Below are 72089 nucleotides of genomic sequence, written 5' to 3'. Positions count from 1 at the left end.
ATTGTATCTGTTCTCATAATCCCATTGAGAAATACCATGAAAACTACAGTAATAGTGCAGTTGATAAATAACTCCCCTGTGGAATGCTCATAGGGAACGTCTTGTGTGCAATGGTCCAAACAACAAGAAAATAATTTACAGAATAATAAGTCATTGTCTATGAACAGCTCCTGTCAATGTCCAGTGGGGGAGGCTGTTGGAGGTAGAAATCGGAGGACAGGCTCATTGTAATGCATGAAATGGAATGAGGAATGGTATCAAATGTTTGATACTGTTCCATTCTGTCCTCCGATTTCTAACTCCACCATCCTCCCCTAGTAGGTGCACTATATACGTTGCAGTTGTACTAGTTGTCTAATTAACCAAAAAGGTCAATACCGAGTCAGACATCTCTGCACGCTTGGCATTCTCCTTCCGCTGATCACCCCTAGACCTTAGTGGAAGATATGTCCACATGCTAGGAGAGAGATATGAGATAAATTACTCACAGGAGACCTACGTGACTAATTAGATGAGTAGTTACAGTAAGGAGCTGTCTGTGGTCCTCAATCCCCCTGCTTGATGCTACCTTCTAACATTTTCCGCTGACTTTCATTTGCCATCAAATTTATTGGAGATAATGAATGCCTCAGAACTGCAATGGACAGAAGTCTGATATCCCCGAAATCCATCTAACATTCACTCTGTCCTTTTCTTACTCTCTTTATCTCATTCACTTCATCCTCTAACTCTATCCTCTGTCCTCTCCTCTCTCACTCTCTCACTCTCTCCTCCTTTCATCCCTCTCCTCGTATCACTCATCTCCTTCTCTCACTCCTCTCCTCCTCTCCTCCTCTCACTCCTCTCCTCCTCTCCTCCTCTCCTCCTCTCACTTCTCTCCTCTTACTTGTCTTCCTACAGCGGAGCCGTTGGAGGAGGGGGAGTTCATGATCATCCGAGGGATCATGAGGAACCAGGCGGGACGCTACGAATGCAAAGCCAGCAACGATGTGGCCGTGCCCGATGTCAAATACATCAACGTTGTCGTCAACTGTAAGTCTGGGGCATCAGGCCCATCTGATCTCATGTTGTTTTGTTTTACGCCAGCCATAATGTGTCTGTCATTGATTTAAGAGATGATCCGTTTCTTTCAAAGCTCCTAATTATCAGTTCCGCCCCCACTTGAGTTCCTTGAGTGTTTGTATGTGTAACAGTGGAGGCTGGTGGAGGGAAAAACCAGAGAACGGGCTTATTGTAATGTACGTTGTGTTTTCCATTCCTCATTCCATTCTGTGCATTACAATGACCCCCGTCCTCCGATTTCTACCTCCACCAGCCTCCCCTGGTGTGTAAACTGAGTCTCAGAACAGTCTCGACATCCCAGACATGTTTAAGAATGCTAAATGTTGATTGAATGTGGAGACAACACCAGGTTTTATTGAGGTTTTAATTCCGTCTGATTCCTCAGATCCTCCCGCCATCAAGAACGCCAAGAGTGCCGAGACCCAGGTTGGCCGCATGGGAGTTCTGCAGTGTGACGCAACCGCCGTGCCCAAACCAGAGTTTGAGTGGTACCGAGATGAGAAGAGGTGAGAATGCCCTCTGTGTGTCCACTCCTCCTCTCACTCCTCCTCTCACTCCTCCACTCCTCCTCTCCTACTCTCCTACTCTCCCTCGTCTCACTCCTCCTCTCCTACTCTCACTCCTCCTCTCACTCCTCCTCTCCTACTCTCACTCCTCCTCTCCTACTCTCACTCCTCCTCTCACTCCTCCTCTCCTACTCTCCTACTCTCACTCCTCCACTCCTCCTCTCCTACTCTCACTCCTCCTCTCACTCCTCCACTCCTCCACTCCTCCTCTCCTACTCTCCTACTCTCCTACTCTCACTCCTCCACTCCTCCTCTCCTACTCTCCCTCCACTCACTCCTCCACTCCTACTCTCCTACTCTCCTCCACTCCTCCACTCACTCCTCCACTCCTACTCTCCTACTCTCACTCCTCCACTCCTACTCTCCTACTCTCCTCCACTCCTCCACTCACTCCTCCACTCCTACTCTCCTACTCTCACTCCTCCACTCCTACTCTCCTACTCTCCTCCTCTCCTACTCTCACTCCTCCACTCCTCCTCTCCTACTCTCCCTCCTCTCACTCCTCCTCTCCTACTCTCACTCCTCCTCTCCTACTCTCACTCCTCCACTCCTTCTCTCCTACTCTCACTCCTCCTCTCACTCCTCCACTCCTACTCTCCTACTCTCCTACTCTCCTTCTCTCCTACTCTCACTCCTCCTCTCCTACTCTCACTCCTCCACTCCTCCACTCCTACTCTCCTACTCTCACTCCTCCACTCCTCCTCTCACTCCTCCTCTCCTACTCTCACTCCTCCACTCCTACTCTCCTACTCTCACTCCTCCACTCCTCCTCTCCTACTCTCAGTCCTCCACTCCTCTCCTACTCTCACTCCTCCTCTCCTACTCTCACTCCTCCTCTCCTCCTCTCACTCTTCCTCTCCTCCTCTCACTCCTCCTCTCCTATTCTCACTCCTCCTCTCACTCCTTCTCACCTCCTCCTCTCCTCCTCTCACTCCTCCTCTCCTACTCTCACTCCTCCCCCCACTCCTCCTCTCCTCTCACTCCTCTCCTCCTCACCCCTCTCTACCCAACCCCAGCCAGCCCTGTGTATATTTACCCCACCCCATCCTTCTCTAACTGCCCCAGCCAGCGCTGTGTGTGCCCACCCAACCCCCCACCGCTCTCTACCTACCCTAGCCAGCCCTGTCCATAAACAACCCCTTACCCCCTTTGTCCCATATTGCCCCACCTTGCACTGCCCTCGTGTGAGCGGTTGGGTTCGAGCCAAGGTTAGGACTGACTGTGTTAAGCTGCTGAGATAAAGCCAAGGTTTTCACTTAGGGAACTACGGCAAGTCTTCAAGTCTCAAGCAAAGTGACAAAGTGGTTCTGTGGTCGGTAGAGAGAGAGGCGGACACTATTGATGAAACCAAAAAAAAAACATTTATAGTCCTTTTGGGCTTTAATTCTATAGCATCCCCAAACTATTGTGATAAAAGATGCAGTTTAAAAAAAAAGAAAAAAAAAAGGGGAACAACTTATCTGCAATTTGATCACAAAAGTAATCTCGCTGCTAAGTAAATGATGGATGGTTGTTTAGATACTTCTATTATCCTGTGCTTCGTATTGTCCCAAAAACATTTATCTCTGTTATTTTGTCCAACTGATCTCGCAGCTGTGTTCCCTAGGCATCCTTACCCCTGCCTGTAAATGTGTATTACTTAATCTACTTCAAAAGGTTTACTTGAAGCAATAGCTACCATAATATCAGGGGAGGCTGGTGGACATAGAAATCAGGGGACATGTGTGTTTGATACCATTCCTCATTCCATTCCATGCATTACAATGAGCCCATCCTCCGATTTCCACCTCCATCAGCCTCTGCTGCATAATATCACAAACTGTGCTTGCCTGAGGTATTCACTATCAGTTGATTATAATGTCTTGTTTTTAACAAGTAACTTAATGTACTGTATCATGCTTGTTTACCTGCTAATTGCAATAGGCCTCATTCTTCATCTTGTCTTCAGTAATGTCTTCTTGTCTTCACCTTTCTGCTGATGACATCACTGCCATCCACTGCTGTGTTAACACTCTACTGCAGAGCAGTACCTGCTTCAAATACCACCTTGAATGAATGTGAATGAGCTGTCCAGAGATGACTCACAGGGAGGACTCTATTTCACTGACATGACGGTGCAAGAGGACACTTAAAGATTGTGTGTGAACTGCAATCGTGTTCATAGCAATGGTGTCCGTGTTTCTTTTCTGTAATAAATAACCTCTGAGATACAGCAAATACTTGAAAAAATATTTGAGGTATGCTTGATTCAGCTCAGAGTCTGCACTTTTTGGGACTATCTCATTGGTTCCATTGTACCAAGCATACTAAATCAAGCAGCTGAAGTATTTGGGAGTATTTGACCCAGGTCTGCAGCAGAGAACTTGGTTACATTTCTATTTTTATTTTTATTTATTTAGAACTTAGGACTGAGTACTGAACATGGTAATCAACTCATAATGATACACAACATATCAACAACCCTTTGGGTTCTAGGAGATTCATTGACACAACGTCTCCATTGTTACCATAACGACCGGGCTTTCCGCTCAAAATCATTTGCAGATCTGGATGCTCAGTAGCTATCAGGGGGTAGAAACCCATTTGAAAAAAAACATCTTGCAGCTTCTACCTCCACCAGCACAGTGTGAAGGCTTCATTAAGCCTTCAAAGTGTCTTCCGTTTAATGGCAGGACCAATCCCTCAGTGTAGGAGTCCTATGGTGCCTCCTGGTGCAATTAGCATCTGACCCAGTCTCATCCTCCTCTGCCAGTCTGCAGCACATCAACACTAGTTCTAGTCCTTCTTTGATCAGGAACCTCCCACGCTTCCTCCAGTCCCTCTGGTCTGTCCTTACCCGTTGCATCATGTGACAAACATTGACCTGTGATGTCAGGGGGAAGACAGTTCTACTGTAGATCAAGTTAAGATGACCGCTCATATAACTGTTTAACTGTTCACTCAGCCTGGTCGTCCAGAAGTGTTGGATAAGGGTTGTGACAGAATAACACCGGAGGGCTCATTGTAATACATGGCATGGAATCAGGAATGGGATCAAACACATGTGTTTGATAGTACCGTTCTTCCTTCTATTCCACACATTACAATGCAGCGGTCTACCTCCACCGGCCTCCCTCCACTGCTGTGCACTAAGACTCCAACTTGTTAAACATTGTGTTCACTTGTAATGGACATGCTTTTACACTGAACTAGTAATGTTGTTTTAATCGTGTACTGGGATGGAGCTCTAACAAAAACAGCTTGACTCTATTACCATGCTATTATTATGCAATTATGCTGCTTTTTTACTTTATTTTATCAGGTTAGTCTCATTGAGGGCGGGGGTGCCCGAGAGATCTGGCCAAAATAACAGCACAGACACATTTAACAAGTTTCAGACACATTTAGAGCATAAAACCCAAGAACGACAGTTTAGAACAGCAATTTACACCTTGAGCAGCAAGAAGGTTTGGGAAAATGAGGTGCAACTCCAGGTCAAAACACACCCCCACACTTCATTTTCCATAATACTCTTTACCCTAGATTAAAACTAATTTAAAGAGACAAGCTCCTGTAATTTCATTTTTGAAGCTCGATTATAATGAAATATAATGAATTATGATGAATTATGATGAATTTCTCAAGTAATACGTGACAACACATCAATACAATGTTGTTACAAGATTCACTTCACAACTTGTATGGTGAACATTTTTCAGTGCAGAGGAACAGAGTTTCTGAAGATAAACAACCGGAGTCAACCGTTTTGTTACCATTCTTTGCTGCCAGGGCCACTCAAATTTAAAATTTTCCTTGCTAAAAAATCTTGTTTTACTTCTGTCAATCATTGGCTCAGTAATAGCCTACTGTAGATTTAGAGAATAAGATGTTTCTGTCAGATCCTATGACCTAGTCCCACTCACAGTCACCCCCCACACCCCCGTCAGATCCTATGACCTAGTCCCACTCACAGTCACCCCCCACACCCCCGTCAGATCCTATGACCTAGTCCCACTCATAGTCAGCTCCCCCCCCTCATAGTCACCCCCCCCCCCCACCCCCGTCAGATCCTATGACCTAGTCCCACTCATAGTCAGCCCCCCCCCTCATAGTCACCCCCCCCCCCACCCCCGTCAGATCCTATGACCTAGTCCCCCTCATAGTCAGCCCCCCCCCTCATAGTCACCCCCCCCCCCCCACCCCCGTCAGATCCTATGACCTAGTCCCCCTCATAGTCAGCCCCCCCCCTCATAGTCACCCCCCCCCCCCACCCCCGTCAGATCCTATGACCTAGTCCCACTCATAGTCAGCCCCCCCCTCATAGTCACCCCCCCCACCCCGTCAGATCCTATGACCTAGTCCCACTCACAGTCACCCCCCCCACCCCCGTCAGATCATATGACCTAGTCCCACTCATAGTCAGCCCCCCCCCTCATAGTCACCCCCCCCACCCCCGTCAGATCATATGACCTAGTCCCACTCATAGTCAGCCCCCCCCGATAGTCACCCCCCCCACCCCCGTCAGATCATATGACCTAGTCGCACTGATACCAGTCACCCCCCCCCCCCTGTGAGATCATATGACCTAGTCCCACTGATACCAGTCAGCCCCCCCCCCCCCCCCCCCCCTGTGAGATCATATGACCTAGTCCCACTGATACCAGTCAGCCCCCCCCCCCCCCCCCAGACGATATGACCTAGTCCCACTCATACCACTTGCCCCCCTTTCAACAGTCACATTAAATCATTTAGCCATCTGTTGGTTAAAGAATCTCAGCTTTTTGAGGAAAACATGTCATTCATTAGACAAATGCTGCCACCTGTCTGTGGAAGTTGGTGTTGCATTCCTTGGTTCAGGCAGTATTAAGGCCGATTCATGCTTCATTGACAACAACGCAACCAGGGGAATGCGTAGGTTCGCGAAGGTCGTGCAGCTGTTGCAGCGGAGGTTGCACAGGGCATCGCGCACTTCTCTCAATTACTCGATGAGCGACCGACCACGTAGATGTCGTACACCATTGATTGGTTGGTTAGTGAATGGAGGCGGAGCTGAAGTTGTTCAGTAGTGGAAGAAGATTCGGGACAAGTTTGTGCAAATGAAAAGAAAGTTGGAGAAAACAAAGAAAAGTGGAGCTGCGGCTGGGAATCAAACAAAGCCCACCTTCTTCGTTATGCTCTCCTGGCTGGAAGTATTCATAAAGCACCAGGAGACCGAGACAAACTATCCTGAGGTAAATACAGGCAGCCTTTGTTTACTAGCTAGCTAGTTAGCTTTGTTTGTTAACTAACATAACATAACGTAATATAACTTCATGTAACATAACGTCATATGAAAGCCACCAGAAGCGTGTACATAAGTGTAATGACACCACTTTGTAATTTTGGTATTTATAAGTAATTGGAACCCTTCAGTCACAGATACAGATATGAAATAGAACACAAAGAAAAACTGAAGGATTAAACCATTATCCCCCCCCCCCCCCCCCCCCGTGTCACATTCCTTCGAATAACAAATACAAATAAACATTTTATTCAAAGGTAGACTCTGGGATATGACGTCATAGCAAAATTAGCAGGGCGACATTGCCAGAGACTATAAGAACAGACATGCACTAGAGAATAGAGTGTATTGCACGAGTTGAATGCAATTGGGTGCATGCACTCTGCCGTCTTATGTCAGAGGGCAGTGAAACAAGTGGACGCTCTCGTTAGCTCTTGTTCACCTCAATATCTTTGACCAAAGTTGCTCTGTTTTCACAGGGGTGATGTCATATCCCAGAGTCTACCTTTAACTTGGTTATGTAAGTGGTTATGTATAACAACGATAGTCAGAGGAGTTGCACATAGGAACATGTATATATATATATATATATATATATATATATATATATATATATATATATATATATATAGTTTTTAATGGGTATTCAAATGTGTATTACATAGACTCAAAAACACATAGAGTCCTAGTAACAGAGCTAAACAAAATGGCTAACTGCAAAATCACACACGCATTTCCACAAGCGTCTTCCGCAGGCGCTGTGGCCAGGCTATTTTAGACACGCTTTTAGAGTTCAACTCCAAACTCTACCGCGAGGACACCGAAAACTTTCTGTCTTCCAGTCACCTGACCAAGGGAGCTAACTTTGTATTCCCTACAGTTGCAATCATACACAACCATCTAAAAGTATGCCTGTGCCGTAAAGTCCCATAGTACCTTTAGTATCTGTCTACCCACTCACCTCAACTATGGCTCATACTGTACTTCAGTGAAACAGGAAAGTCATTTCCCAGATGAACCACTTTATCTGCCTCAGGACTTATCGCTTGTGGTACACTGTGGGCTGACTGCAGGGGAGGCTGGTGGAGGTAGAAGTCGGAGGACGGGCTCATTGAAATGCATGGAATGGAATGTAGAATGGGAGGACGGGCTCATTGTAATGCATGGAACGGAATTAAACACATTCCTTATTCCGTTCCGTGCATTACAATGAGCTCATCCTCCAATTTCTGCCTCCTCCACCAGCCTCCACTGGCTATCTGTCCCACTAAAGTTCCTCTCCAGACCCCCAGGAGGACTTCAGCACTTTATTATCTACACACACACACACACACACACACACACACACACACACACACACACACACACACACACACACACAACCCCCAGTCGACAGATAGATTCTGCTGTCTCATGATGTGAACTTTCCTTACTTTAATACTTTTTCCAGCGACTGTACATCAGCACAAAACCCCTGTTCGTCCCTTCGATCAGAACATTCACTAACTACTCCTGATGGTGTGTGTGTGTGTGTGTGTGTGTGTGTGTGTGTGTGTGTGTGTGTGTGTGTGTGTGTGTGTGTGTGTGTGATCTCTCCCAGGCTGTCCAACGCCCATGGAATCAGCATCCAGATCGTCGGCACCACAACCGTCCTGATGATCTCTAACGTGACCGAGGAGGACTACGGGAACTACACGTGTGTGGCAACCAACAGGCTCGGAATCCAGAACGCGAGCCTCTTCCTCTTTAGTAAGTGACACGCCGCCATCTTTGAGAGGATACCTGGGCTCCTTTCCATTATAAACATGCAGACGGCCCCTTCTCTTGCTCCTTCATACCGAGTGAGCCCCTCAGCGATGTTTTGATGACATCTCTGCAAGCGAGGCCCCCTACCTGAGTGTAGGGGGTTGAGCGGGGGGTTGAGCGAACAACCGTTAGTGGTCGCTGTTTCATACCTGTCTGGGTACGTCAAGGGCTCCTTTCCAGTCCAAAAGAGATGTGAGGAGCCTCAGACCTGATGGGTTAAACCGCTGTACACAAGAGCATCCTGTCGTTCTGAGGCACAGTCGTCGTGTTTAGAAGTGGCCACTAGATGTCGCCACTGCTCCATCACTTTCTGCAAAGAATGCACTGAATTTCCGTCTTACACTCAAAAATCATAACTCATCATATTAATATTGTTCTAACAGTAGTACATGGGATTGACTTTAAACTCTCTCTCTTTAACTCTCTCCATCTCTCTCTTTCTATTTCTCTCTCTCTCTCTCTCTCTCTCTCTCCCTCCCCCTCTCTCTCCCTCTCTGCAGGACCTGGGACTGGTGGAGACATCAGTGGCGCGCCCTGCCTGTCCCAGTCACTGGGGCTTCTGCTGGGCTCCCTTATCAGCCTTTTCTTCAAGTGTTAATAACACCAACCAATCCACCATTGTTATTACTATGTTATAATCATGGAGACTGTTTGCATAATGTAACAACAACCCTGACAAGCTCTGACGCGCAAAATAGATATAAATATTAGAATGGGCTATTATTAATAAGTTGTAGTAACAAAAAAAAAATTATGTGAAATTGAACAATGGAACAAACAGTGCTCTTTCAAAAAAAAAAAAAAAAATTATGTTATTATTGTCATTTTAACATGCTGAGATCTTTGCTTTCCGCTGTCATCTCTCTAGTTTTGGTTAGGGCTTGGTTGTGGTTTCACTGTGTTTTGTCCTCCATAAATACGCAAGTCAAGACTCCCTCATGACAGGAATTATCAGGTCAAGAACAACAGTCATGGAAGCACTGTTCCGCTCATCATAATGACATCATAATGAGATCATAATGACATCATAATGACATTATTCCAACTTTATTGTATAATTACACTTGAGGTTACCAGTGCATTATCAAAACAGTAACACATTAATCTGCCAAATATCAAAAACAACAAAAACAACAAAAACAAAAAACTGTAGATTTGAAACAAAAGCATATTATGTATACAAATTATGTCAAAGTGAACTTTGTTGCTGCGAACAATGTTAAGCAAAATTTCAGACAGACAAGTAGTTGATGACATACAAACGTGCGCTTGATATTAAATAGTTCAATAATTGATTTATATAATATAGTAGACCAACATTAGTACAACTGTCAACAGAAAACATGCAGTATTAGATACATGGCCAGTTGTCTCATGATGAAATGCCTCATTTCTGGACACATCAATTGTCTGAATTGTTGCTTTTTCATTGAGGATGAGGAAGCACGGGCACCATACTCTAGCATGAGGATACTGTGGAGTTACTCAAAACCTCAAACGGCTTCAGCTTGAAAAATTGCATTTATTAGGGAAAAAAGGATCCTTTTCCTTTCAAGACTTTCAATAAGCAAAACATAGGTAATATGGATGTGTTCTGTACATATTCAATTTTGTATTTCTCTATGATAAAATGGACTTGTTCCACACTGTTACAAGCTAAATAGTCATCATATGGTTGTGGTATATTATGTTGCTTGTATGATTACAAAACGACAATGTGCTGTGCAGTTTCTCTATGGCAAACTGTATTTAGCTTCAGAAAAAGGCCTGCCATATGATATATTTCCGTTTATGTTGTCAACTTTCTCATTTGATTTTGGGATTTGGAAATACCACAGTTTTGAAACTGACACAAATGAATGATATGCTTTTATTTTCTGTTTTCGTGAGGATGTTTTTTCAGTTTTCAGTCATTTCAGTTTAACGGTGTGTATATACATATATATATACTTGAATCCAATGTTCCTTATATAAAAGACAAATTTAATATGTGTCCATGTTTCTAAATAGGATTAGTAATTTGTTGATGATTAACATGTAGTTACCCATGGGAGCAAATGGCTGCACCATGCAAGTAATGACCATTGGAGAAACATGTTTTTAAAAAGGGTTTAATATGAAGGTCATTTTGTGCATTTATTGTACCTTTCAAAAGAGTAGTTGGTTGTGGGGGCAGTGTAGAGTATGTGCTTTCTAATAGAATAAAAAGCATTTCACTAACTGGACATATTACAGTATGATAGTGGCCATTGGCTGAATGCCAAAATGAATAAATCATAAACGTTTCGTATTCCCTGAGATAAAACTTGGGTCAGTTTGACCCTCCATTTTGACTTTGTGTGACACTGTGTTCAGAAAACCGAACTTAAATGGTACTGTACTGTTGACATGTAAGTAATACTTAAACCCTTTACCCATACAAGATTCGCTGTATTCATTCTGCTTTGAAACCCACGACTGTGAGAGTTATCTGACAGGGGAGGCAGCCGGAGGTAGGAATCGGAGGACGGGCTCATTGTAATGCATGGTACGGTGTGAGGAATGGTACCAAACACGTATTCCATTCCATCCATTACAATGAGCGTGTCCCATTTTTAAACAGACAAAAACTGACTGCATTGGTGCTGTTCAGAGAATCTAAGGCAGCATGCCGATAGTCCAAAATGGCGTCCTCTCCTTTCTCTTGTTCATCTTCACAGATCTGAACACATGGGATGTGTGAAAGTAGCATAGTTGATGGCTACCAAATATTAGCTTTCACCCGTCCTGTTGTTTAGACATCAATGCGTATGATGGGTAGGGGATGAGGCGAGGAAGACTCTCTGGCTAAATCTCAAAAGTCTTTCCTTGATTAACCTCAAGTCCTCTCTCCTTGCCTCCTTCTCAAAAGGCATTGGAGGAGAATGTTCAAGGGGTGGAACCTCAGACCTTCTCCTCCAATGAACATTGAGAAGGAGGTGAGGATAGAGAAAGTGAGGAATCAAGGAAAGACTTTTGAGATGCATCCTCTCTTTCTACCCTATCTCTGGTTGGTCAGCTACCTGTTAGCACTGGCTGATAAATTCGGCCTGTGGAGAATAGTCTCCTTAAAAGGATAGATCACTTTTTTACACCTTATAGTCAGATGGTTCCTTTCCCCGAAAGTAGTCCATGGGCCAAGAGAAACTGTGTGTACTTTTGAGGTGATTTGGCCACAAATGTTGAATTTTGTCTCTTGTCTCTTGATTCACACCCATTGATTTCTTTGTTAGCGGTGGCTAAAGTTGAAGCTGAAATCAGTAGTGGCTATTTGAACATCTCTGAACCATGGACTACAGTTTCTCCATGGACTACTTTCAGGGTAAGGAACCATCTGAACCATAAAGTGTAAACAAGTGTACTACTGTATCCCTTTAAGAAATTAATATCTGCTAGCTCAGATAAAGGAGTATTTTGGATCTACAGTGTGTTTACATGTGAAGGAAGGCGTGTGTACTATTCTACCCGTCCTTTCCTGTCATAACCAACTGGGTAAAATGGGTGGGTCTTGCAGTGATTGACAGTATCATCAGCCAATGATGAGAGAGATGGCAGATGCTTAGCTAAATGCGTTTTGAAGCATACATGAGTGTCTAGACGGGTCAGAAGGACTGTAACTCTGCCTTTGGATACAGCATCTGTTCCCTGATGAATAACAGCTAGAGACCTACAGAGGACAAATATGACTACCTAGAATACTAATAACAACCAGTTGCTTCCCATTGCTGTACAAAATTGGCTTGTGTGTGCACATTGTTGAGTTTCTTTAACTTGTTTTAAACCATTGAAATAGTTACACGCGGTATGGAATTACAAGTCATGGGAAGGGATAGTTCACTCTAAAATCGAATTTCTTGGATTAATTACATACTGTACAGTACCTTCACTGCACTCCATTTTAAAGTCCATATCTCAGTTATTTAGTAATTTTCAGTAGACACATTTCCAATATAATCTGATAATTTTCATCAATTAGGTTATATTGGACAATGCGTCTGATGCCAGTTGTGGGATATCGACGTAAAAGTGTTTTGGTGTATTGGCTGTAGTAAAGGTAATTGGTTAATCACAGAAATTAGAATTTCGAGTGAACTATGCCTTTAAAATTGCTCACAAGCATAGATAAGTTATGATTTGCAACCCTTCATTTTAATGTTTTTTTCCCCTCACATGTATATACAATGTTTTTAGACTACTGAGTCTGTCCCTCCGTTCTCTTGTTGATAATACTCGCTAGTAGACAACAACTTGACGGAATGTCCCGTTTGTACTTCCCTATGTCAGGAAAGAATTCCTAGACTAGAGGATCTCGTTATACAATCATTACACAGAAATGTCCCGTTTTCTTACTTTCATTCATGGTCGAGGTGTTGCGGTTCATTTCTCAAAATACTATGTAAAAGGTAAACAAGAAAATGTTCAAGACACAAGATAAAATTGTTTGAATTTCAGTGTTCTGTATTTGAATGTGGATCGAGATGTTGATGAGTAACCTTTTTTGGAGAAAGCTTAAAACACTGTATCCTAACGGTACAATTGTGTTTATCACCCTGTAACATGCAAATAAAATAATATATGTATTGTTAATTCTCATTTTGGAGATTTGTGTCCTGCTATACATTTCTGGAAAGCTTAAAAAAAAACAATATAAATCTTGATTCTGTTCCAAAAAGATGATTGTTTCTATGTCACTTTTTGGTCTGTACACTTGTAACATTGGTAAGAGTTTTGTCTCCAAGGAAACTACACAATGACATGCTACTTTTCATAGAATGTACTACTCAGAGGCCAGAAGAACCACACTATTGGTCCACAGACACAGATTAAGCCACAGACACAGATTAAGACAAATCCTGGAATTTATTGTACTTTCAATAGAGACTCTCCATTGAAGATGCATTTAAGAGTAGGTCTTGCTATCGCTCTCGCTTCTTCTATCTTTACAGGAATATTTGTAGTAGGCCTACAGTACTTAATTTTAATTTGTTCCACCAACATCACATTCAGAAATAAATATTCACTGTAGCCGGCTGCATAATCTCAACGTTATTGTTGTGAGTACATCCAACTACTCATACATATCATGTCACATTCACTTGCTGTACTGTGTTGACCTAAAATGAGAGATTTTACTCAAAGGGTCCATTATCCAAGGTTATAAAACCATCACTTTCAGGCTTTTTATTTTGGAGATTGCATGTTGAACATTTGTATTAGGCATAGCATATGCATCGGGAATCGTTTGTAATGACAGATGTATTCGTGGCTTGAAATCAGCTCTGACCTGACTCTGGGTTGAGCGGTTCGACAACGAACGCTCTGCCTTTTGTGCTCAATAGTTGTTCGGTTTGTTCATATCATTTTTGACAGACTCTGAACTGTACGCATCGTACGGACCGGGGTTTACGCACAGTTCACATGTGAGTGAGCATGCTGGGGATTGGCCAGTCTTAGTTTGAGCGAACTCATTTCGAATTTCCTACTCTTCACCCCGCTGACAAACGGCGCTTTGGTGTACCAGTGTTGATAGTGTGGGCAAGCCTTGGTAAATCCCTCTTGACTGGTGCACAACGTAAGCGTCTTTCAACAGGTAAGGACTGAACTGTAAACCAACGAAATAATTCCAATATTGCTAGCTAGCTAACATAAACTAGCATAGGATCGTGACGTTAGCTGAGATAGCTAGGTTTGTGAATCAAGCTGATTGACCGCTGCCAACGGCTCACGTGGGATTTTAATGTTTAATGTTACCGCTGGTAACATTATTTCTCAACACGAGATTGTCCAAATGTAAGCGTGAGACAAATAGTGCTCTTAAAAGTTACATATTTCAATATGAAATGTCAGGAGATCTAGACGTGTTAGCAGTAGCATAGCACAAGTATGATCGCTGTGGAGGTGACTAGTTTGCATTCGAATAGGCCTATTGAATGGATCTTGCCATGAACAGTGTATCTTGGTCATGTACAGGGCTAGCCAGCAGGTAAGTGAAATGGTTAATTTTTGCTAACTGCCTACCAAACTATAGGGTTAGTGTGTCAGCTATATCACACGGAATAGCATTTAAGTTACCTTCAATTGCTTCTTGGCTTTCTGTTGCTTTGTCAATTTATTTAGGCTTATCAAATCATATCCCCAACAGGTGAATCACATTCAATGGTGTTGCTGTGAACGTCCAACTTTCCGCCTGCTCAGTTCATTTGAAGGTACGTTGAAATAATTTAATTGTGTTTTCTTGAAAAAGGCCTACACCAATGCACTCTTTGTTTTTAAATCCATAATCAATCTGTAATTGATAGAGCTGTTTTGGTTGAATAGACGCATGATACCCATGAATTATTTAAATGTAAAGCTGTAGGCTAGTTTACCTTTTGACATGTGGATGCTTTATAACTCTTGTTTCGATCTGTGATTCTTTTTTCATATTTATTTTTCAGTTTTTTAGGAAATTGGTTTTGCTGAGTAATCATTGTCACTGACCTTCATTGACTTTGAAAATCTATAAAACACCTTATGCATGGACTTTCACATCAACAATGATTACGCAACAAAATGCAGTTTCCAATTCTCACTATATTATTACTAAATATCAAAATGTCTTAATCATGTTAAATGGCAGCATATTCTTCTTGACTTCCATAGGTATCTGCACATGAGATTGTGTAAGATCTGCAGCTTAAAACAAAAAAAAGCACTATACGCTAAAGGCATGGCCACAACCAATCACTGCCCTGTTTGTTCACAAATTGCCCTTTTTGCTTCAAAACATGGAGTGCCCTTAAGTCACATTTGTCCAGGCAACATGCAACTGACCGACCAGTCAGTAAAGCCAGGAGACCAGTCAGTAAAGCCAGGAGACCAGTCAGTAAAGCCAGGAGAAGTCCTCACTTTTAAATGTGAACTTTGCAACTCTTGCAGTTTCTCAACTGAAAATAATTATTTTGAAAATCTTGGAGTCCAACTTAAAAAACCACGAAACTCCGGTCTGTGTATTTGAAAAGTGCAATATTACCACGCATGTTTATGGAACATTTGCATCTCATAGGACCCGAAAACACAACCCTCATTCACTGGAGGACCTTAGAACTGGAATCTGGCAAAAGTAACAGGCAAACTCCCAACATAATGTAGTATTTGAAGATGAATCGGAAGAATTGGAAAATCTAATTGTGCAGAAAATAGGCCACCTTTTATTGAAATTGGACAGTATTTACAATGTGTCAAATAAGTGTATCAACAAGATGGTTGGGGATAGTAGGCTCAGTGTTGTAAGTCCAGTCATAAGAGACATTGTTTATCCTTGGTAAATGGGGATGGGGGGGTATGAATAAGTAAATAAATAATAATAAGTAAGTAAAGTAAAGGGGCTGTGACGGAGACAGGGAGGGTCTGTGGTCCTCTGTGGCTCAGTTGGTAGAGCATGGTGCTAACAGACAGACAGTATGACAGACAGACAGTATTACAGCGTTGTGGTCCTCTGTGGCTCAGTTGGTAGAGCATGACGCTAACGATGCTTAGGTTGTGGGTTCGATTCCCACTGGGACCATATATACTGAAAAATGTATGTACTCACTGCAATGTAAGTCGCTTTGGATAAAAGCATCAACTGAATGGCATATATTATTATTGTTGAAGATCCAGTAATCTCAGATTTGGTTAAAGAAGTCTATGAGTCAAACCCCATTAGCTCAGGTTTAAGAGTGGATGGGCACCTTGCCACACCCTAGAAGAGAAGGGAGTTTTTTTAAGAAACATTTTTCTGTGGTTGAGCCTGTGGAATAAATGCTTGATGCAAAGGACAGAAGAACCTTCCAGTATGTTCCTGTTCTGCAGTCACTGTTACAAATATTAGGCAAGAGGGATATTCAGGAGAACGCTTTCCAGTCTTCCCAAACTACTTGCAAGTCTCAGTCTTCCCAAACTATTTGCAAGTCTCAGTCTTCCCAAACTATTTGCAAGTCTCAGTCTTCCCAAACTACTTGCAAGTCTCAGTCTTCCCAAACTATTTGCAAGTCTCAGTCTTCCCAAACTACTTGCAAGTCTCAGTCTTCCCAAACTACTTGCAAGTCTCAGTCTTCCCAAACTATTTGCAAGTCTCAGTCTTCCCAAACTACTTGCAAGTCTCAGTCTTCCCAAACTACTTGCAAGTCTCAGTCTTCCCAAACTATTTGCAAGTCTCAGTCTTCCCAAACTATTTGCAAGTCTCAGTCTTCCCAAACTATTTGCAAGTCTCAGTCTTCCCAAACTACTTGCAAGTCTCAGTCTTCCCAAACTTGCAAGTCTCAGTCTTCCCAAACTATTTGCAAGTCTCAGTCTTCCCAAACTACTTGCAAGTCTCAGTCTTCCCAAACTACTTGCAAGTCTCAGTACGAGTCATTTCGTGATGGGACACATTTCAAAGAAAATGAGTGTTTATCCGCAGATGAACGAGTACATTCTCTTCTTCTCTATGTTGATGACTGAAGTGTGCAATCCCCTTGGAACATCCTGCAAAAAGCACAAAATCACCGCAGTGTATTGGGTGTTAATAAATGAGCTATCTCAGTTTCGGTCTACACTGACATCTATCTACTCAGCCATCCTCTGCAAGGCTGTTGATGTGAAGCAATATGGATATGAGCCAGTGCTAGAGCCACTCTTAAAAGACCTTGTGAAGTTGGAAGAGGAAGGACTTTTTATTCCTCTTAGGAAAGAGCATTAAAGGTATTGTGTTCAGTGTAGTAGCTGATAACCTGGGTGCCCATTGCATTGGTGGCTTTGTGGAAAGTTTCAGTGGATCACATATCTGCATTCGGTTTGGGTAAACATTCAGACTTCCAGGGAGAAGAAGTAGGAACAAGTACTTTGACATTTTGTCAGGATATCCACCAGATGTGCTCCTTGACCTTTTTGAGGGAATCATTCCTCTGGAATTGGCATTGTGCTTCAGAGGTCTAATCAAGAAGAAATATTTTACTCCATTAGAACTCAACAATCTAATCAGATTAATCCCTTACAAGTGGAGTGACAATACTAACTGCCCACAGTCAGTTCCGCTGAACTTAGTGAATCGAAGGACAGTTGGAGGGAACGCTCATGAAAACTGGTGCTTATTGTGTCTGCTTCCATTCATAATAGGAACAAAAGTACCCGTCGGCGAACCGTCATGGCAGCTTCTAATGGACTTCAGAGATATAGCTGAAAATGGTTTCCCCATTTCACACAGAGGAGACGGTTTGGTACCTTGACACCAAGATATCAGAGCACATGCATAGATTCTTGGAGGTTTTGCCACAGTAAAAACGTATTCTAAGGCACCATTTCCTTGAACTTTATCCGCAACTGATTAAGATCCCATGTAGCTTTGCAAAACACAGCTTTTTTAAGCGGATAGTTAGATAGACAAACAATTTCCGGCACATTTTACAGTCCCTTGCAGTTTAGCATCAATGAATGCGTGGGTACCATCTGTATGGCACAGACATTGTCAAACCTGCCTTCTCTGTCACAAAGCAGCCCACAGTGGCTTTGGAAGTGTTAAAGGAAGACATACAGGAAGCAGTAAAAAGAAAGTTTCCAGATGAGACCCGTGTTCAGTTGGACAGACTTTGAGGAACTACTTGTCATAATCATTGTTCATGGCAGACTTGCTTTTGTTGCCAAGTGTCAAAATGCGTGGTAAACTGAGCACCTTTGGGGTTTTGAGCTGGAATACAGAGGGAATGTTGAAGTCTTGTGCAACAGGAATTGTCAGATATCTTCCCTCTAACAGCATAGACTGTTGGGCAAAAGCGCATGGTCACCCTGAAGCAGGGCTCCAGAGTACGACCAATTTGGTCTCATATGCAACCAATAATTTGTCCAGTGCGACTAAACATTTCCTTTGGTCGCACCAGTGTGACTGGAATCTAGATTATTATGATTTTTTATATCCCCAAAACATGATTTGGTCAAACAGTAGGCTAATTTGGTGTGCATTATTTTATCATCCTTTACATACTATATCAGCGCCATTTGTTTCTCTGCTGTGTGTGGGTGTGCGTGTGCGTGTGCGTGTGCGTGCGTGCGTGTATGACTGAGTGAGTTTTCTCTCCTTCCCTTTCCCCTGGTAACTATGACAGTATTTTCCGCATGAAAAGGAAGCATAGCAAGCATTGGAAAATTAAACATGCAATAAACTAGTTTTTCTGAGAGTCTACTAACATGTCCGTCAACATCTCCAAGGAAGAACTGCGTTTCACCAAATTTAAATCGCGAACACAACTTTGGACACCCTGAAATATAGGACCGGTGCCCAAGTCTTTCATGATAGATGGTGCCCAAGTCTTTCATGATAGATGGTGACACCGACATCAACAAAAGAACGTGAGATTGTTTATGCACGTACCATTTACAAGGGGAGGCCCACCAACGTCCTGCTAGGCCACGTTGAAGTGCAGCATACCAGCGCACAAGGTGTGTATATAATTGGTATATTTACATAATTCGCTGAGCAAAAATAAGACATGCAGCCCTTTATTTTATACTTTATGATCTATCTAGATATGATTTATTAGGATAGGCCGACCTAATGTAAAAGACAAACAACCATGATGTTATTTTTCATTGTAGGAGTCTATTCTGCCACTAAGAAGGCATTTGCTGCTCTCTGGGCACAGTGCGAGGACTGGCTGGAAAGAACTGTGGCTATGGGGGCAGACGGTGCTGCAGTGAATCTGGGGTACAAAGGGGGAGTGATAGCCCTTGTACAACAAGAAGGGGGGGACTTCATTGTGCCCTTTCACTGTGTGCCACACAGGTAATTGTTTGTGTAGTCTGTTAGGACAGGTATTCTTCATTGTGTGCTGTACTACATCATGCATGATCTTTTTTTAATGAAATAGGGAGGGGGAAGGGGATTTTATTAATTAATTGCATTTCTAGTGACAGTAAAAACATATATTAATTATTATATTAATTATATAAATCTTTACAGATTGGAACTGGCCTTGCTCTCTGTGACAATGCCATGATTGGCCAGGTCTGCTACAACATGTGAAAGTGTAACCCAGGGACACATTATAGGTGTTGGCCATCTGAGGGGGACCTCTTGTAAGGGGGCATGGCGCTTTATTTCTGTTAGGCCTATTTAAGTGTCTTTTTTTATTTTTGAATATGTTTTTAGGGGATTTCTGCTTAATTAGGATAGAGACAGTAGAGATTGACAGGAAGGATGGGTGAGAGGGATGACATGCGAGATACACTGAGGGTCGGAATCGAACCGGCAACCTTGTGATCATGCGACATGCTAATTAGTGTGCTACGCCGCTAAGCATCCCCATATTGTTTTATTTATTTACTGAGTTTTATTGTTGAAGTGTATTTAGTAATGTTAATAAAAAATCTTTGTTGCACCTTATTCCTGCTTAAGCAGTTATTTTCATGTGACTAAATCACTAAATCGCACATATAGCAGAGCATATATATCAATAAAAAAAAAAAACGAATCAAAAGTCAGAGCTGCACTTACCTTTTCCAATTTTTTGGGTGTGACCAAATTATGTGTCGGTGACCTTAACAGAAAACGTTAGTGTCACCAGTGCAACTAATGTAAAAAGTTAGTCTGGAGCCCTGCTGAAGTGTCACATTTTCCAGCAATATGCGGTAACATTATTCTGATATTGACCGACGTGATTTGAACATCTTAATTCTTTAAGACCTACATATCAATACATTATCAATACATATTACCTTGAATTTACCTTCACTCAAAATACTCCTTAGGTCTTAACTTACTTATACGTGATATATATGGAGAGTGCATGTAAATATAACTAACGTGCCTATTATTCTATTTACAGGATCTTTAGACAACCGAGATGTCCGCCAGGCTGCGAGTCCTTCTGTGCCAAGAAGTCCACAAGCTGACCTTTGCCCTCTGCAATCCTTGGGACAGTGGCTGAGCTAAAGACAAGAGTGCAAGAGACATTCATGGTAGAAGGGGATGTCAGTCTACAATACAGTCTACAATACAGTCTACACTACAGTCTACACTACAGTCTACAATACAGTCTACACTACAGTCTACAATACAGTCTACACTACAGTCTACAATACAGTCTACACTACAGTCTACACTACATGGACACTGATTTTGCAGCTGATGAGGCAACTGATGAGATGAGAAAGGACAAAGATACCATCAAAGTGGTTTACATTACGTTGACCCCCCCCCCACCAGCTCTCCCCAGCCCAGCTCGGAATATACCAGCTCCTCCAGCGCCTCCCATGATGCAGTGATGTTGTCCTCTCCAGAGAGCACCTCCTCCTGTTCCCATCCTCGGCCGGCTCAGTTTGTAATACCTTGCTTTGCTTCCGACACCGTGCTCGTTCTTCAGACAGCTAATTAAGCACACAGAAAAGTCAGTAATTCTGGAGAAACTGTCAGAAAGTATATTTGGGTTTACAGCCTATCCTTCGGGTCTTCAGGGCGCAAAAGCACACATGCCTAAAGGAGCCTGCATCCCAACTTGTACGGATGGCAAAGCAGTCTCAAATTCAAGATGGGCAATTACAGAGCAAAACTGAGAAAACTCAAATGTGCCAGAGCTGGATGTGAACTCTCTCAAGAGAAGATCCGCAGATGGAAGGGAAGAACATAAAGGAGAGACAGACGAAACCCTGGAGAAGGAACGAGAACAGCTTCTCAGTGACGTTTAGAAGAAGGACAACAGCAGCACCGTCAGTGTGAAAATGGTGAAGTCCTTCTCATATCGTAGACAATAAGTTGTTCAGAGCCCTCCTGTGAGTGATCTCAAAGACCAATGGCCTGCCTTGTTTCAAGCCGCTCAAGTATAATTTCATTTGAATGACAGTAATGATTCTTCAATGTAATGATGACTCGGGTAAATAAAGCGTGCTCTCTCTCTCTCTCTCTGTGTCTCTCTGTCTGTCTGTCTGTCTGTCTGTCTGTGTGTGTGTGTGTCTCTCTCTCCAGATTCAGGAGGGATTCAGGAGGAATACAACCATCCGGCTAGAATCAGCTTTCACTGCTACACACCGAGACTGTTGTCTTTGTTCAAGAAGAAAGGAGGTGCTGCAGGGGTGAAATTGCAGGGGATCCTGGAAATGTTCTATGGGGTATGTGCTCAAGACATCACATTACAGTCAATTATATTTAGTGCCGTTTTTGTAGCTTTTAGTAAATAAAACTTAACTCCCTCTTCTGACAGAGCAACACTGTTGAGAAGAGAAGAGAAGTCGTGATCTGTGGCCATCATATACCTGGGCGAGAACATAGAGGACAAAGAAAAACAGGTAAAAAAAAATATAGATACACATTTTGTTGTGTTACAGCCTTATTCTAAAATGGATTAAATTATTTTTTTCCCTCATCAATCTACACACAATGCCCCATAGTGACAAAGCCAAAACAGGTTTAGAAATATTTGCTAATTTATTAAAAATAAATAACTGAAATATCACATTTACATAAGTATTCAGACCCTTTACTCACTACTTTGCTAAAGCACCTTTGGCAGCAATTACAGCCTCAAGTCTTCTTGCGTATGACCCTAGAAGCTTGGCACACCTGTTTTTTTGGGAGTTTCTCCCATTCTTCTCTGCAGATCCTCTCAAGCTCTGTCAGGTTGGATGGGGAGCGTCGGTGCACAGCTATTTTCAGGTCTCTCCAGAGATGTTCGATCGGATTCAAGTCCAGGCTCTGGCTGGGCCACTCAAGGACATTCAGAGACTTGTCCCGAAGCCACTCCTGCGTTGTCTTGGCTGTGTGCTTAGGGTCATTGTCCTGTTGGAAGGTGAACCTTTGCCCCAGTCTGAGGTCCTGAGCGTTCTGGAGCAGGTTTTCATCAAGGATCTCTGTACTTTGCTCCGTTCGTCTTTCCCTCGATCCTGACTAGTCTCCCAGTCCCTGCTGCTGAAAAACATCCCCACAGCATGATGCTGCTACCACCATGCTTCACCGTAGGGATGGTATTGGCCAGGTGATGAGCGGTGCCTGGTTTCCTCTAGACCTGACGCTTGGCATTTAGGCCAAAGAATTCAATCTTGGTTTCATCAGACCAGAGAATCTTGTTTCTCATGGTCTGAGAGTCCTTTAGGTGCCTTTTGGCAAACTCTAAGCGGGCTGTCATGTGCTTTTTGCTGAGGAGTGGCTTCCGTCTGGCCACTCTACCATAAAGGCCTGATTGGTGGAGTGCTGCAGAGATGGTTGTCCTTCTGGGAGGTTCTCCCATCTCCACAGTGGAACACTGAAGCTCTGTCAGAGACCATTGGGTCCTTGGTCACCTCCCTGACGATGGCCCTTCTCCCCCTATTGCTCAGTTTGGCCGGGCGGTCAGCTCTAGGAAGAGTCTTGGTGGTTCCAAACTTCTTCCATTTAAGAATGATGGAGGCTACTGTGTTCTTGGGGACCTTCAACTACTGCAGAAAAATGTTTGTACCCTTCCCCAGATCTGTGCCTCGACACAATCCTGTCTCGGAGGGCTGCAGAGAATTCCTTTGACCTCATGGCCTGGTTTTTGCTCTCACATGCACTGTCAACTGTGGGACCTTATATAGACATGTGTGTGCTGTTCCAAATCATGTCCAATCAATTGAATTTACCACAGGTGGACTCCAATCAAGTCGTAGAAACATCTCAAGGATGATCAATGAAAACAGGATGCACCTGTGCTCAATTTTGAGTGTCATAGCAAAGGGTCTGAATACTTATGTAAATGTGATATTTCAGTTTTTGATTTTTAATAAATTACCAAACATTTCTAAAAACCTGTTTTCACTTTGTCATAATGGGATATTGTGTGTAGATTGATGAGGAAAAAATTAATTGAATCCATTTTAGAATAAGGCTGTAACGTAACAAAATGTGCAAAAAGTGAAGGGGTCTGAATACTTTCCGAATGCACTGTATCTCCCCCTCCTCTCTTTCTCCATCCCTTCTCTTTCTCCCTTCCTCTTCGCTCTTTCACCCTCCTTCTATTCTCTCTCCCTCACTTCTCTTTCTCCCCCCTCCTCTCCTGTTCTCCCTACTTCTTTCTTCCCTCTTCACTTCCATCTCTCCCTTACCCCCTCTGTCTTTCTACCTCCTTTCTCCTCTCCCTTCTCCTTTCTAGCTCCCTCTTCTTTTCCCCCCTCTCTTCTCTCTCCTTCGTCTCTCCTTTTTTCCTTCCATCTTCCTCCCTCCATACTTACACTATCCCTGCTATGAATGTTCTCTAATGTTTACTTTGACTAGTGCCCTCGGCTATGTAAATCTAGTTTACTGTCTGACTTCTCAGGATGCAGAGGATGCCAACATCCAAGAGGACGTCACACAAGAGAACATCCAAGAGGACCTCACACAAGAGAACATCCAAGAGGACCTCACACGAGAGAACATCCAAGAGGACCTCACACAAGAGAACATCCAAGAGGACGTCACACAAGAGAACATCCAAGAGGACCTCACACAAGAGAACATCCAAGAGGACCTCACACAAGAGAACATCCAAGAGGACCTCACACAAGAGAACATCCAAGAGGACCTCACACGAGAGAACATCCAAGAGGACCTCACACAAGAGAACATCCAAGAGGACGTCACACAAGAGAACATCCAAGAGGACGTCACACGAGAGAACATCCAAGAGGACCTCACACAACATGTCCTCAAGATCTTCATTGTCAACCAGGGTGCCAGCAATGACGACAGTCCCGTGGATCTGGGGATAGCCATTGAAGGAGCCGAGGTCCTATATGAGATTCCTAGTGTAGCACAGGCATGCACCTTCTTGATGGACCTTATCTACGCCTTAAACCTAAGCTACCCTAAGCTAGAACTGAAATATACCTTTGAGGTGTTCCAGAAAGTCTTCTTTTAAAAAATAAATAAATAATTAGTATTCTTTTTTATGCCAGTGAAAACAGTTTTCAACATGTAAAATGCTCAAGGAGAGATTCATCACTTGAGTTTTAAGGGAGGAAACCTGTTTTAAGGGAGGAAACCCTGATTATGTTTGTTAGTTGTGTTTAGGTGGTTTCTACACTATTGGACAGCTCTCTCTGCAGGATTTCAACCCTGTATGCCAATTTATTTTGCAACGTGGGACTCTTGTGTTTATGCGAGAGAAAACAGATGAACAGATAAATGCTCAAGGAGAGATTCATCACTTGAGTTTTAAGGGAGGAAACCCTGATTATGTTTGTTAGTTGTGTTTAGGTGGTTTCTACACTATTGGACAGCTCTCTGCAGGATTTCAACCCTGTATGCCAATTTATTTTGCAACGTGGGACTCTTGTGTTTATGCGAGAGAAAACAGATGAACAGATAAATGCTCAAGGATCTACCTTCTCACTTTGCCTGTTTTGAGGAAGCAAAACTTGATTTATTTTTGTTTGTGTTAATTTTCAAATGTTATGGTAGACAAACTGTTTCTTAACAAACACTATTAAGCAGTCCTCAGATTCAAATCCTGTACGCCATGTTATGTTTCTCAGGGATATACATTGCCTTCAGTAAGTTGTTGTTTTTTTTACTTTGACATTATAGGGTATTTTGTGTAGATCAGAGACAACAAAATAAATCAATCTATTATAAAGTCAAGTTGTAACAACAAAATGTGGGAAAAGTCCTGGGGGGTGAATACTTACTGAAGGCACTGTAACTGTAATAGTGGTTAGTATTGTTCATGGATGATGTTCCCTGATCCTCTGCAGGGCAGGAGCCACAGTAAGTGATTAGCTCCAGCTCAGGGTGGCAGGAGAGGAAAGGAGTGTAAGCAGTACAACGTGTCAGACATTTAAATTCTCCCGACGTTTGAGAAATTTAACAGACGTCCATATGCGCTGGGTGTGTAACACATTCGGTTGTCACCCACGGTGCTCAGAATGACACAAATTACATTTAGATGACGGTAATTCATCTAAACAGAATAGAAAATAGTCTGTGAAGTTGTAATAGAATACAGTGCATGGGCATTGTCAGGCCCACTATTGGTTTTCTATTTGTGTGTGAAAGTTGCAGAGGTTCTCCTTTGTTACAGAAAGATAATAAAGTGAAGACTGAAAGTTGTTTTGGTGTTTGTCACTTTAATGTCTATACCTAGGTGGTGTTGCCTCGCAAAATAGAGTGAGGTTTGTAGAACAAAAGGCAACTATTTGCATAAGCTTCTTGAGTAGGATGTACATTTTAATTTTAATTTCATATTAGGAACTAATATGTTTTGTGGACCTGGTTACAATAAGTAACTAATCAGAAACATGAAGTAACTCAAACTTACAAGTACAGTTCTGGACTAGAAAAAATCCAACTTACAATAATGACTCTGGAACTTAAATAATTAAGTTGGTTTTACACTAAAACGTATATCATACATAAAACTCAGTCTTGTTGGTAATAGTTAAAAGGCTGATGCAAGTAGTTACAGTGTATGTTAACTATTCCCTTGATAAAAACAACCAAACAACTAGAGTTTTGTGTGTCAAACTGTTAGTGCCGATGAAAAAACTATCTTGAAGTAACTGTTTCTACCATCAGGTAAGCTTTTTATTGGGAAGCCCTGTATCTATCTTACCAAGCTCTAACCTGCATTCTAGTGTCTCTCCACTAGGTGGCACTTTGTTATTGATCGACACAGCGTTGGTGTGTAAGAGACTCGTCCTACTCAGGATAAGTATCAAACAGCATCGCTATTAAAACATTTAGTTTGGCGATAAAATATTCCACAACGTATGATGGTAGTTGGCACATTGCTTTATTTTGAAAACAGACATTGAAACCATTTTTTTTTCTTTTTCACAATTTAACTCCTTAGATTGAAACTGGACATTGCACTCACTGGAACATAGGAAAAGTTATTTTTTTGTTTTGTTTTGTTTGATTTTCTTTTTTTAACATCAGTGCAAGAGTAAATCCAATTCATATCAAACTCTTAGAACAACACCTAGGACATCAAAAAGAAGCCACGTTTTTCTTTGTATCTGTGACTGCGAAAAGTTCTTCTTCTCAGTGGAAGAGTTCCCATGCAATTTGTTAGATGGTTCATGCTAATCTGTTAATTTAGAGGGGGAAGTTTTGGATCCCCCCTTTAAATTAAGTGAAACGTTTTTTTTATTTAAGGCCCTCATAAACCCATTAAAAGGCCTTGTTAAATGCTTTACACATCATTGTCATGCTATGTTCAGGGTGCCAAAAGGATTATGCCATGTTTGGCAAAGCACCAGGCGTATGGACCTGCTCTGTCACGCTTAATAACATGTGAATTTGCTTATTATTTTTGTTGTAAAGCATCTATTTAGGTCTTATAAAAGGTGTATGAAGGTTTCATTAAGCCTTAAAAGTTATATTTTGTTTGAGATGGGACCAAATTGGGAAATCTGAGGTTAATGTAGATGTTAATGTCATAGTATGTTTTCATAAATTGTTTTCCTTCAAGTGATATGAAAATCACCTCAGGTTGACTTGTATACGTGAGGAAGAGGAAGGATCAGATTTATTTAACGTATGTAAACCAAGCTTGATGAACTCAAGCAGAAGATGACAAAACTTCATCCAACTACTGATTCACTCACATAGACACAGAACATATTCACCAAATCAAACCACTTGTAGCTTGAGCCAAAAAACATCATGTTGGAAACTCCCCCGACATAAGAAAGAATCATTGCCACACAAAAAAATGACAAACAAATAAAAACTGACTGTCTTCACATTGAGTAGGCGAAGAGCAACCTTTAGATTCATATCTTAATCATATTTAATTTATCTATGTTAAACTTTCTCTTGGTCGTCCTTGCCCTCCTCCTGCTCAGCCTCTGCAGGAGTCTCAGCTGGTTTAGACTCTTCTGCAGCATCTGAAATAAGGAGGGAGGGGGGGGAAGGGAGGGGAGAGAGTGGGGGGGGGAGGAGGGAGAGGGAGGAGGGAGAGAGGGGAGAGGGTGGGGGAAGAGGGAGGGAGCGAGGGAGTGTGGGGAGATTGGGGGGAGAGGGGAGAGAGAGAGAGAACATTAGCATTTTCTCACGTGAAGATTTTGTTCTGAGGTCAGTTCTACTGAAACAAATAACATTCCAGCTACTTTTTACCTGCTTTTATTTTTATTTTTATGAAATATCCAAAGGGTATGTAAAAAGTTGTGAGGATGGAGTTCTATTTATAATCAGCGGACAGTGTGACATATAAAGAGTTAGCTGTAGACTCCTGAGCATCCCAGAGGCTTTAGCTGTCTGTACACTGCAACCGAGACTGCCCCTCTCCCTCATCTTTACACTGCACCAGGGGAGGCTGGTGGAGGTAGAAATCGTGGCAAGGGGGCTCACTGTAATGCATGGTACGGAATAGGGAATGGTATGAAACACACACCTCCACCAGCCTCGCCTGTGTCAGCTGTACACCTTAGATGTACTGTGAATGATCACAACATGATGGAATGAATGGTGTCAAAAGACACCTGCTAGGTGGGATTCTCAAAGATGGAGACTTAAAAACTGTCATAGGTGTACCGTAACAAGGTTGCTCTTATTGGAACAGCAAAATACACACAACAATATCCATGCAGTCAATAACATGGAGGCAATAGCACTTAAGTCAAATTTGTATGGGTTTTCAGAATGAGTCACGACTGCATTCTCTTGGGAAGAGTCATCAGCGGGTGACATCACTGGATGTGCTCATCCACTGGGATATGTAGTCTCTGACTTGTGAAGGATGAGTCATCCAAAGCCACTTAGCATTCTACAGGAGATTCAATTGGCGCGTTTCAGGTAAAGGGTGTGGTAGGGAGCTGGCCGTGCAATTCTTGTTAAAATGGTTATACTTCCCCTAGAGATAATGACTAATATGTTTATATATAGCCGGTTTTGCAATTTTAATGTCGCAGTCAATTTTGAACGCTTTGATTGTTGTTAGTATCGGTCTAGTTTGTGTCAATCTCAACAGTGGTGTCATGATTATTGATTTATGGAAGACGATCATACAGCAACTGAATTTCAGATGAGCAACACAACAAGTGCTATTCTTGTCTCGCAAACCTTTGTATGCAGGTTTATAAACCACTGCCACATGCATGAAGCCTTTTTGCATTGTATTTAACTCTGTCCATAGTCTATGATACTAGCCACCAGGGGAGGCTGGTGGAGGCAGAAATCGGAGGACGGGCTCATTGGATGCACGTTTGTTTGATACCATTCCTCATTCCGTTCCATGCATTACAATGAGCCTGTCCTCCGTTTTCTACCTCCACCAGCCTCCACTGCTAGGCACATATCTTATATCAGAGGCAGTCAACGATTGTTCTCTTTGCCTACATGGTTTACTTTACCTTTTAGTTCTATTTTCTGTTGTGAATTCATTCACCAGTTGTGAAATTATAACCATGTCAAGTCATCAATCAATTATGGGATGGCGGTTTCCCCGGACACAGATTCAGCCAAGTCCTCGACTCCAGCAGATCGCTTCTTCAAGGGATCAATGGAGAATCTCCACTGAAAGTAACGTTGCGTCCAGGCCTTGGTTTAAAGCAGCCCTCTACGTGAGGGAGAAAGCAAAACACCTGGCAGCTACACAAGTAGCCAATATAGGTGTAACTATGACAACCTGACGACAGAGCAGGTCTCCGTGACCTACTTTTCTCAGACCTGTCTCACACTCCGTGGTAGAGGACTCACCACACGCCATTAGGTAGGGCTACCTCACATAATGCTGTCTGGGAGGTCTTGGACTTGAGCCCAATGGAGCTTTTTTTCTGTTAGCAGAACAATATTGATTCAACATCTATTTCCATCAAAATCTAACAAGATCTTTGACGAGAGCATCTTTTTCTTTGCGGAATTACACTCATTTTTGAATATTAAATTTCCAGCTACACTTAAGGGAAGATCGGCTACAGGTATGTGTTGTACTTCAGGGAAGGCTGGTGGAGGTGGACATCAGAGGACAGGCTTGTGGTAATGCATGGCATGGAATGAGGAATGGTATCAAACACACGTGTGTTACCATTCCCCATTTCGTGCATTACAACGAGCCCGTCCTCCGATGTCCACCTCCACCAGCCTCCCCTGATGGACCACACACCACACAAGCTCATCTAGAGATGAGGCTGTCACTCAGACAGAGGCCTTGGCTCTACTCTACCTTGTGTTTGGTTAGGCTCCTCCTTGTCAGCTGTCTCTGTGTCACTAGCAGCAGGCACGTCGGCTTGTTTAGGCTCCTCCCCCTGTTCGCCACTCTCCTCCCCGCTCTTCTCCGCCCCATCTGTAGCGGGGGACTCTGTGCTGCTCTCCACCTCTTTGGGCTTCTCCTTGGCTTCGCTGGCCTCCGCCTTGGCCTCCTCTTTGGGGGGTTCAGAGGGAGCAGGGGCAGGGGTGGTGGTGGTGGGAGAGGGGGCGGCCGCAGCCACAGGCGAGGTGGCAGCCGCTACAGGGGAGGTGGCTGCAGGGGCAGGGGAGTTTGCTGGCTTGTCTGAGCCGGGGCTCTTCGCTTGGCTTGTCTTCTCCTCTTTCTGCTCAGCGGGGGCCTCTCCAGCTTGCTCGGTCGCTGCAGGGGCCACCTCCTCCTCCTCCTTCTTCTCCTTCTTCTCCTCCTCCTCTCCTCCCTCCTCTGGGACTGCAGCCGGACTGTCGTCCTTCTCCTCCTCCTCGCCGTCTTTCATTTTTTTCCGGGTTATGTGTCCACGGAAGCTGGCCTGGATTTTGGTGGCCGCCTTGTGGGCTTTGTCCTCTGGTTTGTTCCCATCTTGCTCGATTTTCTGGTCCTCCTCGTTCTTCTCAACCTGGGACAGTGGCACACAACAGAGAGTTTCAAGAAAAGTGACGAGTGCTAGAAAAATCCATCAAAGGGCTATAAAGCTATTGTTGGTGTTGAGGTTTTCAATGATGAATGATGCCTAGCTATGCAATTGTTTTGCTATGCAGAGTCAGAGTCTAGTATCTCTAAGGCCTGGTGTCGTATCTTTAAGACATGAATGGGAGATCTAGTATCTCTAAGGCCTGGTGTCGTATCGTTAAGTCATGAATGGGAGATCTAGTATCTCTAAGGCCTGGTGTCGTATCGTTAAGTCATGAATGGGAGATCTAGTATCTCTAAGGCCTGGTGTCGTATCTTTAAGACATGAATGGGAGATCTAGTATCTCTAAGGCCTGGTGTCGTATCTTTAAGTCATGAATGGGAGATCTAGTATCTCTAAGGCCTGGTGTCGTATCGTTAAGTCATGAATGGGAGATCTAGTATCTCTAAGGCCTGGTGTCGTATCGTTAAGTCATGAATGGGAGATCTAGTATCTCTAAGGCCTGGTGTCGTATCGTTAAGTCATGAATGGGAGATCTAGTATCTCTAAGGCCTGGTGTCGTATCGTATAGGAGAAAGGTGTAGTAAAGTGGTTTCAGGTGGTCCCATACTCAGGCCCCCCACTAAATAGTGAATGACCGTCACTCTTGTGGGTTGTGTCATTATAATACTGTATCAACATCCAGTCAATATCTGTACCTATCACAGGAAATGAACAGGAAGCATTTTACTGTGATGAAAAGAAATTGGCTTTCAAATACAGCCCAAGATGGCCCTCATTTGCAAACAGATAGGCACCCGCCATGCCCACCCCAAACCCCAGGCTACTAGTAGAATTAAGGAACATTTGGAAAATGGAGGTAGAAACGTGAGTGGAGTCAGAGAAAAGGTATAAGCAGAAGGTGAGAACGGGGTCAGGTTTTGAGCAGGGTTGTTCAGGTTTGGGGAGTACGAGGCGGATGAGTTTAGGAAAAGATCAGGATTAAGTTTAGGAATAGGTTAGGTTTAGGTTTAGGTTTAGGATAGGTGTCAAGACTTGAATAGAGGGCCAAGATAGATTACCTTTGATTACCTGGATCCAAAGTTGAAGCTGTCCATCAAATAGGGGGCGGTATTATGACTCTTATAAATCTAACAAAAAGGAAATTAAATGAAATAAGGAAATAAACAATGATGCTGAAATAACCAAATGCAAATTAATAACAAAAACAAATGAATACATTTTACATAGTTGACTCTACAAATCATGTCATACTGTACACGCTCACACAGAAACATTATAGTTAATAAAAAAGAAAGGTCAAAGCACAAAGAAGAAGCCATACTGTATGGCACCAAAGCACATCAATGACAGTGGAGATAAAAACAAGGAAATATGGTGATGTAAGGGAGTGTTACAACGCTCTCTGTCTTTCACACTGTTGCAGTGAGGTGTTGTCATTGGACCGCCGATTCTTATTTTTAAAATGAATGAAAAACAGTTTTTGCATTGTAAACCAGACAGTGTGTGTGTGTGTGTGTGTGTGTGTGTGTGTGTGTGTGTGTGTGTGTGTGTGTGTGTGTGTGTGTGTGTGTGTGTGTGTGTGTGTCTGTTGAAGCTCAAATGTCTCCACATTATACAGTGTATGGATACATTTCCTTGCATGACATAATACAATTTGCTATTTTGACTTTAATACGTTAATGTGTCGATGTGTTATTACAGTAATTATAGCATAATTGATTATTTATCAGTTATCCCATTATCAGAGCGGCATTCGTAGCTCCATCTTTGCCAGCGATCGCTTCTCAACACGCACGGCCGCACTCCACCAAACCGTCAAACGTTACCTTGACAACCAGAGTGCTAACTCATCACTCGATATACCCCTGTCCCCCCCGTCTGTTGGTTTAGGCTATGAGAGGCGATATGTCACCGTGATTGACATTGCACCTAACCCTTCGGGGAACGGGCCAATAGGAACCCATAAATCAGGCTGACTAATCAGCGCAGCAGAGAGGGGCCGAGTGGTCCGTCAGGGCGGGGTCTGGGTCAAGGTCAGTATGCACGCGCGCGCGCGTGTGTGTGTGTGTGTGCGTGTGCGTGTGTGACACATTTTAGGAGAGAGAAGAGGTCTAAACCAACACCTGCTTCTAGCAATAAATAATAATTTAAAAAAAACAGAATAAAGCATTTATGAAGCGATAATTTATTGTCCTGGTCCGCAGTTTCTGTATGTGGCTTAGACAACTCTTATGACTGGTCATGTTGCCTATGGCATGGCAATGACAGCCACTGGATTAAGACATCTGGACCTGGACCGGGTTAAAAGAGATCTGGGCTAATAATTATAAATATAAATACTGATAATGATTTATCAAAGTGGAATGATATAGCCAGTCAGGTAGTAGAATGATATAGCCAGTGAGGTAGTGGAAAGATATAGCCAGTGAGGTAGTGGAATGATATAGCCAGCGAGGTAGTGGAATGATATAGCCAGCGAGGTAGTGGAATGATATAGCCAGCGAGGTAGTGGAATGATATAGCCAGTGAGGTAGTAGAATGATATAGCCAGTGAGGTAGTGGAATGATATAGCCAGTGAGGTAGTAGAGTGATATAGCCAGTGAGGTAGTAGAATGATATAGCCAGTGAGGTAGTAGAATGATATAGCCAGTGAGGTAGTAGAATGATATAGCCAGTGAGGTAGTAGAGTGATATAGCCAGTGAGGTAGTAGAATGATATAGCCAGTGAGGTAGTAGAATGATATAGCCAGTGAGGTAGTAGAGTGATATAGCCAGTGAGGTAGTAGAATGATATAGCCAGTGAGGTAGTAGAGTGATATAGCCAGTGAGGTAGTAGAGTGATATAGCCAGTGAGGTAGTAGAATGATATAGCCAGTGAGGTAGTAGAATGTGACATAGGCTATTAGAGAAGGAGCTGAATAGTGACAGTCTGGCATGAGCTTCACAGTCACAGCCTTGATAAAAATGCAAGTCTCCAATGAATTATTGGCTGTTTATTATGCGTGATCTCATGGGCACTTATTGTTCAATTGCAAAATGTTGGCCTTAGCACTTAGCTAGTCAAATAGAATTACTTACTGCAAGGCATGAGTCATAAGACAAATGTGTGGGTATGTTTGGGAATATGGCGAGGGATGATGATATCACTTTTGGGATGATATCATTTTTGGAATTAGGAGATGGGGGAATAAAGATGTGATTTTTTTTGGGGGGGGGGGGTGATTTTCTTTTTTACAATCACAATCTAACGACAATCTTCATCTTTTGTGTTGCCAGTGTGAAGCCAATAATGCTGGCTCTGCCATCTGCCACAACAGCCATGTTGTAAGACTGTCACCGTAGAATCATGAGTCAGAGCATGCAACATGTATGCCACAGCAAAATAATCACAACCAAGACATGTCTGTTTGCTAGTTCGACATAGTATACTGTGCATCATGAAATATAGATACATTAGTTCTAAAGGGATTTCTTAAAAAAGAATATATATATATGTATATATATATATATATATATATATATATATATATAACCGCCAAATCATTTAAGATCATAAGATAATCAAATGACAAATACATTCGGTATAAGGATTGACATCCAAACCCTCTGAGCCCGTTGTACCTGTTTTATTGATTTATCTTTTGTAATATTTTTTATTACAAGATTGAGACATCTGTGGATTCCTTTGCAAGAGACAGCTGAGCAGCACTCTGGGCGTGACACACAGTGTACAATTCCCTCCATTCATAAAAACCAACATCCCCAAAAACTGTTATCAGTACAATATCTCCCTCACTGAGACTGCATAAACATATTATAATAATAATAATTCTTATTATTATTAATAAACAATACAATGACCCTTAAAGAGAATGTAATCTAATAGACAAATGCCTGTAGTGAATGTCCACCTCCAGTCCCTGTTGTTGGCTGGGCATCCCTGTGTGAACCACACCCCAGCCTGCCGTGGGTTGACAGAGGGATGTGTAACAGCAGCAGCACCCTCCCCCGCGTCACACCACACCACACCGCTGCCCTCCCCCCATTAGAGACTTGTTCACAGGAGGGGGGTGGGGGTGGGGGGGCACAGACACGGAGGGGGAAGACAGGGACACGGGAGGAGGGGCGCGGGGGGGGGGGGGCACATGCCTGGGTATGTTTCCTCTCTTTTATTCAGATTCTCTCCCTCCTAGCTGCTTTAGCACTGAAGTGACGAATGCACTGTAGTCAAGAGAGAAACAGAGAAACACTGATTTTTCTAATGTATCTAAGATGTGGTGGAAGTGAAGAATGATGCTTCTGGCCCTTGTCGAAAGCCAACCGACTGTTACTATCTGTATCCATCTGTTTGATTTATCCGATGTGTGTGAATATATAATAACAGATAATAATATCTCTCAGAGGGTCAACCAGACACATATCTCTCTTTATAACCCCTTACATGTGTGTGTCTGTCTGTGTGTGTGTGTGTGTGTGTGTGTGTGTGTGTGTGTGTGTGTGTGTGTGTGTGTGTGTGTGTGTGTGTGTGTGTGTGATTATTGTAGTGGATAGCACCATCTCTCAGACAGAATGACAGACTAGGGAGAGCAGAGTAGAGTAGAGCTGCAGTCTGCAGCTGAATCACCCCCCATTCTCCCTGAGCTGAGCTGAGCTGCAACCCACTCACACAGTGAACGCTCAGCACCACACCCTTTCATCCAGCATCTCTCTCTCTCTCTCTCTCTCTCTCTCTCTCCCCCCCCCCCTCTTCTCTCTCTCTCTCTCTCACTCTCTCCCCCTCTCTCTCTCTTCCTGCAGGAGAGGAGAGGAGAGGGGGGCTCAGGTGGGAAGGGACAGCCACAGCCCCTGCTTCCCTGCCTGCCAGCGTCCCTGCCCGCTCCAAGTCTCCCTATTCCCCTGACAGTGAATTGATGAGCACGGTTGAACCGTTGTTTTCGATGGACGTATAATAGGTGTTTTGCCGGGGCTAATATACAAGCCATATGCCTGCGTTCATTACAACCGCCGACCCCTCCTGTAATTCAATTTGCCTACTCCCTCCCTTGAACAAAGGCTTTCACTACGCCTCCTCTGACAGGGTGTTGGTGCTCAGTGTCTGCACGCCGGCAGAGATAGCCACTGCTTCTCTCAGGGTGTATCAGGCTCAGTGCTGTTTTAACAGCCAACCCAGAGACAGCTCTCTCTCTCTCACTCTCCCTCTCTCTCTCTCTCTCTGTCTCTCTCTAATTTATTTACAGTACATGCTCTCTGTTCATCCACCCCCCCCCCCCCCCAAAAAAAAATGACATCAGTCATCCAGCACCCCTCCATTCCTCAAAAGAGGAGGTGTGACATGCTCCCTTGTGGGTGATCAATGTGAGGCAGAGACAGAAGGAAGCCGTGTGTGTGTGTGTGTGTGCGTGCATGCTTGCATGTGTGTGTGTGCCTGTGTGTGTGTGTGTGTGTGTGTGTGTGTGTGTGTGTGTGTGTGTGTGTGTGTGGAGAGAGAGACAGGCAGGGCTTTAATGCAGTAGAAAAGCTCTGTGTGAGAAGAGACCGGAGAGCCTCACCCACTTCAGTGTTTCAGTGTGCCTTGCTGCCTAGCATGCCTAGCCTAGCCTGCATGCCTTGGTTTCAATGACTCATCCAGCCTGGCATTTAAGCAGCTATCAGGTGTTGCAGCATGGAATCCAATGAGCAGATAGAAAAATCATCATTACACTGAATAACTGGGGCTGTAGATCAAACTGTAGCATTTTGTAGCTTCTCCTCTGCCACCATCCCCAGGCTGATGGCTGCCTAAAACAGGGTATTCTGTCACACGCCTCATAGACCCACACCCGAGGTCGCCCAACACCTATGTTCCCAGAGAGAGAGGCTCATTGATGTGGAAACAGGTCATTATTGCTATATTGACATGGACACAAAAACAGGTGTGCTGTCCACGTCCTAGTGCCCTGCATGCTGATAATGTTACACTTTTAACCTGAGAAGCTAATGCGATAATCCCTTTAAGGCCCTTTAATATATTCCTAGTGTAGTTCCCGGGAGGCTACATCCATGCTATTGCCAGAGGAGTCCTGTCTGTCCTTACCCCACCCTTTTTTTCCTGAGGAAAAACTTGCATCGTTATTACCTCCTGTTAGAAATATACACATAAATATGATTTTCAGGGAGCAATTAGAGCGTCAATTAAGAGCGGCCTTAAAATTGTATTAGGCAGTGTCTTCCTAGTAGATATATAGTAAGATAATGCCTCTCAGCAGCTCTATACAGTGGGGAGCCATTCAAGTCTAGATGTATGCACTGATTAACAGTACAAACCCATCAAGGGCTATCACAGCACAAGCCAGCAAACAGGTACAAGTGGTACATCAATTGGCTTTCTAAAGTAGAGGCTTTTTAAAGTAGTGGATCGATTGCTGAAAAGCCTCTCCTCGGTCATCATGTTACAGTCTCCTCTGTCAGATATGACAATGTGAGGTTTGAAAGCATGGTGGCGGGCTACGCTCATTCATACTTAATTACATTAACAAGGCGTGTCAGTTTTTTCATGATGGTTTTCACTGGGAAAGGAAGAGCCACAGGGAACCGCAAAGTCTAGGAAATCAAACCGGCACGTTTCTTCTAACCTTTTCGCAAACCCCTTTCATCTAAATTAGTCCAGCAATTACTCAGAAAAGTTTACAATTTTAGCAGTTACGTTTTTTTTTTTTGAAGAATGCTAAGATAAGAATAAAGGAATTTAAGCAGTTACCGGTTTTGTTCTTCTTATGCAGCACAGCATCGTTGTAGTATCCTTTCCCTTCTTTTCCCCTTCGTTCGTTCCTTTTTTTTCCACTCCTTTCACTTCTCTCACTCCCTCTCTCTCTCTCTCTCTCTCTCTCTCTCTCTCTCTCTCTCTCTCTCTCGATCGCTCTTGCACACGCTCGCAGGCTGTATCAACAGCTGAACCGCCTAATGCTTTTACTCATCACAATTTGCACACACACTCACAGTCTGCCTGCTTTCGCCTCTCTCTCTGACTCCCTGCCTAACAATGACTACAAGCCCAGCCTTTAAACCCCTCCCCTCCCTCCCTCCCCTCCCCTCCCCTCCCCTCCCTTCCCCTCACAACGACACCCTCCTTCTCTCTGTGACGAACCCGGTGCACCCCCCACTCTCTCCCTCCTCCTCCCTTCTCCTGCTCCTTCTTGTCCTCTCCTTCCTCCCCCTCTACAGGAGAGCGGTTTGCAGGCGTGAGCTACAACCCCACCCTACATTGCTCCCAGTGTGATGATTGAATACATCCAATCTGTCCACAGACAATTCCTATTCCATGGCTTTTCCTTTTTTTTCTCCCCCCTCCACCCATCCATCCAACCATAAACTGGGCGGTGGCCCCCATTGAATAGCTTGTATCTTAAATAGGGGTATTTTCCTGATTAAATCCTATCAGTCACTGCTTGTGGTTTGAGATCAATAAAATAAGATCAGTCTAAATTACCCTAGTGTGCCAATTCCCTGTTCTGGCAAGCAGGCAGGCAGGCAGGCAGGAAGGCAGACACATACACACACACACACACACACACACACACACTGCTGCCAGAGAGGGAGGATGAACACGTCGGTTTCTCCTCAGTGTTCTGTTCACATGGAAACACCAACAGATAGATAGACTCTCAGTGCTGTGGAGGAGGAGGAGGTGGAGGTGGAGGAGGTGGAGGAGGAGATGGAGGCCAGGGTGGGGTGTGGCTGTCTATCTCCTTTCTCCCTGCCCACATTTGCGCAGAATCCGCTGTGATGACCAGGCACAATACGCACACACACACATTATGGTGAGAGACCCCCCACCCCCCACTGACCACAGAGAGAGCAGATGCCAGACACACAATGAAGACAGAATCCAGGGAGACTGTGTGTGTGTTTGTGTGTGTGTGTGTCATAGAAACAGTATTCCACCCACTAGAGAATGTTGACTTGAATTGGAACAATCTCCATTCTATTCATTCTAATTCTACGCTCTTCTTGTTGTGTGCTAGGATTATTCCACATTTCCTTCTCACAGGGAAATCTTTACCGTAAACTATTGAGACGAAGCCCATCCACCACTGTGGCCTGCCAGCCCAATCTATTATTTGGACAGTAATTTGGTTACGCTCAATATCATAAACCAGCAGTCTCTCTGTTTCATATTAATGGCTGAATCAAATACGACTGTTGCTATGGTAGTTCAAACGAGGTAGAAATAATATTTTTTTCACTATGTTGTAAATAATGGAGAGGTGAATGAAGACTGGGTCAATGACTAGACGGGAATTTGTAGGCAGAAATAAGAGAAGCTGCTAGTGAATTGAGGGAAACATTTTCCAAGGCAGAGAAATTGTTTCAATAAAACACATCACATGACTGTAGAACAGCATAGCTGTGTGTGTGAGAGAGAGGGGGGGGGGGGGGGGAGGCTGGTGCAGGTAGAAATCATAGAGGACAGCTCATTGGAATGCATGCAATGGAATTAGGAATGGTATTGTAATGCATGGAATGGAATGAGGAATGGTATCAAACTTGTGTTTGATTCCATTCCATGCATTACAATGAGCCCCATCCTCCGATTTCTACCTCCACCAGCCTCCCCTGCTGTGTGAGAGCTATGGAATGATCACTGAATGTCAAATCACAGCGGGGGGGGGGGGAAATCAGAACTCAAGATCATTGCCCAATAACTTGACATCAATGGAAGATAAATGACATGCAGGGATCTCAAGTTAGGATTCCACCCTTAGAATGCTCTCAGAGTTCTCATGTCTAGAGATTTCAATAGAATTGCTGAACTGGAAAAACTAACTAACTCAATTAATGACCGGGGAAAACCAGTATATTTTATTTGGGCATAATTACAATATCATTTTAACATAAATGCTTTAACGTAACAACAAATAACTGTACATCAACAGTCAGACTCCAACATATTATATAAAACAACCAAAGCAGTAATGAGTTCAGTATTTTAGTAAACTCAGAAACCATAAGCCAGTTTGATCCTCTGCTAAGTGTTTCATTACACATTTGTTACATTCAACACTACTTGTCCAAATACTTTCAGCAAAATATTCACGGTAAAATGTTAGTGAGTGGTTATTTTAGTTTTGATGATGTCAAAACTAAAATAATTGTCTAATAAAATATTTAGTTTTGAAAGATTATTATGGGTTAAATGGCAACACCATGATGTCCAGTAGTTTGTTTCCAAACTAAAACAATATTTTGTCAATTTTAATGCCAAAAAATGTTTCCAACAAAACGGCAGACAATAGATGTATATAAACATTTAGAAATGTCTTAAAGTTTTTAATAAGGCATTCAATAACTTAAATCATCCATACTCTACTCCTTCACAAGAAAATCAAAAGTGACAGACCATTAATAAAGAAATAAGAAATCATAGTACAGTGTGCAAGCAGTGAATGTAGGGAGGAGTGACACCGAGTGCGAGTGCAGATACTGAAGTCTGCCGAAAGCAGAGCCTCTCACTCTCTTCTTCCTCCTCCCAAGTCCAGGAACATCGGTGCTTTCAACAGTGCGAGTGTGAATTCCTGTCAACCCCTCCCTTGATAAATCCAGGCAGATCCCCTGCTGTTACATCTCCCCACCAGCAGGGGGCCCTAGCACTGAGACTCGACCATGACCTCATCCTTAGGCTCCTCTTTGTGGATGTAGTAATCTTCATAGTCTGAATCCTAGAGACAAGTCGGTAGGGGGTACAAAAAAGCTCAATATTTAATGGACGCCCATATTGTTAGAGCTAGCCAACATGTAAAATTTAGAGTATGACATAGATCATCCAGACGTGTAGGTATAATTAATTCATGGTTGGAAGTGGCCTACAAGTACATACCAGCATATATAGGTCACAGCAAGTCATGTTTTTCTCCTTCGGGCTGATCTGCTTGAAGCCGTCACGCTCCTCTCTGTCACAAACAACAACACACATTGAACATGGGGTATCCAGCATTTGACTTCAACGACAGGGGTCTCCAACATTGGTCCTGAAGAGCAGCAGAGGCTGGTGGTGGAGGTAGAAATCGGGGGACGGGGCTCATCGTAATGCATGGAACGGAATAAAGAACCTCATTCCGTACTGTGCGTTACAATGAGCTCCGTCCTCCGATTTCTACCACCACTAGCCTCCACTGATGTTCTTCAATGAGAAACAGCACGTAGCCCCTTTAGATACTATAGGCGTACGCTAGCTCATCAGATGGCAAAGCTTGCTTTTACAGCACCCATACAATCCTTCCAGTTCTATGTAGGGAGTAGGGGCATGGGGGTTGTTTCCCGGGCCATTACCAGTCCTTCAACCTGTATGTCTATTAGTCCCTGGAGACCCAGAGCTGTGGGGGAGCAAATTCATTTTGGGGGAGTAAATCCACTGACCTGTCCGTGACCTCTATGGGGGAGCGGTAGGACTGGGCTTGGCTCCTCCCCTCCTTCAGGGTGCAAAACATCCTGCCCATCAGGGCCAGGGAGATGACCGCAGAGGGCAGGAGGACCAAGGCGAAGAGTACCGCTACGTCAGAGAAGCGTACCGCGACCACTGTGGAAGTGAAGAGTAGGTGAATAAGTGTACATAGGTGCGTATGTACACACACATGCACATACTGTACACACACACACTCACGCACACACGTCAGCCTAACCCTATTCCTTTCAAGCGATCTCATTCCCTGATCGCTACCAATTAAACTTGGTCATTACATCCATAAGGACGCTTTTAGAAAGCTTGAATGTTACATACTGGACCTTTAAGTCGCTCTTTGCACAAAAAAGTATAGTTCTTCGATAAAAAATATTTTATATACTATCTAAGATTTATTCTCAGTGTTTTTAAAGCATTTACGTGTACAAGGCAACAGCCAGCATTGTCACAAGCTGACAACTCTTAAACAGCCTCATGAAATATAACCTCAACCACACTAATACTAGGTTTTATTGGCCAATGAATGGTAAATCTCTCTAACATCACAGTTCTAACAACACCATGCTCTCCGCGTCATTACTCTGAGGTCAAATACAGGTGACCCCTGAGACCCCCTGCCAACCACTGAACTCTGCATTCATATAAATACTGCACTACTTTTGACCAGTTCCACATGACACATTATTCCCTACGTACGTGTGTGTGTGTGTGTGTGTGTGTGTGTGTGTACACTCACCTTTGGGTGTGACGGTGAGGACAGACTGGGAGGTAGGGGAGCCGTGGACGTCGGGGGGGTTCCTGACGGAGCAGGTGTATGTACCGTTGTCAGTCAGGGTGGCGTTGAGCAGCTGGATGGATGCCTCGCCCCGGGCGGGGCTCCCCACCCAATTCACACGCCCCTTAAACTGCCCGTCTGTCGGTGGGAATGCCAGGGAGGAGAAGTGGAAGAACTAGGGAGGGAAAAGAAGAGAGAGAGAAGAGGGTGAGGAGGAGGAGTGGAAGAAGCTGGGGAAAATAGAGGAAGGGCTGGGAAGATGGAGGGAGGGCGTAAAGACATGAGAGGTGTGAAGGGGCTTGTGTTTGGGTTTTGAAAAGGAGTCAAAATAAAGTTGAGGCCAATATTGTGGAATATTATCCCTATACTCATACCGTCCACTCACTCACATCAGACACATTACCCTAGCTCTGGGTGGCTGATCAGGTCCACTTACCTCAAGACAGGTTAGCTTAATCCCAAACTCTTTGTTGTAGCACTAAGACCATTGAGTCCAATTGTGTCCCATTGTAGGCAATGGACAAAATATAATTTTAGTGCTACTCTAGAAGGCTTTCGAGGGCAATTATGGGTGCAGGCTCTCAGTCCAACCAAGCACTTGACATGACATGAAGTAAGTGAACAGCGGTTTGAGTAGAACAATAGGCGGCTTTCCACAGCGGGGATTACGCTGCGAGTGCCAGTTTGTGCCAAGTCTAACTGCTTTCCTACAGTCCCTACCGGGCTTCAACGGTGCCTGTTCAGTGCTTAAAACTCTGGATTTTAGCCTCCTTTGAATAGCGCTTTTTACAAATAGAACCGCCCTGAACTGCTTAAACTGTGTACGTTTAAGAACCTGTTGGGAAGCCAAAGGACTTGAAATGTTTTGCTTGCGTCTCCAAGTTCGAATTACGAACTGCAGAATGTAAACAAACTATACTTGCCTAAGGGGAGGGACTAGAAAGCCCAGACGTGGAAATTCAAACGGCCTCGAGCGTCTAATGGCTAAAGCACGTCATGATGCACATCAATGACATGCTCATGTTTGATGCAGGTCATTGACATGCTCATGTTTGATGCAGGTCATTGACATGCTCATGTTTGATGCAGGTCATTGATTGACTGATGTTGACCACTAAATGTTATTCAGAGAATTTCAAAATCAGCAGATCTCTGCAGGTCAGCCATCGCTATCTGCTCCGGTTGATATTTGATTAAATCGTTGGATATTCAATCCAGAAAATTAATTCCAATCAAGATATTGATAATTATGCAGGCATCTGAAGCAGCCCACCGATTCATGGTTCACAAGCGTTTGGCTGGTAAATTATATTTTTCATTGAGTTCCCCTTTGATATACGATTATGGCAATAAAATAAATGAAATGGCTGAATCTGCTAATGAAATTGGATGGAGAGAAAAATCCGACATGAGAAATCCTCTAGGCCAAGATCCCTCTACTGGCTATGGAGAGAAAAATAATACACAGTTCTACACATTTTACTGCTACCAACCTTCACACAGAACAAACATGTTTAAGTCAACAGAGAGCTATACTGTAGCTATAAAACGGTAGACACACCTCAGATAAAACACTTGTGTTTGTGACATAATAGCAAGCTAACACACACACACACACCATCCACACACACACACACACGCCACCCACTCACACGCCATCCACACACACACACGCCACCCACACACACACACACACACGCATGTCTTGCTACAACATCCTAATCCTAATGACTAAACCAACAACAACAACTCTAGCTTATCAGGCGAGAGCCGCAAGACATTAGCATCACTTAACTGGGAGTGTTCCTATAGGATATGATATTACTGTGACCACAGACTGTATAGCTCTTTGCTGAGCAAATGGGATTAAACTCTTACGTGGTTGGCTGTTTTGAAGTACTGTCCAGCAGATTGGGCCTGGAGTCATTACGGGTGGTGGGAGACCCTAAGTGAACTTACGACTCAAAGATGAACACATTTACCACCCAGGAAGAGGGAGGGACCAGGCCCTAATTGCCTGGGGTTTCTTCAGGTCATTTCCCCAGGGGATAGGGGCTCCGGTAGGGGATGTAGTGGTCAAACAAAAGCTTGGTGGGTAAACCTCTTGGTGCCAGTGTGGAAATGAAGGGATGGGGGTTTTCTCACATCAACTTAAAGGCTGAAGCTAACTATGCTATGGGTAGCTTGATGTCCAGACCAGGGTACAGTTATGGAACTGTTGGAGCGCTTGGTCAAGCTTTGAGTTGTGACTATTTTTTGGGACTATTCCATTTGCTCCATCGTACCAGGCAAACTAGATCACGTATAGCTAAAGCATTCGAAAAGTACTTGTTGACATGTTTGACTTCAGTGTGTGTCATAGATCAGTAGAGGCTGGTGGAGGTAGAAATCGGAGGACATACTCATTGTAATGCATGGATTGGAATGAGGAATGGTGTCAAACAAGAATGGTATGAAACACGGTTCCTCATTCTGTTCCATGCATTACAATGAGCCCACCCTTCGATTTCTACTTCCACCTGCCTCACCTGGTATAGAGCCATGAACCAGTACTCACTGTCTGTGGAGGACCACCACTCTGCGGTCTGTAGGCCCAGTCCACTGACATCTTGCTTGTAGCTCTGCTGGTGGAGGAGAAGATGCATGACAGGGTGACGGCATCGCCCTTTACAGCATGGACCTCGGCTGGGGAGCTCACTTGTATAGCAGAGGCTGGACCCAGCACTGAGGGAGGGAGGGAAAGAAGGAGAGAGGGAGGAAGACGCCGCGAGGGAGGGGGATAGAAAGAGGGTGAGTGAGGGAGAGGGAGAGAGGGAAGGAGGAGAGGGGGAGAGAGGGAGGGGGATAGAAAGAGGGAGAGAGGTGGAATGAAGAGGGAAAACAGACCGGAGGGAGGAGGGAGAGATAACATGGGAGTCAACCGATTTGGCAGCACAAATGGACAAACGACGGGTAACAGTGTATAGAAGAGGAACAGTAGAAGTAACATTATGCCCTAGTTCACTCTTGTTTCAATATTATCTCTTCACTGACATTACAGGGGTTTGGAATTTGTCATAGCCAAAACAAAACAGCCACAAGTTTTCAAACAAACAGTGAATCCAAATACCAACCATGTGATGTTAGAGGTACAATATCAGGTTAAAGCCTTCTTGTTTGATCTGGGTAATTCCACTGTAACAGAATGATGCTGGGAGTCAAAGTTTCTCTTTCAAGCGTATGCCAAACAAAATCCTTTGATAGGAAAGTTTAAGAAACCATACAACTCTATGCCCGATGACTACTTCTAACAATTCCAAATGAAAAAAAAACCCATTTACTTTAAGAACTGTGCCAGACTTTTTCAAACTCAACTCAACCCCACTCTTTTTGCATATTTGAGCAGATATGAGTTTTGGGCAAAAGTGGTTACATAAAAAAAACAGGGAGATGTAGGGTTATTCTGTTACCAAACCTTTAAACTGCACAGTTCTCAATGTTTTTTTTATGTTCACTTGGAATTGTTAAAAGTAGTCCTTGTGCGTAGAGTGGGATTTTGTTTGGCATACACTTGGATGTGAAAAATCGAGTCCCAGAGTCATTCTGCTACCATGGAATTGCCCTTGACGAGAAGTCAAAGCCTTTGCTTATCTCTATTCTTATGATGGAAGATGGTTAAGAAATGTATTTCTGATTTTATTTCCCAAACACAGACTCTTATGGGTCTTTTTACATGGAACTGCCCATTTTCAAGAAGTACGATGCCCTCCATTAGTATTGGAAACATCATTTAGTGTTCCTTTAGCTATATGCTCCAACAGTTTGGATTTGAAATCAAACAGTTACTAGGGGGTCAGATTCTCAGCTTTAATTCATTGTTTTCAGATTGGGTTCACCATTTAGAAAGTACAACATTTTTTAAACATACTCCTCCTATTTCAGGGCTCCAAAAGTATTGGGGAGGGGGGGAAATCATATAAATGTCAAAATAAAATTTGTATTTAGTCAACAATCCTTTGCATGCAATAACTGCCTGAAGTCTGTGACCCATTGACCCCATTGTACACATTGACCCCATTGTATATTATCTGGTGCTCTGATGCTCTGCCAGGCCTGTGCTGCAGCCATCTTTACTTGTTGTGTTTTGGTCTTTTGCCTAAAATCTTATCATTAGGAAAACAAATGCATGTTGGATTTAAATCTGAAGACTGACTTGGCCAGTCAAGACCTTTCCACTTTTTGGCCCTGAAAAACTCCCTTGTTGCCATGGCAGTATGTTTGGGGTCATGTCTTACTGTATGATGAAGCTCCATCCAATGAATTTGGAGGCATTCGCTTGTACTCAAGCAGACACAAGGTTTCTGTGCACTCCAGAATACATTCTGCTGCACCCCCTCCACCATGTTTCACAGATGAGGTGGTATGCTGTAAATCCTGGGCAGATCCTTTATTTCCAAACTTTCCTCTTGCAATCACTCTGGTACATGATAATATTTTGTCTTATCTGTCCACAATACAATTTTCCAGACCTGTGCAGGCTTTTTTTATTTTTTTTTAAACTGTAACCTGACCACCCTTTTGATAACTAGTGGTTTGCACCTTGCAGTGAAGCCTCTGTAGTTCGGCTGATGACGTATTCTGCAAATGATAGTCTTTGACACATTCACGCCTACCTCTTAGAGAGTGTTCCTGATCTGTGGGACAGTTGTTTTGGGGTTTTTCGTAATTATAGTGAGCATTCTTCAGTCATCCACTGTAGAAGTCTTCCTTGGCCTACCAGTTTGTGATCGCTGAGCTCACCAGTGCTTTCTTTCTTTTTTTAATGATGTTACAAACTGTTGATTTTGGTAACATCTACATTTTTGGCTATGTTTCTGATAGATTTTTCTGATATTGCTGCCTCATAATGGCTTCCTTGACTTTCGTTGTAGTCTCTTTGGTCCTCATGTTGACAGACACTAAAAGCAGACTCCAAAGGCAAATGCAAAGCCTAAAATCAATCACCTGACTAACCAGAAACACCTGTCAAGCCAATTTTCCAATACTTTTGGTGCCCTAAAATAGGGGGATAAAAGGAAAACATTGAATTAAAGCTGAGAATCTCTACTTTAACCTCCTAGTAATTGTTTTATTTCAAATTCAACCTGTTCGAGTATAGAGCTTAAAGAAGACAAAATGCTTCCTCTTTCCAATACTTATGGAGGGCACTGTACATACAATATAGTAAACTGTACATACAATATAGTAAACTGTACATACAATATAGTAAACTGTAAAGCTATCCTTATATTTACAGCCTCACTTTCACCCCCTCAATAATAGTAGTGTCATCAGACACACTATTTGCATGTTATTTGTATACAAAATAGATATAGGCCTACTATGTAAACCATGTTTCTTTATGGACAGGACTAAAGTGAAGGGAACTGGATTTACAAATGATTTCCATAACAAATTGTGTACATACCCTTCCACCTAGACTTTGATTGCTGCTAGGTTAGGGTTTTCTTTTTAATCTTTTTTTCTTTATGCACTTTGAGATTATTCTCGTATAATGGAAAGCGCTTTAGAAAATGAAATAAATAATTATTATCCTGCTTTGGCAGATAACTAACCCTATGCCTTAACAACAACCCTCAACCTAATCCGAATCAATGGCTGCATGTCTACTGATCCTCAAACTATCAGCCACCTATGTAGAGGCCTATCCACCTCTGTAGAGGCCTATCCACCTATGTAGAGGCCTATCCAAATGAAGTGGGAACCACTGTTGTATTCTTCTTTATACCATGAGCTTACATTTGCTTCAGTTATTATAATAATAAAATATTATTATATATACATATTTCAGCTAATTAACATAACATGTTTGTTATACATTACACTGTAGCCTATTTTCCATGTGAACTGAAGCCCACACAGCATACTGTAGTGCACATCAGGGGAGGCTGGTGGAGGTAGAAATCAGAGGACAGGCTCACTGTAATGCATGGAATGGAATCAACAAAACACATGAGTTTGATAACATTCCTCATTACATTCTATTCTACATCCACCAGATCTACCATCATAGGGTATGGTGCATGAATGCAGACTTGAACAGAAAGCAAAAACCTAACGATTATTTTTGCCTTAGAGCAGTACATGTTCTCTCTCTCTTTCTCACACACACACACACACACACACACACACACACACACACACACAGTTTCTACAGACAAGTGAAGGACACATTCAAAGCAGAGCTTCTTCAAACTGCTTCTCTCTAGGAAAATGCAACAGTATTGGGAATATGTGTCTGTACTGCATTGTCTTAGATCAACATATTGCCGTAGGCAACTAACTAACAACCAACGTTGGATAAACCAATCTGGAGATTCTTTCAGCTTCAGATAATAAAGCTGTGACCAAATACTTCTGATCTTGACACAATAATTGTAATCAAAGTACTAAATGGTTAAGATAAGAGCAGTGTTATCCAATGGAGCAACACGAGATGGCTGTATCATGGAGAACATGAAGAAACCAATCCCATCAATAGAAGGTAGCAATCAAGTAGAAAACTCTCTCGAGCTGAAAAATCTTTGGAGCGTATGCTTGATAGATGTTGACGTGTTTTAATAGTTGATGGGAAAGTTGGCAGCCCACTGAAGCCATTGGCATATCGCAGCAATCTACAGGCAATGTCTCTCTCCGTCAAACCAGTAAAAATCTGGATATTCAAAATGATGCCAAAACCAAATAGGGGAGTCGGGTAAAAAAAAAAAAAAAAAAAAAAAAGGAGCGCCAGCGATTGTTGATTCACTATCGTTTAGTTTTTACTATTAAATAGTTATGTTCTCAGTTATGGATTCTAATTACTCCTTGGCACTGTACACGATAACGCAAAGGGAGTGAATTTGAAGAAAAAAATAAAAAAATAACAGTCCATGCAATTCAATGGCATATTTCTCATGAATATTACATGACATTAATAGAACACATTCCTCTGCCAGGGACCCTGCAGTATATGCAGGGCCTCAGGCGTTATTTGGTTTGTTGCCTGTGAATATGAGCATGTCTGAGTCGTAACCAACAATTGCCTGTGTATATGTAGGCCTACAGATTGATACACAGAGTAATCAAACATGGTGGCGTGTAATTAGTTTTGTTTCGATAACTGAGCAGGTAAAGGTGTACGGCGTCATGTAAAATTACGTGATACATTTCAAACATAGGCCTGTTGTACACATTATAAATAAATTACATCTGCGACAACAAGAATGTTTTGGGTTTCTGAATAACATAGGCTACTGTCGCCAGTACATCGAGGTACTAATCAGATATGTCTTAATTATTGGTCGGAAGAGAAATGTGTTTCTGAATCATCTGACTTTGACGACACAAAACAGTGTCTCGATACTCACCATAACAAACCATAAAACACAGCAACACGACTTTGTTCAAACGTAAGCTCCTGCGTTGTTGTCGACCCATTTTAGTATAATGAGAAGTTTGAAATCGTGAGGACAAATAGTTCGAGTTACACTTTCCGTTTTGGGAACTCGTCGTCCATGTTTTCGACTGGCAGACTGCGCTGTGTTTCATGCCCTATGTACCTGACAAACAGGTGTTTCAGGAAGTGTTGTTGACGACGCTGGTTTTTACAAATCCCCACCCCGTTTTTGTTCTTTCATTGAGCACTAGCTAGTTTGTATTCACTGCTGTCAAGAATGAGGAGGTGTCGAGCCTTCAGCTATCTCAGCTGAAATAGTATCGTACAAAATGTTAATCAACAGTATTATATCCTTTGTTCTCACTGTACAAGCAGGCCTGCAGGAGTTTCACATTGGCGGTGGGCTTATTAGTCACTTTTGCATCTTCTTATAATACCCATCATCTAGGGACCATTGGAAGTGGTGGTAAAATAATTAACATGAGGAATTCTGCATTCGACGTCCACATAACAAAAATTATAATAATCTACACAAAATGTATAATAATAATCTCGGATTCATTTATCACCTGCTGTGACCTTTTGAGTCTAATCTTCTACTTGTTGTAAGTGGCTTACTTGTTCTAAGTCGCTTTGGATAAAGGCATCTGCTAAAGGTCTAAAATTTAAATTTACCTCTCAAGCATGCCTCCCTGTAGTCAGTCTGATGTTATGGATGTTGTGTGTACCCCTGTGGGAGTGGGCAGCCATTTCTAGAGTTATTACACGACCCACTGTCCCAAAGCACTAGTCTTTTAGTTACATAATTGCCCTTAATGAGTGGAGATATTTATTTTTGTAGGTCTGCCACAGTTTAGTTTACCATCGTGCATGCTTTATCTCCGACCTACGTTTGAGAGCTCTTTGAAGTTATTTACGTCTTTATTTATTCAATTATGATTGTATTACGTCTGTAGTGAACCGCCATCTCTCCTGGGAGCATTTCATACTCTGACAAGAGAGTTACATCACATAATGAGATTCCCTTGCAGACCAGGTCTCAGGGAGGGATGTCCTCTTTGTAGCCAACATAGAGGATGCTGGGGTAGCACTTACCTGAGAGCATTCACAAACACAGCGCTGCTTTGTCGTAGTGTGTGGTGTGTCTGAATAGGGAGGTTTGTTTGTTACTGTAGTGTGTATTACAGCTCTACCTTCCCACTGTGAATGAATGGTCCCTCACTTATCTCTGACCCCCATGGCGGCTTCGGTCAACAGAGTGACCATTCTTCAAATGTCACCACATGGGGGAACACAGAAAGGGGGTTTCGATTGGTTCACCCAATGTGATTATCAAGGTGTATTTAAAGAGCAGGTCTGTGGTGCAAAGTACTCTGGCCCCTCACCTTTCGGTAAATTATGTTCCAATCTTTACTTGTGTAGAAACCAGAGACATACTGTACGTGTGAACATTAATGTTTCGTTTGAAACTCTCAAAGCAAGCACTGTAGGAAAACCATACTGTGGACAATATCTACTTCACATGTGCACTGATCTCTTTTCCTATAATTGTGTAAATTCACTGTGTGTGTGTGTGTGTGTGTGTGTGTGTGTGTGTGTGTGTGTGTGTGTGTGTGTGTGTGTCAACAATACCTACTTCACATGTGCACTGATCTCTTTTCCTATAATTGTGTAGATTTACTGTGTGTGTGTGTGTGTGTGTGTGTGTGTGTGTGTGTGTGTGTGTGTGTGTTTATGTATGAGCATGTGTGTGTGTGTGTGTGTGTGTGTGTGAGCATGTGCATGTGTGTGTGTGTGCGTGCATGTGTGTGTGTGTGTGTGTGTGCGTGTGAACACGTGTGTGTGTGTGTCACACAAGTGGATTCTGTCGCTAGCAAACACAACTCCTCATTTCTGATGATCAAATGCATTCTAGTGGTGGACTATGGTGTATATTACTGTTGCTACCTGCCCAGCCAGACGTCATTAAGCCCAACCTAAAGTGTGGGAGGGACATTGGATTCCTGTGTTATGAAATACAGTTTACTGTGCCAGTCTCAACCCATTATTGTTTGGGTGTGGAATGTTCCCAGGAGGACACGTGTGTGTGTGTGTGTGTGTGTGTGTGTGTGTGTGTGTGTGTGTGTGTGTGTGTGTGTGTGTGTGTGTGTGTGTGTGTGTGTGTGTGTGTGTGTGTGTGTCAGTGCTTGCCTAACTGGGTGTGTGAGTGTCTGTCTGTATGTCTGGGTGTGTCTGGGTGTGTGTGTGTGTGTGTGTGTGTGTGTGTGTGTGTGTGTGTGTATGTCAGTGCCTGCCTATCAGGGGGTGTGAGTGTGTGTGCGTGTGCGTGTGCGTGTGCGTGTGTGTGTACACCTGTCCCTCTGTCTGTCTGGCTGTCAGAGAAAGATGTACAAACACTATTTTTATTAATCTTAACCAAGCCTTGAGTACAGTAGGTATGTAGGATTATTTAAATGAGTCATAACACAGATGGCTTAGAGAAGTCTGACTTTCATATTCCAGTGTACTCTACATACACTGCAACACAGATATTCATCAGAAATGTTTGTGAAATGTACATCTAAAACAACGAAAAAACACACTCACTGGAAATCACTGTTTGTAGTTTTCACGTATAATGTATAATGATGGCAGCAGTCAAACGGACACATTTTGGTTTTCACCTGCTACCGTTATGAATAAAAACTACAAACAGTGATTCCAGTGATTCGGGTGTTATCCTTGTTTCACTAGCTGATTGGCTGATTTTCAGACAACTCAGAAGTAGAGGCACCTCAATTAAGAAATCTAAATCAAGCCACTTCCTAAGTGTTATCTCCGATTCTGCTGGTGATCCTAAAAAAAATTGGAAAGCAATTATCGCCCTGAAGCATGGAAAATCCTCTTCATCCCTACCTAAATACGTTTTATCGGACTCTGGCCCCATTACAGAGAAAATTCAGATAAGTACTGCCTTCAACCAGCATTTTATCTTGGCAAGCTTTTTATTTGAGAGAAATTGTTGTTTCCCTGGTCAGACAGTCGACTGCCATCTCCCAGCCCCCAGTTGGCTCGATGGGAGATCAGTCAACCACGAGTGAATCTTTGTTTTTAATTTCAGCAATTTTCTACTTGATGTGATGTACTAAATGCCCTGATTAAAATTGACATAAACAAATCCATCGGGGCTGATCTGCTTGATCAAGGCCTATTGCAGCTCTCTGGCCCCCTGACTGTCATTAACACATATTTTTAATCTGACTGTTACCTCAGGTGCTATCCCCAAGGTTTGGAATGCAGCCCATGTGCTCCCTCTCTATAAAGGTGGTGACCCCTCCGACCTAGATAACTATCGGCCAATATCCAAGCTATCTTGCCTTTCCAAAGCATTAGAGTCCCTGGTCAACGCCAACTAAGGACCTTTTTATCTTCCCATTCTATTCTAAATGTGCACCAGTCTGGCTTTAGACCGGGTCATAGCACCGTCTCAGCCGCTACACTTGTCTTAGATGATGTGATAAATTGCCTAGATCAGAAAAGATATTGTGCTGCCTTATTTATAGATCTCTCCAAGGCATTCGATATGGTCAACCATTACCTACTCATTCAGAGGTTGTCTGAAATAGGCCTGGGTCAGGCTTCATGTAGATGATTTGAAAATTATTTAATGGACACAATGCAGTGTGTTTTAACTGATGGTGTTAAATCAGGTTTTCTGGACATAACAAAGGGTGTTCTACAAGGATCAATTCTTGGTCCGGTTCTTTTGACTATTTACATCAACAATATTGGATTATTTGTAAATAATTGTAACCTGCATCTATATGCTGATGACACTGTTGTTTATGCTACTGCCCCCACGATTAACCAGGCTCCTTCTGAGCTGCAGTCGACATTCGCTGTCCTGCGTAGAAAAATGTGATTTATGCATATCTACTTTAGGTGGTGCCCCCATTGAGCATGTCCCCACTTATAAATACCTGGGCATTTGGTTTGACAAAGACTTGACGTTCAGAAAACATACAGAGGAGCTTGTTACAAAGCTAAGATTTAAGGTGGGCTTCTTTTATAGGAATAGATCTTGCCTTTCCCTGAACAGCAGACAGCGGATTATCAACCTTCATTTCAGTGCTTGATTATGGTGATGTCATCTACCGAAGTGCAGCAGCCACTACTCTTAAACCTTTGGATGCCATCTACCATAGCGCCCTCATTCTCAGAGCTGGTTAACTCTTGAGGTTCCTCGGGTCTCCACCAACCTAGTTCTTGTCCTAACTCTATACGTCTGTGTGCTCTGTGAATGTAGCATGTTAAACACATGATCTGAGCTCTTCACCCGGAGAGAGAGAGGACACACAGATAGTCAGTAGAGGAGAGTTATGGTGATTAACCCAATAAGATACAATATGTATGGGATGTTCCTAATGGCTGTGTGATGAACAGATCATTGTTACACAGATCTGGGGATGTCTGGGTAAATCCACGTTTAGTTGCAGTGCATCTCACTGCTGGAACAATCTGCAGAGAACATCTCAGTTGGTTGCTCTGGTACCGCTAAGGCAGTTTAAAGTTTTGATTAAGGACCTCTATTGAAAAATGTGTTTCTTTTTCTTGATTGTGTTTTATTATGTTTGTTATTTGGTATGTGCATTATGTCATATTGTAAACTGTATGTATGCAGGGCTCCCTTGTAAAAGAGACCTTTTCTCAAATGGGACTCCCTGCTAAAATAAAGGAATAAATAAAGGAATAAAAAATATGTCCTTGTGTCCCAGCATCCTGAAAACCAACAAAAAATGTTTTGAGTGAGTTGAGCACGCCCATTCCCCTTTTTCTGCACTTTAAGATTATTTTTGTATAATGAATAGCCTTGATAAATGGAATACATTATTATTATTATTAGTAGTAGTAGTAGTAGTAGTAGTAGTAGTAGTAATAGTAGTAGTAGTAGTAGTAGTAGTATTTATTATATATAGATATCTTTTTTATTATTATTATCATCATTATTATTATTTATGTATTTATTTATTATATATTTATATATTTATTATTATTTTGTGTACATGTAATTACCATACATAGGCCTACAACATGCTGATTTAAAAGAAAAGTTCTCCACTTTCCTTCCATTTCAAATTCTGTCATTGTTTGATCCTCCTTATCTACTCTGTCTACCTTATTACTCTAAAAGCTGACTAATAACATTCTGGTTGTCAAAGTAGTTATAGATTATTACGTGATTATTACATATAAATAATAAATGAAGAAATTAAATTACTGTATGGCATAAGGGCAATTTATATAAAATGTCAATCAATATAGTGGTTGAGAGGCCAGATTAAATGTCTAGTTCCCAGACACTTCTTCTGGTCTGGTGGACCAACGCATCAAACTTGGCCTTCATTAAGCCAATAGAAAGAGCGTCCAAAATGGATGGTGCATAGCCACTGGCTTTACATCGCATGAATCATGTCCCGTAGCATTTCCCCCCAGTGCTTGCACACCACACGTTTCTGATTCAGATCTACGCTTTGCAGCTGTGTGAATGGCTGAATTCAAATAATAACAAATACTCTACTCAGTAAATTCACTCCCGCTAAGGCCAGGTTTGAGTCGCTGTTATTCCAGGCTTATATGCACTGTGCACATTAGCCTGGAGATGAGGTTAAGGCCAGATTAACTGTAACAAGAGAAATGTAACAATCATTCCATTCATTGTCTCACGTCTAATAGCGCCGACTCCATCTGCACTGATCGGTAGAGGCTCCCGAGTGTCATGTAGGAATGGCGCCCCCTGTCGTAAAACAATGCCAATCCATTATCATAATCCAAAATATTTAATAGCCTTCAGTGAGTGTCAGGCTTCTCAGATGGGTAAATCTGTTCATTTATAATCTCTTTAGGGATTACAGTGCAAGTGATGAAATCAGGACTGAACTCTGAGGGGTTAATCGCCTATAATCTGGAGATACTGAGGAGCCCCGAGATTAGACAAGGGTTGGTTTTCACTCAACAGAGACACCATTCTTAACTAGATAATGTTATCATTTATATGGAATCATTAGACATTCACTGCCTCTCTGCTATAGAGCTTCATCCTCCTGGTCTGCCCCTCCCTCCACTCTAAGCTCTGTCAGTCAGTAACCAAAGCTGCACCAAAGGGATAGACTTTGATCAATACACACACACACACACACACACACACACACACACACACACACACATACACACACACACACACACACACTACTACTTAGCAATGCACACGCACGCACACTCTCATCAAACAAACAAGCACGCACAGACACAACTCACAGACTCATGCATGCTCCAGCATACCTCAGTGCTAGAACTCAAACAATGAAACGTACCTTGACACAAACGACAAACACATGAAACAAATGATTTACAAGGGATGGCAGATAAAAGACAATGTTACAATATGGCAGGTACCATATTGTATAATGGTGCACAGATAACGTAGTTTGCCTATTGTAGCGTTTTGTGAGGTATTAGAAGTGCCATCTACTGTGATGCTACTAAGATACTGTGTATCAGGGGAGGCTCGTAGAGGTAGAAATCGGAGGACAGGCTCATTGGAACGGAACACACGTGTTTGATAACATTCCACATTCTGTTATGCATTACAATGAGCCCATCCTCCGATTTCTACCTCCACCAGCCTCCCTTGCTGTGTATGTAGGCCTACTCTTCTTTCGAGGTTCAAATTGGAGTCACATTGTCATCACACTATTAGACCAGCAGTTAGTCATGAAAGGGGATTTTTATTATAAAACCTCTATATAACAAACTGTTACATTGACTTTGATCTTTGAAATGTTAGGATAAAATACCTCTTGTAGATCTAAAATTCTGAAACATCAACAAAAAAAAATTCACTTTGAAAAACCGAACACAGTTCTGTAAAATAAAACAATTTTTTTTTATTTTTTAAAAAAGGGTTAGAATGTTAGTAGATAAAATCCTTTCTTAGTGGAGAACAAAAAGAAAAAGTCACAAGGACATTTTGCAATCAAAGGGTTTTCAGATCTGGCTGCTCACGACTCTCTTCAGCTCGCAGTCTCCCACGCACCCCGAGTACTGAGGACAACTCCTCTTAGCTCATAGCCCTTTGAAATGGAGCTACCAACTGACTAGGAGACCATTTTGAGATTACAACTGTTTCTGATTGGTCCATGTATGTTTGCCACCCTGTTCTATTGGTTGTAAGCAAGTGCAGTATAGTACCGACATTATAATACGGGGCTCATTGTAGGTAAACATACAGTTATTATCTCATCACAGCCTTGGACAACCTATATTCCATAAGCCAAATGTCGTGCTTTGGTTGTGCTGGTTGATAATATTTTTTAACAGTGATTTGGCACCCCTAACTCAAGGGAGGCTGGTGGAGATAGAAGCTCTCCATGCAGAGGGTGATGTGGCTTTGCACTGTGATGTGGATCAATTGACACTTGAGCTGATTCCTCTGGTAAAGTGATGGAACAATGACGTGATGGAACAATGAAGAAGGACCATCCAATCCCGTGTGTATCTGAGTCTTCACCTCACACAACCGAGGCTGGCAGAGACCCCCTTGGCTTGGTTTGGAAACATGTTGGTATTTCCTATGAGTGAACCGGTAATGCTAGGAAATAAACTCATCCCAATAGAACATTCGTGTTTAGCCGGTTACACGTTACACACATTCTTGATGAGAAGCCGTCTTCTGTCTGTTCTGTGTTGGGCAGTGTTGTCAGTGTTATCAGTCCGTTGTCCTGGCACATCCTTTGTCATCTCCGAACCTTCATCATCATCATCATCATCATCATCATCATCATCATTATCATCATCATCAGGTAGATCTCTCTGATCTCTCTTTCGCCCATTCTTGTTCTAGAACCGTCTCCAAAAACAGCTTGTCCTGATGTTCTCCCGGAGGGCGCTCACACGATTGTCCGACATCTTGTTTCACATCTCAGCATCACAGCGCCTCGTCTCAAGTCAGTTCCGTACTGAGCACGTCTGGTCTCCGAGCTCCGTGCCTCTTCTTCCCCGATGTCCTGGTGTCCCATTCACCCGTAGAGAGTAGTGTTGCGGTGCCGCTGTCCCACCTCAGTCGCTGTCATCTCTGTCTTCATCAGTGCTCCTCTCGTCTTCCTCAGAAGAGCTGGGGTCTTTGGTGCTGGCTTCCGAGATCATCCCGTCATCACTGTCAATCTCATACTCTTCCTCATCGACATACAGGTGTGCAGACCTCAAAGGGTGGCTAAGACACACACATACACACACACACACACACACACACACACACACACACACACATATACACACATACACACATTCAGGGACGTATCCACATGGACATACACACAGACACATACATACACACACACACACACACACACATACACACACACACACACACACACAGAGGCAAAGCCCAGAGACATGGGTCAGAGTCGTACAAGGAGATGATGAATTTGCCTTAAATAAGAAGACGCCACATCTTCTAGTGAAGCCATCTTGAACCAAAATGTCTGCTCTGTGATTAACCGAATTGTATTTGATTTTAGGGGTGGTTTGTAAAGGACAAGTCTGCTTGTCTTTGCCAGGCTTTTGTTGTTGTCAAGATTGTTTTTCAGAGCATGTCTGGTTAAACATGATGTTAAATGTGTATCTTAACCTAAAGAAGAAGCACCCAAATCTGAAAACCCAGAGTAAAGCAAAGTACTGTTAGTATAGTCCCGTTCACCACCACAGACACCCAGGTAAACAGGCAGGAATGTGTCCAACTGACCACAGACAGGGAGACACACTGTCTACAACAGACAAAACAGAAACCGTGTTTCAACCACAGAGGTACGGTATGATATAACTGTAATATGTTTTAATCCAATGTCAATTGTTTCTTAAAATTTAGAATGAATTTGAAAGAAATAATTCAGTATTGACAATACAATACTTGAGAAATGTCTGTTTTAAACAAGTGGCCTGTATCTTGCGTTGAATATTGAACCACAGTTTGTGTCACAACATTTCTGCGACTCCACACAAAATGAAATCTCAGAAATACAAAAATAATTTCTAACAAAATGTACAGTCATAGTGTCAGTGATCAGCTGTGAACCGGAACAGCGATCATTCAGTGTTTGAACTGAACCAGCACAAGATGAGGAAGGCTGATGGTACCTAAACCATCGTGGACGTTGAGTCACTAAGTGCTAGGGGATGTGGTCTGATATCGAGCTGATGTTAGAGTTTGTAACTGATTAGTAAAATCACAATAGAAAACAAAAATGTTTATTTTCCATCTCTACCTCGTTAAAAAAAAATCTACTCTACACAGGAAATGTATGTATGAAATGATGCCTTTTTGTTATACAGGAAAATATGAATATATACAATTGTTTTTCATAGAAGGTGCTTAATGGCATTAAAATAACAGTTCCAGCAGACAAGGTCATCTACAGTGATTTAAAGTCTAAGGCACTTTTAGCATTTTAAGTCTGTTCTGTAAAAACAAAAAAAACAGCCGCCCAACAATTTGTCCAGGTTTTTGGTTCCAAAGCTGGGATTGGGCAGTCGGAGGATGAGGAGAGTGTTCCTTAGCCCCAGTCCCAGAGGGGAGCACCACACACCCCAGCCAGTAGGGGGAGACAGTGAGAGAGATCCATCTCCCACACACACACACACATACACACACACACTCTTGCTATTTCTCTCTCTCTCTCTCTCTCTCTCTCTCTCTCTCTCTCTCTCTCTCTCTCTCTCTCTCTCTCACTCTCTCTCTGTCTCTCTCTTACCACACGGTAGGGTCCTTTCTCTCTCGCCGCGGCACTTCCTCAGAGTCCTCTTGGCGGTCTTTCTTGCGGCAGCGTCTGATAGACACGATTACAACGAGAAGGAGGACCACACCTAGGATGCCACATGCGATGTATATAGCCAGTTTGACAATCTCAGAAATGGAGGCTGCCAGAAAGGGAGACATAAGATCCAGTGTTACAATCTAAGAGGAAGAAGCTGCCAGAAAGGGAGACAGAGGCCGGAAGCCTTTTCTTCATTGTTAGGAACACGACTCCTCGCCTCCTCTCCTCCGTCCTCCACTCGCTTCCTACTGAAAACGTATTGGAGGAGAAGACCGAGGTTCCTCCCCTTAGATATTCTTCTCCAATGCTTTTTTAGAACAAAGCGAGTGGAGGACGGAGGAGAGGACGCGAGGAATCGTTTTCCTAACAATTGAGAAAAGGCTACAGTGTTACTATCTCCAGGAAGGAGGCTACCAGACAGGGAGACAGAATACACAGTGTTACTTTGCAGTGTTACTTCATCTATTTACTTTATACTGTTTATCTTTTCACCCAGGGGAGGCTGGGGGAGGTAGAAATCGGAGGATGGGCTCATTGTAATGCATGGAATGGAATGTTTGATACCATTCCTCATATTGTTCCATTCCACGCATTACAATGAGCCCGTCCTCAGATTTCTACCTCCACCAGTGTCCACTGCTTTTGACAGAGGTCTGGATATAGCCGTTAGGGTTCAATTCAATTCAATTCAATTCAATTCAATTCAATTCAATTCAATTCAATTCAATTCAATTCAATTCAATTCAATTCAATTCAATTCAATTCAATTCAATTCAATTCATTGAGGGGCCATCAAGAAAAGGCATATTCCCACATAAATAATAATATGCAACATAGACCAAAGATACATCCTACAACTTGAGGCGAGTCAGAGGGGGCAGGGTGCTTACCTGTGGAGACCACCTGTAGACGCACCTCCCCCGCGTTCCCATGAACATCAGGTGGGTTCTTCACCTGGCATGTGAAGGTTCCGTTGTAGGTGAACTTGACCTCACGTATCAAGATGGAGGCATCACGCCCCATGATGTCACCGGCCCACACCGCCCGCTTACGGAAGCGCCCCTCCAGGGGGGGGAAGGGCTTATCGTGGAAGTAGAACACCTGGCAAAGAGAGAGGAGGTGAATGTGATTGGCTGATTGGCTGGCTGGCTGGCTGATTGGCTGGCTGGCTGGCTGGCTGGTTCTCTTGCTGACTGGTTGGCTGGCTGGCTGGCTGGCTGTTCTTCTTCACATTATGATTGTGTCTATGCCAAAGCAAGGTCGTCTTTCTAAAAAGTTAAGGCTGATTATAAAATTAAGCTTATTAGGATGTTGAAACAAGACCTTGAGGAATGAAAACACGCACACACATGCACACACTCTTGCTATTTCTCTCTCTCTCTCTCTCTCTCTCTCTCTCACACACACACACTCACACACGTGCACACACACACACACACACACACACTCACACACGCACGCACACACACACACATACACGCACACGCACACACACACACATACACACACGGACATGCACACACACACACACACATACACACACACACACTTGCTATTTCTCTCTCTCTCTCTCACACACACACATTCACACACGCACACACACACACACACACACACACACACACACACACACACACACACTTGCGCTCTCTCTCTCACACACGCACACTCTCTCTCTTTCACACACACTCTATCTCACACACACACACACACATACACACACACACACACACACACGCATACGCACAAATACGCACGCACACACACACACACACACACACACACACACAGACAGCTATGAAGGATGCCCATAGGGCCGTGTGGAGTGACTCACAGACTCTTCGCGGCCGGGACTGAGGGGGCGGAAGCTCCAGGAGATGGTGAGGGTTGCATGGTTGATGGGAGCGGTGCTCTGGAAGGTACACTTCAGCCGTACGTCTGTCCCGTTCACCGCCTCCACATCATCATGCGTGGACACCTTCATCCCACTGACCGGCAGCACGCCTGAGGGGAAAGCATTCATACAGCAACAAGTTACACAACAGCAACAACAACAACAACAACAACAACATGGGAAACATACAAAAAACAACATCAAAGATCATTAACATGTCACACAACTGCGTCACAGAGTAACACAGCATGTTATGCAACATAGACACTGCTAAGTACATGCGACAAAATCAATACACCCTGATAAGTCTACTCTACACATTATCAGACAAAGAACAACGGAATAGGAGAAAAGAAGAAAATTGGCCGAGTTTTCCCTCTCCAGAAGTATGGGCCCTACTCTACACACTGACTCAGGAAGAGACATTCGTTTAATCACTCTCCACAGTTCCTGTATCAATGCAAAACAACATTACATCAGGTTTCGGCTAATTGCGTTTGCTTTTCTGTGTGTGTGTGTGTGTGTGTGTGTGTGTGTGTGTGTGTGTGTGTGTGTGTGTGTGTGTATGTGGCCACATTCTCCAACCTAACCCTCTATTCTATCTACAGCAAAGGAGGCTGGTGGAGGTAGAAATCGGAGGACGGGCTCATTGTAATGCATGGAATGGAATGAGGAATGGTATCAAACACGTGTGGGTTGGGGGGAGGAAGTCTGATGAGCACCAGATTAGCACACTTCCTCATTAGAAACTACAAATCTGGGGGAATGTGTATGACCGACAGGGAACACTACCCTACACTACCCTACACCATACAAGCATCACTCAATTCAAACAGGTTTCCACCTCTCTGTAGCTACTTTCTGAAAAGTATTTCCCCAGGCTTTCCGAACTAGCAAAGCCTGGTCTCAATGAGGTTAGGTATCAAAATAGTAAGCAGCACTATCAGTACAGTATGCCATGTATGGGGGTCCATATCTACATAGATGGCTAGTTTGTTTATCTAATGACTTCACTCGTTTTGGCTGGGAAAGCAGCTGCAGGGTTTGGCTTACCAGGAACCTTTCTCTGTCTTATCAGGCTGCTTGGAGTTTCCTGTAGGCGGCCTCACCAGGCCTCACTGTACATTACACAGAGAGGTCCGTCTCTCATCACCACCAGAGCGTCCCCACTCACCCGTAATGTGTTTTAAATGAGCCTGCCGAAACTATGGGGGATGTTTGGGGCCGGGTTGGCCTATTCTCTTGTTTGGGGGGTGGAGGGGCGGGGGGGGGGTGATTCAATGGGTCTGTCCTGTCTGAGGAAATGCTCAGGGACGAGAAAAATGGCTCTATTTAGGATATCCATCAGAGCGATAGGATCAGAGCTGGCTATATCAGTCCTCAGTTAATGACCATGGCTGGCAGGACCTGGTCCAGGCAACACACATATACACGTACACACACACACACGCGCACACGCACACACACACACACACACACACACACACACACACACACACACACACATACATATATACACACACACACACACACACACACACACACAGAGATATACACATACACTCACATACACACACACTCACACACACACACACACACACTCACACACACACACTCACATACGCACACACACACTTGCTTGCACACACACACACACACACACACACACACACACACACACACACACACACACAGACAGTAGTGAGTGAATGTAGTGACAGCACACAGGGCAAGCATCAGCCTTCCCCTATTCATCTTCCAAGAAGAACTGGAGCAGCAGGGAGCAGTTGGGGTGGATGGGGGTGAGGGGGGTGAGTGGGGAGCCAAACACAGCAAGCTTGTATAGAAAGCTCTACAGGAGACTGTAAATAAAGCTATTTAAACTGGATTGTTGAACGTGATAAAATATTGGTATTTGATATTCGAGACGTGTGCTAGTACAAATAACGTGACTAACTGTGACCAGTCGCTAATATCGCTGAAAACCTGCGCAGTTTTCTACTGTCTCCGTTTCTGGGATGATGGGGAAAGCGAAATAGTAGAGCATCCAATTATATTTAACAGCCAAATATTTCCACTCGATGTCAGTTTTGCAGAGTTTGTTTCGGTGTCTCCGGTGACGTTTCACTTTTTATAATTATCGTCTCAAATGTCACACTATGAGGCACATCCTGTAGTTCTAACACTTACTGTGCATCGTACATCTCTACTCGTTAAATCCACTAATTTCCAGATGGATAAATAGCACTTAGTAATGCGCCTGCTAAGGAGTTGGCACTGATCTCATTTTGGATTCAAGAGGTTCAAGATTCTTTATTTGTCACGCAAAAGTGACAGTGCCACAGAGTAGTGCAACAATACGTTTTAAAATAGAATAAAATAAAATAAAATAGAAGTAATAAAAAATATAAACAGTATAAACAGTATAAACAGTATAAACAGTATAAGCAGTATAAACAGTATAAGCAGTATAAACAGCGGTGATGATGCGTTCTCTGCTGTAGTAGCTTTGGATGTCAGTATTTATTATGACTAATTATTGCTAATTAAGGCCTCTGAACTGTATAGGGATAGATAAATATATATCAGTATTTATCTGAACTGTATAGGGATAGATAAATATTTATCAGTATTTATCTGAACTGTATAGGGATAGATACATATTTATCAGTATTTATCTGAACTGTATAGGGATAGATAAATATTTATCAGTATTTATCTGAACTGTATAGGGATAGATAAATAGAGGTAAGGACTCAATAAGGATACTGGGTAGAGATAAGGAAAATATGTTCTAATTACTGCAATAACCTTTCCTGTAGGCTATGGTTTTCATATAGCCGACTGTACATAACTTACATTTTATTTCATAAATACTATACAGCGGTTCATTAGCAATACATAAACAAAATCTAATGAGTGTTTTAATGAGTGCAGTGAGAGATAGAGTGAGAGAGAGAGAGAGTGTACGAGAGAAAGAGAGAATGAGAAAACAAGAGAGAAAGAAAGAAAGTGAAGCACAGAGAGAGAGGGAGGGAGAGAGAACTAAGATAGAGAAGGAGAAGAGAGTGAGAGAGAGAGAGAGGGAGAGGAGAGAGACAGACAGAAAGAGACAGACAGAGAGAGAGCAGAGATAGTATGCTGTGATGATATCTCCTGCGTCGGGATCTCCTTGGGACCAGGGAGAGATCAGAGGTCATGCCAGGATGGGTTGTTTATTTATTTCTCCATCAGACTCATTTGCTTGTTTACTGTATGTTTCCACACCACACCCATTGTCCCGAAAGTCTTTTATGGCCTACTAATAACTAGCAATGCAGGGTAGAGAGTTCCAGGATAGTGAGTGATAGAGAAGACAGACAAAACTGAATAAAATGGCCCTAATGTATATCTCGTTGTAGGTTTAATCGACTACAGTGACACGCTAAAAATATTTAGACAATTAGACACAACTGTATTCATTTCATACTCTTCAGTCATTTAACAGTCCGCCTCCTACAAGTATGTTCCTTCAATTGCAATGATGCTGTGACCAGTCGGACTTGTCAGCTCACTTTAATAATCTTCCCACGAGTGATTCATCCCAAGGTTCAGCCTTATCTTATCTGTCATAGTTTCCCCGGAAATTCTTTCTTTCTACACAGCAGCTGTGCTGAAATTATGAAACCTCCTTGAGAGGTCATAAATAGGTTCTATTGTTGAGGAGAAGCCTGTCTGTCTCTGTCTGTCTGTCTGTCTGTCTGTCTGTCTGTCTGTCTGTCTGTCTGCCACTTGCCCGTCTGCCTGCCTATCTGTCTGCCTGCCTGTCTGTCTGCCTGCCTGCCTGCCTGTCTGTCTGTCTGTCTGTCTGTCTGTCTGTCTGTCTGCCACTTGCCCGTCTGCCTGTCTGTCTGCCTGCCTGCCTGTCTGTCTGCCTGCCTGCCTGCCTGCCTGTCTGTCTGCCTGCCTGCCTGTCTGCCTGCCTGTCTGTCTGCCTGCCTGTCTGCCTGTCTGTCTGTCTGCTGAGTGAGTAGCTCTCTGTCTAGAGATCTAGGTGTTGTTATCAGTCCAGAAAGTACGTATCTAAACACAGACTTGTCTACGTACTTACATACCAGGGGAGGAGGATGGGCTAATTGTAATGCATGGAACGGAATGAGGAATGGCATCAAACACGTTGAGCAACAAACTCTCCAAGGCGTCATACAGCTTCTTTATAGCAACTGATTGATCATCACATCAGGCCAGGGAGCTTCTGGATCAATAGGTCAATGGTGAGTACCTACGACACAGGGTGATCTCATCAATAGCCTCACTTTACACACCTGTGGAGGCTGGTGGAGGTAGAAATTGGAGGATTTGCTCATTGTAATGCATGGAATGGCATGAGGAATGGTATCAAACACACACAAATGGTAACCTCATGCCATTCCATGTATTACAATGGGCCCGTCCTTCAATTGTTATACGCCAAACACACAAAGACTTTAGAAATGTGTTATTTTAGCATTATAGAGAGAAAGGTTTAGGGTTAGGGCTTTCCAGTGCATGGACTTCTAGTGAATGACCGTGTGTGAACTGTTGTCTCTCTCATCAAGGAGGCGGTTTCAACCGGATTTGGATAGAAGAAACAACGTGATACTAACTCACCCATCACCAATCTGCACGGTCTCTTATCGCTTGTGTGTATGCGCATGTATGCGGGCGCGCGCTCGTGTGTGTGTGTGTGTGTGTGTGTGTGTGTGTGTGTGTGTGCGTGTGTGTTTGCGTGTGTGTTTGTGAGGGGAAACCTGACACTCTCCGCGGTCTGAAGGAAACACTTTGGCTGGGTCTTCGATACAAAGCCTTAGAAGATTACAAAGAGTCTCTTCTCTCTTTTGTGGCCAGAGATTTCACAAGCGCAGGTAAAGTTTACAAGGGTTCTTTCATAGAGGGAGAGAGGGGCTGAGTTCAGGTAACAGCCTGTGTTCATAGGCCAGGGGTACGAGCATCAGAGAGTGTTGACTGTTCTAATGGAGCCCTGCCCAGACATAGAGGCTATGGGTCTCAGACACCCCCCCCCCCACGGACAGCTATACAAATACTCTCCCTCTCTCAATTTCGTTCTCACTTTCTGTTCTTCTCTTTGTCTTTCACCACATCACTATATTTCTCTCTCGTCCACTCACTCTCTGTCTCTCCCCTCCCTCTGTTTTCAATGAAACGTTCACAGAGAGTAGTAGGATACTCCCAGTTTAAGTCTCTGACTCCTCTCCCCTCCCATCTCTCTCTCTCCTCCCTTCTATTTCTCTCTCCCCTCCCATCTCTCTCTCTCCTCCCTTCTATCTCTCTCTCTCCTCCCTTCTATCTCTCTCTCTCTCTCCTCCCTTCTCTCTCTCTCTCTCTCTCTCTCTCTCCCCCCCCTCCCATCTCTCTATCTCTCTCTCTCTCCTCCCTTCTATCTCTCTCTCTCCTCCCTTCCATCTCTCTCTCTCTCTCTCTCTCTCCCTCTCTCTCCCTCTCTCTCTCTCCCTCTCTCTCCCTCTCTCTCTCTCTCTCTCTCACGTGTTTGAAACCATCCCACCTTCCATTCCATGCATTATAATGAGCCCGTCCTCTGATTTCTACCTCCACCAGCCTCCCTTGAAGAGAGGATAAGAGTTTAATCTATCAAACCTCTCCCACCATAGCCTCAAAGCTAACTCCACAAGTTCCCACCTAGATTACTATGTTGGAGTGAAGTGCATGTCTCAAAAAGCGTCCTTAAGTGGGCCTCGGTCCAAACCATCGCAACCTGCCACACCAACGTGTTTCTTACGCTCTGCCTGAAAACCTTTCTACAATAATCATTGTAATGATTCACTGTTATTGTGAGCTTTTTACTGACAGTTCAGATGCACAGAGCCCCTATTGGGAGGTCTGACATGGATAAAGAGCAGATATTTGAATGGCAACAGTCAGTACAGCTCAATATAACCGTATCTCACACTGGGAATTCTTTCTCGTCATGACTTGTACGCCTTTCAATGTTCATTTGGCTTATTTTCGCCTTTAATGAATTTCCTCCAGGCTCTAGCACTTTTCTGAACATACTGCCACTGTTTTCATTGTAATCTTCCTGTTTGTGTGTGTGTGTGTGTGTGTGTGTGTGTGTGTGTGTGTGTGTGTGTGTGGGTGTATGCTGGAAGCACTGTTGTTTACAGCATTTTAAACACAGTTTTGAGAATGTGGCCTCCGGCCCACCACTGCAATGGAACAAACATGGATGCACGGGGAGTGGCTTTCGCATGAAAAGCACGGGAAAGTGGTGTGGAGCCCCTGGCTGTGTCTACCGTTGGCTGGTTGGATCTTGAGATAGCCACTTGGACAATCAACTGTACCCTGAGGATCTCCATTCACTGTTAAATTGACACCCGACCCTCAAGCTGTGTCAGCAGTTTAGCATGTCAAAACACATCACTCCTTTGTGATATTGACCTTTTACTAATGATCTTGTCTGTAATGAGTATATCACTGCAAATTAGATGCTATCAACAACACCAAATTAAAATATTTGGAGGCTATGCAACCAGCCCAGGCATTTCCATGTTCTGAATTATACTGCCTTCTCTACCAACCGTGTGTGTGTGTGTGTGTGTGTGTGTGTGTGTGTGTGTGTGTGTGTGTGTGTGTGTGTGTGTGTGTGTGTGTGTCTAAAAAAAAAACCTGAAAGTCGGGACAAGCTGCCACATGCTCTTAGTCTGCTGTTGTGAGCTCTTGTGCTCAGGAAGAGACTGGCGAACTACAGGAAAACGACACATGGCGAGAAGAAAGAACAGATTAATCAACAATGGCAACCGATCACGTAATGGTGGAGAGAGTATTGTTTTCTCAAAGCAGGAAAATATTCATCATTTCAAAAACGCCAGCGCGTTTCGTTATTTTAAATTAAAACCTGTTCAGCATGTTCTCTTGAGAACTTCCGTACAGCCTAGGGTCATATCATGATATGATAAACTACATGTAAAGGTTATGGGTTTGCCTCCACAGTTGCGTATGAAGGTGTTATTATGACAAAGCACAGTTCTGGTAGAGGCAAAATCTTTTAATTTACATGTAATCACATTTAATCGCATCATTTGAATGGGCAGTGTAAGAAGGATGGTATCTAATCTAACCTATCTAACGGTTTTATCTGACATTTATTTAATCTAGATTAAATATCAGACTAGTCGTGGCAAATTTCTAGGTGCAAATTAAGTGCCAACTGTTTAATGTACACAGAGACAGAATCATCGCTGGCGTATGTCACTTACAATCACGTTAACAGTTTAAAAGTCCGCTAATAGTTATTGTGGTCTACCTTCATTCTCTCAAAGTGCTCTCTACTCAAGCACTCCATTGATATAAAGAGGGACGTTAAACGCTCAGCAGGCGAGTGCTGTCAAAGTAAACATAAGCAGCTTGCTGACTGCCTGCATTATGAATTACCTATGATCGAGCTGTGCACATAATCCATTTACAGCCTACAGTTGAACACTGAGATTAAGACAAGGTTAAATAGGCTGTAATATCACAGGTGCCTAATGCAGTAGCCTAAACGAAAACTACAATATGTTTTCCGAATAGCCTTGGTCAGTTAGGGTTAAAGGATGGGGGAATTACAATTGTAATTATGATATGTTTAACATATCCACTGAGAATCGTTCGTGTAGATCTGCCAAGATAGCTCCTATGATCTAGTAGTGACATCCTGAGGAGCGCACTATCACGCAAGGACGGATACACATTTATCAAACGCAGGAAAGGAATCATGTTGCATGAAGCCTGAAGACAATGCGGCCATGTACTGTAAAGTAATTAAGGGATAGAGCACGGTCCCTTTTGCAGTCACATCGGAATGCTCCAACCCGATGCCAGTGGAGGGAAGTTGAGCCAAGATCCCACTTCCATTGACGCACAACGGGCACTTACGAGTTAAAGGTCCCGATGGACGCTCCTAGGGATGCGAAGTTTTTGTTTTCGCCTTTTCTCTGAAAATAATGCGTAAGCCTAGGTCTAGACCCACTTCTCAAGATGCCCGGCTAATGATATGTTGACAAACGGGTGTGTGATGAAAAAACCTGATCAAATGGAACTAATATAGCCAAAAGGAAAACAATAACATACAAAGACAACAACAACAATACTACTACTACTACTACTACTACTACTACTACTAATACTAATACTAATACTAATACTAATACTACTACTACTACTACTACTACTAATAATAATAATAATAATAATAATAATAGGAGGAGGAGGAGTATTAATAGTATTAATCTGTCGTATAAATTCGTATTTATCAGTCGGATAAAGGCAAATCACCAACACACTCACCTGAAGCTGCTAGTCCGGACAGGAGGACGAAGACATAAATCTGCTTTACGCACATTGGATGACAGGGTGTCCAGTGTCGAACTACCAATAACCTTTTGGAATCACCAACACCGTGAGTAATGTCTTTATAAACAGTAAACTCTGTCAACTCGAAAGTATAGCTCAGACTTCCGAGAAAACCTGCCCCAATCCGACCTGTACCTATACTGACGCTTCCAGATGATGGGCAACGCGTCTCAACTCGCCGCTGCCTTCACGGTTTCAACGCCCGCCCACCCTTTCCGGTGAAGTAACAACTCCTTTCTCCATTCCATTCCATACCTCATTCTTTCACTGTAAATTGGGACATTGAGTAGGTGCAACTTCCAGTCCAACCTGTTGAACTAGACAACCTTTCGAATTAGATTTTTGCTGCCATTCCAACTTCCCAGAGACGTTAACGACAATGTTTTCAACATTTTTAAAATAAAGTGATGATACATTGGTAAGCCTTAACCTGTGTGGCAGACTATCCACATGTATCGAGATAATGCTGTGTAATTGTAATTATCATGACTTGTTTGTTACATCAATCACATATAGTGGCATCATTGGCTAAAGCCATGAGAAATGTTCAGTAGGAAGAAATCCCATGGTAGTACGTTTCGCCAAAGTTGTCACCGTCTTAGTACACCAGGGGGCGCAGGCGACCTTTGTTTTCCCCTCGTGCACATCGTCTTGGTGCCACTGCTTCTCTACCAAACCTGTCAAGAATTCAGCTAACACCGTACATTATTGTCACAGGTGCTTTTCTACTGAGAAACTTTAGTCTCTAAAACCCATTGTCATATGCATATTCATCTACGCAACGTTATCTTCATAAAGATACATGTTTGGGGGGGGGGGGGAAACATACTGGCACAGCAATAAGAAAGGCATTACTGCAATAGACAATATGTCAGAACATCCAGTCCCACATTCAAAACCAAACGGTGTTGTTATGGGGCAAATAGATGTACACACGTATTGTACATTGTATTGATATGTTTATAAGATATGTATTTAAAAAAACAAATATGTAGGATGGAATCATGAACACATACTGTATATTCGTAAAGATAAGACATGATGGGTATTACTACACAACAAATGTAACCTTGGCATGAAAAAAAAAAAAACAAGCATCTACACTTCCTGTTTCAAAGGGGAGATGAGAATATAGAGGGAGAAAGAAAGATAGAGACAGAGACAGACAGAGAGAGAGAGAGAGAACAAGTTGATTTCAGGACTTTTTTTGTTGTTGAGTGAAGTTCTGATCTGGTTCATATCCCTATAACTTTGTTAAGGTTTACACCAGAAAAGCAAGACAGAAAAGACAAAAAGGAAGGACAGTCAGTGGGACAGAGATACAATGAGCCACGTCGACATGAATGGCGTGCTTGCCTTCCTCATCATCATCACAGCTACTGTGAAGGGCCAGGGTAATGAGACTGTTCTTTATTCAGTATGCTTGTCACTTTTATACCAATTGCTGTGTTGTAAAAATAGTGGTAGTTCATGTCCATTTTTGTTTAAGGAATTTTCGGGAGGTAAATAATATTCATGTTTTTCCATGTTAAATAAATGTCGTCCTCTGTGGCTCAGTTGGTAGAGCATGGCGATAACAACGCCTAGGTTGTGGGTTTGATTCCCGCTGGGACCATATATACTGAAAAATGTATGCACTCACTGCAATGTAACTTGCTTTGGATATAAGTGTCAGCCAAATGGAATATATATAAATCCATTTGATGTTAGTAAGTGAAATGGATGTTTAAGCATATTTAATTGAATACATGTATTTTTGTATCTAGATGTGTCATTCAGGCAGACCACAGTCACATTGACCTGTCCCGATGATGCACTTGAAGTACACGGCTGGTACAAAGGCAAAGACAAACTAGAAGGCACTGAAACTAATTTCGAATTAGAGCCATACAACGATGGAAAGAAAGGACATTACCACTGTCTGTATTCAACAGTAATCGATGACTCTACAGTGAAGGCACGTCATAATTTTTACGTGAAAGGAGTAGGTGAGTAAAAGGGGGTTTCAGTGCCCACATTTCTTTATTTTCACAAATGTGCTTGTTTACATTTCATGGCTATCTTGTAATGGTTTGCACATTACAATGTGTGCTCCACGAGAGGAGGCACAGTTTCAGCATCACACACCGATGTTCTCCATACCTCTCCTTTCACACATCTAACGAACCAGAAACACCTGTCAAGCCAAATATCCCATTACTTTTGGGTACCCTGATATAGGGAAACTATACATAAAACGTGTTGCAATTTCTGAATGATGAAACCATTATGTACACAAATACCATCAAATAAAAGCTGAGAATCTCTACTTTAAACCTCATAGTAATTGTTTAATTTTGGAGTGTAGAGCCAAAACAAAAATAAATGCTTCACTGTCCCATTACTTACGCAGGGCACTGTAGTATTCTTTCACAAACACTCCTCCTTTCTGAACATGTGTCAACCTCTCTTCTATCTACCTCTACCTTCAATACACCCTACATTACAATTTCTCATCTCTCCATCCAATTTGACCTGACGTCTTAACTCCACCATACAGTATCCACTCCAGGGGAGGCTGGTGGAGGTAGACATCGGAGGAGGACGGCCTCATTGTAATGCATGGAACAGAATGGAACATGTGTGTTTTTCTGTCCTCTTTCTGTTCCATGCATTACAACGAGCCCTCTGGTTTCTACCTCCACCAGCCTCCTCTGCACCATATCCACTCCTAACCCTTTTTACTGTGTTTGTCTTTGGTGATCCAGTGTGTGATAACTGCTATGAGTTGGACCCAATTCTGGTTTGCTGGGTGATCGTTGGGGACCTGCTTTTCACCCTAGCAGTGATGATCATGGTGTATCTGTGGGCTAAGAAGAAGAGAGGACCTGCAGCACCCACT

The 72089-nt window shown here is 43.1% G+C and overlaps 5 protein-coding genes across 6 annotated transcripts in view; 2 read left to right on the top strand and 3 right to left on the bottom strand.

The window, feature by feature from the left end:
* lsamp (limbic system associated membrane protein) overlaps positions 1-11102 on the top strand; it is a gene marked incomplete at its 5' end in the record, with an annotated part of 140930 nt that extends 129828 nt beyond the window's left edge. The window contains 4 exons of the mRNA XM_083694545.1: positions 901-1032; positions 1448-1568; positions 8489-8637; positions 9195-11102. Coding sequence (XP_083550671.1) covers positions 901-1032; positions 1448-1568; positions 8489-8637; positions 9195-9292 — 500 coding nt within the window. The 3' untranslated portion in view covers positions 9293-11102. The remainder of the gene's footprint in view (positions 1-900; positions 1033-1447; positions 1569-8488; positions 8638-9194) is intronic.
* A 15308-nt stretch (positions 11103-26410) lies between these two features.
* Positions 26411-37454, bottom strand: gap43 (growth associated protein 43). Of its 2 annotated transcripts, none has more exons than XM_083696435.1 (4): positions 37191-37454; positions 31512-31580; positions 29799-30435; positions 26411-27522 (listed from the first exon to the last, which is right to left on the bottom strand). In XM_083696435.1, the coding sequence occupies exons 3-4, from the start codon at positions 30313-30315 to the stop codon at positions 27440-27442; spliced, it is 600 nt and encodes a 199-aa protein (XP_083552561.1). In that variant the 5' UTR covers positions 30316-30435; positions 31512-31580; positions 37191-37454; the 3' UTR covers positions 26411-27439. The 2 variants fall into 2 exon arrangements, with proteins under 2 accessions (XP_083552561.1, XP_083552562.1); XM_083696436.1 differs by having other exon boundaries at positions 31522-31580.
* Positions 37455-39269: 1815 nt separating this feature from the next.
* Positions 39270-49240, bottom strand: mpzl3 (myelin protein zero-like 3). The gene is made up of 6 exons (XM_083695701.1): positions 49050-49240; positions 44222-44388; positions 41626-41839; positions 40847-41006; positions 40308-40380; positions 39270-40149 (listed from the first exon to the last, which is right to left on the bottom strand). Exons 1-6 carry the CDS (start codon positions 49228-49230, stop codon positions 40075-40077), a joined length of 870 nt encoding a protein of 289 aa, XP_083551827.1. The 5' UTR covers positions 49231-49240; the 3' UTR covers positions 39270-40074.
* Positions 49241-55822: 6582 nt separating this feature from the next.
* Positions 55823-69354, bottom strand: LOC310823193 (myelin protein zero-like protein 2). Its single transcript, XM_083695955.1, has 5 exons — positions 69143-69354; positions 60761-60930; positions 59817-60027; positions 58864-59029; positions 55823-57326 (listed from the first exon to the last, which is right to left on the bottom strand). The coding sequence occupies exons 1-5, from the start codon at positions 69195-69197 to the stop codon at positions 57173-57175; spliced, it is 756 nt and encodes a 251-aa protein (XP_083552081.1). The 5' UTR covers positions 69198-69354; the 3' UTR covers positions 55823-57172.
* Positions 69355-70350: 996 nt separating this feature from the next.
* LOC310823035 (T-cell surface glycoprotein CD3 epsilon chain-like) overlaps positions 70351-72089 on the top strand; it is a 3570-nt gene continuing 1831 nt past the window's right edge. Inside the window, exons 1-3 of the mRNA XM_083695702.1 lie at positions 70351-70602; positions 70975-71196; positions 71956-72089. The exon at positions 71956-72089 is cut by the window's right edge and continues 13 nt beyond it. Of these exons, the coding sequence (XP_083551828.1) occupies positions 70533-70602; positions 70975-71196; positions 71956-72089 (426 nt within the window). The 5' untranslated portion in view covers positions 70351-70532. The remainder of the gene's footprint in view (positions 70603-70974; positions 71197-71955) is intronic.

Source organism: Argentina silus (genome assembly GCF_951799395.1).
Source record: "Argentina silus genome assembly, chromosome: X".
In the NCBI taxonomy this organism is placed as follows: domain Eukaryota; kingdom Metazoa; phylum Chordata; class Actinopteri; order Argentiniformes; family Argentinidae; genus Argentina; species Argentina silus.
The sequence above is the reverse complement of the archived record's forward strand: the minus strand, read 5'-3'. Positions and strand labels throughout refer to the sequence as shown.

Bases quoted from the DNA above. Each gene is read 5' to 3' on its own strand.
- gap43 (XM_083696435.1), bottom strand. From the start codon at position 30,315: ATGAAAGACGGCGAGGAGGAGGAGAAGGACGACAGTCCGGCTGCAGTC. The intron at 27,523-29,798 runs GTAGAGTAGAGC...TCCTTATTTCAG, and splicing joins GGAGCCTAACCAAACACAAG to ATGCTGCAGAAGAGTCTAAA.
- mpzl3 (XM_083695701.1), bottom strand. From the start codon at position 49,230: ATGAAACACAGCGCAGTCTGCCAGTCGAAAACATGGACGACGAGTTCC. The intron at 41,840-44,221 runs GTGAGTACTGGT...TTCCCTCCCTAG, and splicing joins GTGGTGGTCCTCCACAGACA to TTCTTCCACTTCTCCTCCCT. The intron at 41,007-41,625 runs GTGAGTGTACAC...TCACTTCCACAG, and splicing joins CCTCACCGTCACACCCAAAG to TGGTCGCGGTACGCTTCTCT.
- LOC310823193 (XM_083695955.1), bottom strand. From the start codon at position 69,197: ATGTGCGTAAAGCAGATTTATGTCTTCGTCCTCCTGTCCGGACTAGCA. The intron at 60,931-69,142 runs GTGAGTGTGTTG...CTTTCCCCTCAG, and splicing joins GTCCGGACTAGCAGCTTCAG to GCGTGCTGCCGGTCAGTGGG. The intron at 60,028-60,760 runs GTGAGTCACTCC...TCTCTTTGCCAG, and splicing joins GTCCCGGCCGCGAAGAGTCT to GTGTTCTACTTCCACGATAA.